The following is a 72089-nucleotide window of genomic DNA, read 5'->3' as shown; positions in this document are numbered from 1 at the left end:
AGCTAATTAATCAGGGAAGGAATCCAGCATGCAGCAAGTAATGATCCAACCAATCAACACCAGATTCCACACACATTTCATACCATATCTTTCAAACAAAATAATTACATAAATCCTCTCAATTTCAACACCCACAAATTTTTGGACATCCCCAACAAACTTCCATTGTTCAAATTACACTATCACAATGACCAATACTGCTTATTCACATAATCTGCTCATGATTCCATTGGAACTTTACATTCTTACAAAGGATCTATGCAAGGAATATACATCGGATCGCAAAGCATGAAGAAGAGCAGCAAAATAAAACCATCTTTCTTCAAAATGACAAGAACCATAAAAGAGAGGGCATTCCAGCGAAATCCTGATTATTCATATAATGCAGCTGATATTTCCATTCAAACTTCACATTCCCAACACAATCCATGCCAGAATTATACATATTATGGCAAAACATGACAAAGAGCAGTAAAAAGCCATCTTTTCAAAATTTTAAGCACCATATAGGAAAACAAGCCAGTCATAGTCTGATTATTCATATAAACCACCTGACAGTTCAACTCAACAGTTCAATTCAAACTCTACAATCTCACATTGATCAATGTCAGAATTCTACATTTGATGGCAAAGCATGAACAAGACCAGTAAAAAAAAACCAAGTTTTTTAGATATCAAAACCATAAAAAGAAGATGAAAATTCCAGCAAACTCATGATTATTCAAATAAAACAGTCGATGAGTACTGGCTAAACTCGGCATTCCCCACAATAACTAAAGCCAGAGAGTTCTAAGTTTGCTTCCTAACAACAACAGTAAAGCAGAGTAGTTAACAGCTTACATTGCAATGAAGCTCACTCTTCTGCTGCACTCCTCCCATCTCCATTTCCATCTTCTTCCTCTCTGCTCACCAGGATCAACCTCTCCTTCTCCCCCTTCTCCTCCTCCTCCACCTTCTGCGATCCAGTCAACCTCGCCAGCATAACAAATGTCATTCCTCCCAGCAAATTGTTCAAGCACCTCAGCACCACCACCGTCGCTTTGAACCCCGCCGGCGGCAGCACTCTGGCCATCAAGAACTCCAATCCATTCACCGTCTGGTACCTCACGTTCGCACTCACCCCCATATGCGCTGCCCAAGTCAGCGCATTCAGCACCGTCGGCGGTGGCTTGTTGTTAGTCTCAAACCCTGGATCCATCCTCTTTCTCAGCGAGACAAGCCCATTCGAGATCGCCGTCCCAGCCAATCCAGCAGCGAATCCAACAGCCGCAAACGCTAAACCCTTCGAGAAAAGAGCCGCCACCCGAGCCCCTGCAGAGTACTGTCCGGCAGCAAACACGAAAGGAGGGAGCGACGACGACACAGCACCGGCGGCAGCGGCAGTGGGCGCCAGGAGATACATCAGCACGAAGTTGACGATGGAGCCAACGACAAGGGTGGAGAAGACGAAGTCGAGTTCGTTGAGGCCAAAGTTAGGGCGAGTCGCCATGTCGCCAATCACGTTGGCGCTCACACCGACAAGCTCCTCCATGAGGACCTTGAAAGGGAACTGCGGGTCGGCGGCTACGCGGGATCTCCATCCTTCAATGAAAAGACTCAATGGATCGGATCGCGAGGGTTTCCTGTCGTGCTGATGATCATCGTCGTTGGAGTCCGAGGAGCCACCGCCGCCGCCTCCTCCAGTGCCGCGCGGACCACGAGGGCCATACGGCGGGAGAGAGGGGGATCCGGCGAGGAGGCGGGGATGGAGGGTGGCGGATCTGGGTAGGTGGAGGGAGGAGAGACGAGGGAAGCGGGTGGGGGAACGGGGAGGATCGCTAGGGTTTGGGAGAAGGGAAGCACGGAGCTGCGCGGCGGCGGAGGCGGCGGCGGCGGCCATGGTGAACGATGATCGCGCCGGCGAGGGAGGGTTTGCTCTTTTTTTATATTTATTTATTTATTTATTAAATTATTCGTTTTAGATTTGTATGAAAAGGTTGGTGAAGGCGTGGGGGAGTTGGTTTGAGAGAAGAAAATGGTTAACATAGACCTGGTTACGTGGCATCGTTTTATAGGATGAGTGTCAGACTAGTATTGCCACGCGTTGGAAAAGGAGAGGAAACGACGAAAGTCGGCGAGAGAATCAGGAAAACGACGACGGCCGCCCGGTTTAAGGTTTTCCCGCCAGCGTGAATTTAATTAATACATTTTTTTATTTTTAAATTTATTTTAATAATTTTTACGAAAACAAATCCTTCTTCAAAAAAAATATATATATTTACATAATGCAGGGATGTGAGACTTGCACAAATATAGAGTAAATAAGAAAATATTGGTATTAATTAAATTATTAAATTTTGTTTGTTTTTTAAATTTAAATTTGATTTAAAAAATTGAATTTAATATAAGCACAATCCAATCAAACAAAAACAAAACTTGAACAAATTCATTTGGTTTGAATATGTTTTCTACTATAAAATAATAATTTTTATCTATTAAATCCATAATTATTATGTAATTTCCTCCATAGTAATATAAGCACATTTTGATTTTTTTTTTTTAAATAATATGAACGAGTTATAAGTGAATTAAAATTTTTTCAGATAATAATAAATTATAAAAAAAGGCACTAAAAAAATTCCTTTTACGGAAAAAGTGGCCGGATTTTCAATGGGTTGTGGAGTCTTTTGTTGATGTCTCTTTATTCTCTAGCTACTTAAATTACCAATTAAAAACTTTGTCATTTCATTAACACTACATTTTTGTTCTCCTCATCAACTTTCTTTTGTTTTTTTTAATTTTATAGGAGGTTTAATCACTTGTTTTTGCTCCGCAACATTTCAATTTTTTCACCCTCATTATGCGACACGGGGTTTGCGTAAAAAAGTCCTCACCCACAACCGGGAACTCTTTATTATCATTGTATCTAGTAAAATTTAAACTCAAGATCTTTTATGTGTCTCATACTCATTTTTTATAATGAGACCAGTACTAATGAGGTATGAGTCCTTTAGTCATTCCAATTTTGTTATTATGAGTGTATTTCAATTTTATTAGTATAACATTTATCTGCTAAGTATCCTTGTATTTATATTCAACTTATCCAATATATTTTACATGATATTTTTATTCAACTTATCCAATATATTTTACATGGTTTGTCCGTTACTATTAAAAAACATAATTACAAAAAAAAAAAAAATTCAACTTTACACTCAAAGCCACATTAGATAATCTCACGTGAAAGTAAAACACATGTATTTTCTTAACTTATAAAATAGTTTTTTTTATAAATAGATGACAACTATCCATTATTTAAGAGAAACAAGAAACATATATAAATGTGAAATTAATATCTTAATACATTTATGCTCTTATTTTATATAAATTTTAAATTTTGATCTCAGGTTCGTTCCAAAACAAACATTCAACGTAATAGATCCAATATTAACAAGTTAAGCAACTGTTAACAATTAACTTATTTTTTTAAATAAAAAAATTATATCAAGTAACAAAATACACATTAGACCACATTTCTTTAAAAAATATACATACATATGAGTACTACGAACTTAAATTAACATTGTATAGAGCGGTTAAACTAGTTAGTGTGGGACAGAATCAAATTCAAATAACAAAACCCAATGCTTTTGGGCTTGTACCTGAATGACAAACAAATGAATTTAAAAACAATAATTAAAAAAAAAAAGAAGTCTTGAAGCAAGCGACCCATCAATCATCTACTTAGCATGCTTAATAATTAAAACAATCACCTTCTATTAAACAATAGTACAAAGAAAGCATTAATCAAACTAGCTGACCACCTCACCTTGATGTTACCTTTCCTGAGGGTGAGTTCATTTCGGAAGAAATAGTTAAGAAATGTTACATCTGAAGCAGGGGTAGTAATATCATTTTCCATATTTTTAATATTTATTTATTAAAAAAATAAAAATATGACTAGAGAAGATAAATGTCAGGCAGAATCTATGAGTTCAAAACAGTTTTTTTTTAAAAAAAAATGAGTTTGTATAAATTGACTTGTTTTTTCGCTTCAGAAAATAAAATTATTGAAGTGGTGAAAATAAACTTTAAAACAAAAGAATATTAAAAATAAAGAGAAATTAAATCATTTTCTCTCATTTTCTATGATTCCTTCAAAATAAATGCTACCTAAACATTATCTTAGTATAAATCAATTCATGAGAACTTGTTTTTCCTATAACTTATGCATTAAAACCATTTTCAATGTTTAGAAACACCATACAAATAATAGCTAATTAAAGAACAAAGTCATTAGAATCTTCCAATTGTGTGGTTTGTCCATATCTCAATTTTCAATTTCATGTATACAACAAAACGTTGCGTTATTGTTGTTGTGGATTAATTTTAATTTTAATTTTTAAATAATATGGATAAATCATCACGCTTATACATTTAATTTATGTCTCAATTATGTATTAGAAAGAGAGTCAGAACTCTCGATCTTTGGCATAAAAGTCAATTATCTTAACTAGTAGGTTATTGTGATAGTAGTTGTTATTATTATTGTTATTATTATACTTAAAATAAATTGAAATTTTTATTTAAAATTAAAGAAATATATAAAATTATTATTGAATATTTTGAAAGTATAGTTATATGTTTTATTATTTATTTCTTAGTTTGCATTCTCAATTCATCGAGGCTCGTTCATTAAACATTAACTTCAGAAATTCTATTACTATATCATTTCAATTCTGCGGCTTGATTATTGTTGGAAATATAGTACCACATCAGTTGTGTAATAGAATTGTAATGAGTTTATATATAGGTATAGAGGTTGGTAGCTCAAGTCTTGAGACTTTTTGAGTGTAAGACCCTGGCCCATATAAAAAGCCCATAAAAGAGCACTAGTACTCAAAAATATAAAATCTAACATGGTATCGAGCTTCGGGAAAAAATGATCACGAGCGGTTATAGTGGGACCTAGTAAAAAGACTCCGAGGTTCAGGAAGGAACACAAGTCGAGTTAAAAATAGGACCTACGAGACACAGTAGTGTACAAGTCCCGTATGTGTAGGGATCTACGAGACAGCAAAGTAGTGTCAAGTCACAGTAAGCAGGACCTCACGGTGTCTGAGTGCGAGCAGGTTCGACCAGAGTTGAACTTGAGGGAGGGTGTTGGAAATATAGTACCACATCGGTTGTGTAATAGAATTGTAATGAGTTTATATATAGGTATAGAGGTTGAGCCACTAAGTCTTGAGACTTTTTGGTGCAAGACCCCTAAGCCCATATAGAACCCATTTAGGGTCCACTACTACTAAAATATAAAATCTAACAATTATTTCCCTCATAATTAGGCAACAATTAAAAAAATTTAAATCAACTAAAACAAACATATATGTAGCACATAATAATATATAAAATAATTATTGAATATTTTGAAAGTATAATTATATGTTTTATTATTTATTTCTTAGTTTAGCATTTACACTTAGGTGCGTTCATTAAACATTAACTTTAAAAATTCTATTACTATATCATTTCAATCCGTGGCTTGATTATTTCCCTCTTAATTAGGCAATAATTAAAAAAATTTAAATCATCTGAAACAAACATATATGTAGCACATAATTAATTAGAATTTTTATTAGGTAAAAAAGTTAGAGTGTACAATTAAATGAAATTTTAAAAAATTAATTTGTTAAGTTTTTTAACTTTTTTAAGAGAAGTTAGAGACTTACATATATATGAAATTAATATTCAACACATCTATGGCCTCACTTTGTGGGTTTGGGATGTAATTATAGATCCTCTCCAAAATAAATACTCTAAACAAATTATCCGGTGCTAATAAAGCAAGAGGCTGTTGACATCTACTAAATAATTTTTAGTTAAAATGAATAAAGTTATATTTAATTAAAAATAAAATTTTATTTTTTATATTAAATTAATAAAAGTTATTTATTGATATTATTAAAAATTAATTAATTAATTACAATAATAAAATTTTATTTAACAAAAAATAAATGAAATAATTTATGAGGTTGGTTGTAGTGTGGTCAAACCCATCAACCACACATGGATGCCAAGTGACTTTCACCATCTTCAATGGTCAAACACGCCATCCAAAGGCAATAATCAAAACACGACCACATAAATAAAGTTCACAAATCCATTTCTTTTGCCTATAAATATACACCAAATACATGAAGCTCCAAACCATCAAAATCAAAGTAACAACAACAAAAAAATGGCTTCCTTCAAGCTCTCCACGGTCATGTTTCTCCTTCTTTGTGGTATTAATAATTCTTCTTTCCTTTCTAAATACCGGTAATTATATTGTAAAGCTATACTTTCTCATTTATCAAGTTACAATCTATATCATCATTGTATATGTTCAGAGTTTTACTCATAATAATAATTGTAGGTGTTAAATATTGGTTGGATATATTAGACTACAGTCAATTTATTTATTTATCATTTTTTTTAACAAATGTGGTAAACACCTCCATGTGAAAATGTTAAAGCGCAACTAGGAATGAAAATGCACTAATTATAATAGTTTAACGATCTCTTTGGAATTAATCTCTCCTGTTATGTGACTATAGAGGGGAACAGTGCACAACTCTCATATGAGACTCATTGTGCGTGTGCAAATTTGGGGGCTTGAACTCGAGGCTCCTCCAATTGAAAGACACGTGAGAACTACTGGGCTACTTCGTATTCTCTATAATCAAATTATTCTGTTAGTATACATACACAAGCTTTATATATTTAGAGTGTTACCCTTAATATGTTTTATGTATGCAATACATGAAGTGAAAGGAGAAACTGGGGATGGATGACATGTGTTACTTTTAGTTATTTAGTGTCAGCTGGTAATTTCGGGTTGTGCTTATGTAACCACATGAGTTGTGGTTATTTACTTCACTTAAGGAGGCGTTTATTTCGAGAGAAATAAGGGAGAAGTAGGGGAAGTGGTGTAATTTTCCTAATTTTTTTTGGTTTATTTGTCTTGAAGCGGGGAAAGTGATATTTTCTAAGTTCTATCTAAAGTGGATTTTAAACTAAACTTACTTCAGCATTTTATTTTTTATTGAAGTGAGGCGAACATGTCAGACTATAAAAACTCACTTTCTCTCACTTCTAAAGTTTTTTGTTTGAATCCAACTTCACTCAACACCTGAATTTTCCGATTTCATTCTCACTTTCTGACAAATGTACACTATAAATGTTAGAAGTGATATCACGTCTCCCCATTTTAGAAAGTTACAATTCTCTCACTTTTTCATTATAGATCACTTCTCCCAAACCCTAATAAAAAGTCTTTTTAATTTCTGTTATGTAACTTTAGATCATTTCTCCCACTTTTAAATGCTTATTTGTAACTTTAGTTATTATTATTATTTCCGTTATGTTTTAATTTTCATTAAGTTCAGCTTACTTAACATTAGAGAAAAAAAAAACTCAGAGTTTGTTATCTGGTAGGGCTTTGAATTCTCGATTTTTGGGGTGAAGAGAATAAAATACAAACTCAAAGATCATGGATAATTAAAAAAGGAAAAAAAAAATTAATGCTGAAGTTGAGGGATTTTTGAATAATTCTAAAACAGTTTGAAAAAAAAAATAGTTACATGATTATTTGCCAAAGGAATTAGTAGGGTTAAGATATTTTTGGGTATTTTCGAATTAATGATTTATACATTAAAATTTTGTAAGAGAATTGTGGCTTTAATAAATTATATATATATATATATATATATAAAGAGCCAAAGCAACTTGGTTCAAATGATGTACAAAATGATGAGAGTTCAAATTCTTGTTCAAATAATTAACTCACGAGTGATGTCCCAACTCACCCTCACACGCTATAAAGACTTGCCCTTGTCGCCTTTTAAAACTATATATATATACCATTTAAAGTTATATATATATATATATATATGAAGATTTTGTATATTCAAGGATTATTAGGTAATTACAAAAGATTTGTACATATATGTCCAAAGCTTTAAGAATTTGTGAGTCCAGGTTTTTTTTTTAAAAAAAATAATTTCAAGAGTTTCGTGATGTTAAGGAATTCATCGATTATATAATGATATTGTAAAATAGTTTTTTTTTTTGAATAATGTAAAATAGTTTTTTGTTGAGAGATTCTTCTCGGTAATTTGAGAAGAGTTTTTTATATGCAAAATTTACTTTGTGAAAGGAATTTTTTTTATTTTTTATTTTTGATAAGATGCAAGGGATTGTTGAATAATTTTAAAAAATATAAAAAAGGAGAGATTTTGGGAGTTGAGTAATTGTTGAGAGTTTAGGTTTGATTTTGAGGAATTTGTGGGATTGCTTGAGAAAAAGCGGGAGGAATTTGATTTTGCTTTGGGTATGGATTAATATATTTATATATATATATATATTAAGGACGTTTTGAAAGAAATTATTGACTTCGGATTTTATTTATTTTTTATTTAATTATTTAATTTCTAGCTTGAGAGAAGCCTTGGAGGATTATTTATGTGAAAAATTTATAAAACACCAAAGTGGCAATGCCACTTGATAATTGAGTTTAATAGTTTTAATAAAAGTAAAACTCATCTAGACAAAAATTTTTAGGATATCGCTATACACATGCGCATATATTCAATTTTTTTATCATTTTATTTTTGACAAAGTAGACATACAAATCACTATTTATATTATTTACCAAGAGATTAGTACATTTTGTTTCACACTAGGTCCACACTAGTGAAAAAACCTAAGCATTTTACTAGTTAGGATAATATGTTATTATATTAATATGCCATTTTACACAATACAGAGAAAAAATAAAATAATATTATATATATATATATATATATATATATATATTAGAATATGCTTCATTCATCATCTTAGGATTTATATATATTTAGCATTGTACAATCTGCTACATTTCATTTCTCATAAAAATATCTGAGTTATTTTCTTGCTAAATTAACTTTGCTTTTAACTTCTTGTTTCTTATTGTCTCAACATTAAGGAATGGTTTTGTTTGGAGAAATGAAAGGAAGCATGGGCCAAGTTTGTACTGACATATGCTATGATGTTGCTTACATGACTTGTGAATCATCCGGGAATCAACAGTTGCCTCCTCAATACTGCAACTGCTGTTTTGCTCCCATGGGTTGCACTCTTTATCTCTCTAATGGCAATCAAATCTATTGCTAATTCTTCATATGTATCCATGTATGTGTATACATATAAAGTATGCAAGGCTTTTGCTATATGTAACAATAAAGATATATAGGGTTAGTTTCAAGTTAGTAAACCCTCCTGTGGTTTCACATATATTATGTATACATGCATATATATGGAGTGTTTTAATTATAAGATTAAAGACAAACAATAAAAGCAAATTCTAAAAGCAAATTTTACATTATACAATAATTAAAAGGCAGTTCATAATGGTCATATATGGGCCACTCCTATTCTTGGTGGATTTCAAATTAATTGAAGCTTTAGGACTGCAGATTACTTTGCAATGGTTACTGGCAAATGAGGGTGAAGGTTTAGATATTGAGTCTAACTCACAACCAAAAGTTAAAATGCTTAGTATTGGTTTGATTATTGAAGGTTCATTATTAATAGTAGTTGCGTGAGACTACTTATTATTACTCTCTCTCTCTCTCTCTCTCTCTCTCTTGAATCATGTTGTAATTCATTTTGTTAAAAGGTCAACCAACTAAGCTACTCGTGTTTTGGCTATAGCTGCACTTGGAAGCAGCACAAGTCAAATGGAGTGGGTCTTAAATCCCCTTTTTTTCATCAAAAATGTAATCTCTTCTTATTTGCTTTAATGAAAATTTATTTAAATTTCAAGAAAATAAATCTTACATGAGGGAGACAAAAATGGATGAGGGATTAAAAACAAAGTTCATTGTCAATTCAACACTACATTGGTTGGTCAGATAAACGGAGAAGTTTTCCTTACACCAAAAATACATAGCATGGGATGTTTTTTTAAAATATTAATAAAATATATGTTATATTAAAATCAATAAATAAATGAAAGTTACCATCAACAACCAGAATTTCAACATCCTTTTGCTTGGGAAGATTTACTCTGGTCAACATAAGTGTTGGACCAGAGAAATCAATTTTAGTTATATCCTCAATAATCCCTTATGGGGGGATCTACATCAAAACTCATTTAGGAGGAAATCATTTTTTTTTTTTGGGTGGGAATCTCTCATGCCTTGCATGTGTTTAGGCCTTATTTGGTTCCGATCATCAAGGATGGTATCTCCACCTTCTAGTGTGACACGTGGCTAAATACCAAAGCTTTTGGGGATATCTAGCTAACTTTTTCATTACAAATCTTATTTGCAGACTTCTTTTAAGGATCTTTGAATCCATCTATTGTTCTACAGCTAGATTGGTTCTTTTGACATGGAGATCCTATATAATTCCATTCTGACACTCTCCTTTGATCCTGAGGATTAGAAAGTCTGGAGCCTAGACATCAGTAGAGGATTCTCAATCAAACTTTTCTTTAAATTCCTTAATGATGGGAGACTTGGGTGCTTGTTAGGGCATAATTCTAGAAAGCTAATTGCTTGCAGGAAATCAACTTATTTTTCTAGCTAGCATGAGACATCAAAATAACTCTGGTAGCTTAGCCAAGCATGGTTCCAATGGTTTACCATAGCCACTTGGGTTTTTTCACATAGCAATGAAAACCGCCAACTACTTATTTATACTGTATAATTTTGTGGTTCCAATTTGGAGTTATTTTAGCCAGATCATTTGAATATCACATTGCCTCGCCATCCATGGCAGAGGTATTGACCTCTTGGAGAGATGGCCTTGATCACAAGCAAATGAAGATTCAAAAACCAAATCATATCACATGTTAAAATAATTAGGATCCATGTATAGTTGGTAAGAAACCAAATCATATCACATAATTATAGGATATGTATCAACATTGATTGTAAGCCATGAACATGTAACCATATTTTATATATAAATATGAGAAGGATGCAACCTGTAAGGTGTGCAAGTTACAAAATCCTAATTCATTAATTCCTTTTATGGTATCAAAGAGGTTCTCTTCGACAAAACATCCAATGAATTCTGGTGCTTCTTCGGCCAGCGCGGCGCCGTTATCTCTTGGTCTCACCAACTTCGTCAATATGAAACTCACAAGGGAAAATTACATGCTATGGAAGGCGCAGCAGATGCCTATCCTTCGAGGCTATCAACTTCTTGGTTTCGTGGATGGATCGGAGGTCTCGCCGCCAACAACCATCAAGGTGACTGAGACGATTGATGGCTGAATAGTTTAGAAGGTCATTCCCAACCCGGAGTACAATGTCTGGCTTCTCAAAGATCAGCAAGTACTCGGCGCACTTCTCGTGTCGCTTGAACCGGCGGTGTTGTCACAAGTCATTGGCTTGACATCCGCAGCAGAGGTGTGGGCTGCCCTCGAACACATGTTCGCATCACAATCCAACGCTCGGATCATGCAAATCCGGATGCAACTCTCCACGATGCGCAAGAATGATCTGAGCGCGATGGAGTACTTCAACCGCATGAAATTACTTGCGGATCAGATGGCGTCTACCGGTCATCCAATGAGCAATAATGATCTAATCGGCTACATCATGGCGGGTCTCGACGCTGAGTACAACCAGCTGGTTTCCTCTATCACGACCATGTCTGACTCGATTGGTCTATCCGAGTTCTATGCCTATTTTCTCTCATATGAGACTCGCTTGGAACAACAGAATCAGGCTCTCCAAATTGGTTCGGCCGTCAATCTCGCTTCACGAGGCTATTAAGGCGGAGGCCATGGTGGTGGTGGGCAAGGTGGCGATCATGGTGGCGACAGTCGTGGACCCCAACAGAAGAGCCGTGAACACCGCGACTACTCAAAGGGCCAGAACAAGAATGGTGGTGGTAGCTCAAGGCCTACATGTCAGGTGTGTAATAAGGTGGGACGCAATGCGTTGAAGTGTCGTCATCGCTTCAATCACTCCTACCAGGCAGAGGATGATCGTGTGGCTAACTACATCAACACCATCCCCTATAACGCTGATACCAATTGGTACACCGACACGGGCGCCACCGACCACATCACTAGTGAGCTCAATAAGCTGACGGTTCGTGACAAATATCATGGTCGTGATCAGGTGCACACTGCAAATGGTGCAGGTATGTTTATTAGTCATATTGGTCATTCCAAACGATTAATACCCTCGATAAAACTTTATCCTTGAAACATATTCTTCATGTTCCTAATGCCAAGAAAAATCTTGTTTCCGTACATCGTTTAACCTCTGATAACAATGTCTTTCTTGAATATCATCCTGACCATTTTCTTATTAAGGATCGGGAAACAAAGAGAACACTTCTTCGCGGGGAATGTAGGGGTGGCCTCTATCCCCTCCTATCGAGTTCATCATCTGTGTCCTCCAAGCATGCCTATTCTGTTGCCACACCCACTCAAGAAAGATGGCATAATCGTCTCGGCCATCCGTCACTTTCTATAGTTTGTCGTGTTCTTAGTCTAAATAATCTTCCTTGTTCTAATAGTTCCAATAATATGTCGGTCTGTGATTCATGTCAACTGGCTAAAAGTCATCAGTTACCTTACACTAATTCGTATGAACTTTCGTTGTCTCCATAGCACTTGTCTATTCCGATGTATGGGGTCCTACTCTTATTTCTGCTGGGGGTTTTAAATATTATGTGAGTTTTCTTGAAGATTTCAGCAAGTTTGTTTGGGTATTTTATCTTAAAAGTAAGGCTAATGTTTTTCGCATATTTGTTCATTTTCAAACTCTTGTTGAAAAACAACTTGATAGGAAGATTCTTTGCATGCAAACTGATTTGGGGGAAGGGGGGGTGAGTATCACAAGTTACATTCATTTTTTAATCAAGTTGGCATTATTCATCGTGTTTCTTGTCATCACACACCTCAACAAAATGGTGCAGCCGAACGAAAGCATCGGCACATCGTCGAAACTGGTTTAGCTCTTCTTGCCATTTCAGGTGTTCCCCTCAAGTTTTGGGATGAAGCCTTTAGCACTGCTAGTTACCTCATCAATCGGCTATCAAGTAAAGTTATCCACAATTCCACTCCACTAGAAAAATTGTTCAACATCAAACCTGATTATTCCTCCTTAAAGGTTTTTGGGTGTGCATGTTGGACTCATCTTCGAGCCTAAAATGCTCGCAAACTTCTGTTTCCCTCTCACCGATATGTATTTCTCGGCTATAGTACTCAATATAAGGGCTATAAGTGTCTTGATCCAACATTTGCTCGTATATATATCTCACGTGATGTTGTTTTCGATGAGGGAGTATTTCCCTTTGCCACCTCTTTGTGCATGAATGGTCCTTGTATCCTGTCAGAAACTATTCTTATTCCAACTGTTCCGGGTATTGATCATGACCATGTGACTAATGAACCTACTAATGCTTCTGTTATTGTGTAGCCTAGTGTTTTTGTGCAGCCATAGGTTGTCCCTGCGCATGGTGAGCCGAACGTGCCTGACACTGTAGCTGCTCTACCTCCGGGTATGCAAGATAAAATGACTGGTCTGGGCTGGGCTTGGCCCTGTCTGCTCCAATTGGCACAAGACTATTTTATGGGCAGGAAGCGGTAGTGCCTGCCTAGTCTGGGGCTAGTGCAATGTTGAGTGCTCTTGAAGCATCTGCGTCTCCTGCTGTGTCGCCTACCCCACCTGGGCGCACTCAAAACATGACGACACGTCTCCGTGACAACATCCGGGTACCTCGTACATAGATAGCACTATTTATTCAACTACAGTGCTACCCGTGAACCGGAGTCGCTTGATGTGGAGTTAGCAGATCCGAATTGGAAGCATGCTATGGACCAGGAATTTAAAGCACTTCAGGAAGAAGGTACATGGAGTCTTATTCATCCCAATCACGGTCAAAACATCATAGATTGCAAGTGGGTTTATAAGGTTAAGCACAAGGCGGATGGCAGCATCGATAAATACAAAGCTCTCTAGTGGCAAAAGGATTTCGACAGCGTTATGGTATTGATTATGAGGATACCTTCAGCCCATTGGTTAAACCTACTACAATTCACCTGGTTTTCTCCATTGCTATATCACGTGGTTGGGACTTGCGACAATTGGATGTTTAGAACGCACTTTTGCATGGTGTTCTGGAAGAGGAAGTTTTTATGCATCAGCCTCCTAGGTACACAGACTCACGACAACCGCATCTTGTGTGCAAGCTGCATAAGGCTCTGTATGGTTTAAAACAGGCACCACGAGCTTGGTATGCTAGACTGGGCTCAAAGCTACAGGAACTTAGGTTCATGTCGTCTTGCGCTGACACTTCCTTATTTATTGATAACATTGGTGTGACTACTGTCTATATTCTCATTTATGTTGATGACATTATTGTCACAGGCTTCTCCTCATTGGTGGTTCAGTCTCTTTTGCGAAATTTGCAAATTGAGTTCGCCTTAAAGGATCTTGGGGAGTTACACTTCTTTCTCGGAATTGAGGTGAAGAAACTGGATGATGGCATTGTTCTCTCTCAGTGCAAATATATTACAGATCTTCTATGTCGGGTTGGCATGACGACATGCAAAGGTGCTTCTACTCCCATGTCCAACATCAACAAGCTCTCTATTACTATTGGGGATCCGTTAGGTCCCGAGGAGGCCACCAAATACAGAAGCACTGTTGGGGCGCTTCAATACCTTATTCTCACACGGCCTGACATAGCTTATTCTGTTAACAAGGTGTGTCAATTCCTTCACTCTCCTACTAACGTGCACTGGACGGCGGTGAAACGGATACTTCGGTATCTCAATCACACTGCAATAATTGGAATGAAGATTTGTAGGTCTTCTTCCACCTTGGTGAGTGCCTTTTCCGACGCTAATTGGGTGGGATGTCCTGATGATAGGAGGTCTACATGTGGCTTTGCTGTTTTCTTTGGATCCAACTTGATCTCGTGGAGTGCACGCAAGCAAGCAACAGTCTCTCGATCTACCACAGAAGCAGAATATAAAGCACTTGCGAATGCTATGGCGGAGATTATTTGGATACAGTCGTTACTCGGTGAACTTGGTGTATTTCAATCTCGGACGGCATGCTTATGGTGTAACAATCTTGGTGCCACCTACTTGTCAGCGAACCCTGCTTCCATGCCAGGACCAAGCACATTGAAGTGGATTTCCATTTTGTCCGAGAATGAGTTATACGCAAGGTTCTTCACATTTGATTCATCTCTTCACAAGATCAAGTGGCAGATGGTTTTACGAAGCCATTGCTGTACAGCTACAGGAGAAATTCAAGCGCAATCTCAATCTTCATCAGTTGTGATTGATCGCCATTATAGTTGGTAAGAAACCAAATCATATCACATAATTATAGGATATGTATCAATGTTGATTGTAAGCCATAAACATGTAACCCTATTTTATATATAAATTTGAGAAGGATGCAACCTGTAAGGTGTGCAAGTTACAAAAACCTAATTAATTAATTCCTTTTAGCCTCGCCATCCATGGCAAAGGTATTGACCTCTTGGAGAGATGACCTTGATCACAAGCAAAAGGAGATTCAAAAGCCTCCTTATCAAGTAATTTTCTAGAACATTTAGTAGGAAAACAACTTTATTTTCAATTTGAGTTCCGTATCTCCGATCTCGACTCTAATAAAAATTAATCACATGATTTTTCTTTTATTTTTTTGGGCTATATACAACCTAGGAATCTCTATCGTCAAGCGTTGCCCAGATTTCCTCTCTTCATCAATTGATACGAAAGAACACTTTAAAACAACAGTTTAACAACCTAGAACCCTTTAGTGAGTAACCCTGCCACCACTACTAACCTCTAGAGATTTCTTTACTGGTTGACCTTATGTGGATGTCATTCCATGGTAGCTAGATTTATTTTTTATTTTTATTTTTATTTTTTGTCATTAGCTTACAAACGAATTTTTTGATAGGTCACTCAGGTTTGAACTTATTTCATTCTGGTTTCATGTTTTACTTTGTATCAAAAATGTTATTCAATTTTGATTTCATTTATCCGACTAGTCACCCGCGAGTAACCACATGCAAAAATCTGATGTAGCTATCGGAAAAAAACACAGTTAGCTCTACTAAAATGCATCAACAAATGCCATATCATTTAAGTTGTCCCTGTTAGCAAGGTTTGGCTACATCATCATCCTTCACCCTTTACCCATTACAAAGGTGAATACCAAGGCGGCTGAAGATCCAGCCACTAGTAAAGATCTAGTCACCAATTCTACACCACAGTTGTGGGTGTAAAGCAACTCTATTGAAACCGTAGGTGTATTTAGGGAAAGTGGAGTTTTGTTTGTTTGTTTGTTTGTTTTTGTGTGTGTGTGTGTGTGTAGAGAGAAGGCAATTGTTGATTTTTTTTCCCTTCAACTTCGAATGGTTGTTGAGTAATATTTTTGATTTTGATCTTATCTATAATCCATTTATTTCGATTGGTAATTTTTCTTCACCTTGGAAATGATGGAAATGATGGTTGTTATTATTTTGTGTGTGTGTGTTTTTTTTATCATATCTATATTCCAAGGTGTTTGTTTTTGTTTTTGTTTTATTTTTTTTTTGTTTTATTTTTTATTTTGATCTCATCTAAAATTTGAATAGTTGGATCTAATATAAAAGGTTTAAGGATAGGCAGAAATACAATCAGGATGCAAATTAAAAACATCAATATATTGAACTTTTAATGGAGATCTCCATAAATCTTATAATTAAACAATACATGCCTGCAGAGATTACATTGCACAATGCACTAATTAAAAAAAATCATCAACTGATCAATATAAACAATAATGTGCAAATTGTGTGTTTGAACTTAAACACACACCATGTATAAAGATCTTGTAAATAAATCAATCCACAATAATTACTGAACATTCACACTCCCTTTAAGTCCATTCAGTGAAGCTTGTTGTCACTCACATGAAGATGGTTTGCCCTAGCTTACGAGGGTTGCAATGCTTGCCGTTACTCATAGGGAGAAGAAACTATGGGTTGTGGAAGGGAGAAAAAGAGGTGACATACCAACAGATTTGAAGATTAAAAGTTGGAGAAAACGGCGGCAGCTGCTTCAGAAGGAAGAGGGGATGAAACGATTTAGGCTTAGGGGTTAGAGATTGGTTTTATGTAACATCCGACGTGGCCAAACCTTACTGGCTGTGTTTTTTCGGGCAACTACATCAGACTTTCGGATGTGGTTATTCGCGGATAACCTGCCAAAGATATGAAAACAAAACTGGGTAATCTTTTATACAAATTAAAATATAATAACCAAATTAAAATAAGTTCAAACTTAAGTGATCTGCCAAAAATTTAAGCTGTGAAATAGCTTTTTATTGTAACATGTACATGATTTATAACACTAACTCCTTTAAGAATCTAATCTTGTTTGATAAACCACATATCACAGAGACAAAAATCTTTTTAAGTTTAATCCAAATCAGCTTTGGAACTTTGTATTTGTCTCATGTATTTATTTTATGGAATGAGAACAAAAATGCTATTAATAGATTACTGTAATGCTGTGAATATGTTAACCAATTAATAGGTTAGTAAACTAAACTATTAATAGGTTACTATCAATATATATATATATATATATATATATATAAAATATCCTCCTGGCTTCCTTGGCTTGAGCAAATATCCAAGCTAGGGGGGTTGTGGGAGTGGGAGCCCACAAGAAAAGCTTTACACCGAAAACCACCTTGTGAGACTCAATAGCCCACAAGAATACAAAAAGCAAGACCAGAAACTAGGAGTGAAAACCTTCAGCTGTTCTTAAACCACCCATGGTTTTTTTCCTCCATTCAACCGTTGCCCACTATTTCCATTCTTGCTTATCTTCATTCATGCACAGAATCCTCTTTTAATTTCACTCTTCTCTCTATAAATAAAACCCACCATTTCTTCCTCCTTTCTCAACATTGTATCATCAACACTCTTGAAAAAAACTTGTTGTCCTTGTTCATTTGTTCATTCAGAGTTGTTAATTTGCATGGCGTCTCTTGTGCTTCTTATCTCTGAAATTCTCCACCCTGAGCATGCAGACTTGGTGACTTTAATGCCGGTGGCTTCCGGTGGCTTTGTGAAACATAGTGAAAATTCATTGAAGGAGTTATTGGGAAAGGTTGTGATCAGGAGTGGTAAAGGGAGAAGCTCACCGGAGAAGAAGGATGTTGGAGTGGTGGAGGAGGAGGAGTTGCCGGAGATGAGAGTCTCTGTTGATGCTATTTGGCCTTAGAAAGATTATTGATGTCTGTTTTTTTAAGTTTTGTTTCACTTTTGTTGTGATCCAGAGTTTGTGTTTTTGTGTACAGTTTTATGGTTTTCTTTCAAATGTCAATTGTTGCTCATGCCTTTTCTTTTCCTTAATACAATATTTATTTATTTGTGAATAGTTTGGTGGCTTTCAAGGTCAATGGTTGGTGCTTTGAAATTGAGAAGATGAATGCTTGATAAAATAAAGAGTAATTATTTTTAATAAAACTCTAGAGAACCATTAAACTACCATACTTATCCACTATTATATTTATCTGTCTTTTTACATTTTGACATTTTTTTTTGTAGGTATCTGTTTTTTTACATTTTGACATTTTTTTTGTAGGGACATTGCTTGTTGCTTTATGTGTGTATATATATACATATATATAATAACAACTATTTTTTTTAGCATATGACTTTATTTCTCGGTCTAAAACATGAATCTTAAAGTCAAAGAGTACCATGTTGTCTGGTCATTAGACTCACAACATCATACCTAAATCTTTTCCGCACTATACCATGGTCCATCTTTGCAAATAAAATTATAAGTACACCCAAAACTCTCAAGCCCCAAGCAATTCAAAAGAAAAGGCTATAAAAAAAACAGGAGTAAAAAAACATGGCTGACTTCAAGCTCTCCATGGCTTTGTTTCTCTTGCTATCTGGTAAGTAATCTAATCTTTAATCCCTTCCAACTCATTGATCTTTAAGGTTTTCTGTAATTACTTATGAATCAATTGGAATAATATATATAGTTTTAATGTTTGATTAGGAATGGTATTGTTTAAGGGCATCCAGTGTAGAACTGCCCAGAAAATATGCCCACTCTACTGCCTTAGAGATCTTGAGTACATGACCTGTGAATCTTCAGGGAATGAAAAGTTGGACCCAGTTTGCAACTGCTGTTTGGCTCCACAAAACTGCACCCTTCATCTCACTAATGGAAATCAAATCCATTGCTAGTTTCTTTATATACTGTACTAATTAATTCTCTTCCTTCTTTGTAAGTAAGAGGGTGAAGAATTAATTCTTTCTGTTGGTAGTGGAGATATGTAACTTATCCATTTTATTATTAAAAAAATATATGATAAAAATATAATTTCAATATCAAGAGAAATTATGGAGTAGTTTTGGAAAAATATGAGAAAGTCATATATCTAAACTTTTATTTAACTTTGGAGGAGAATGAAGCATAAAGGCTTTTAATACAGAGGTGGTTATTAAAAAAAATAAAATATTACAAGTAAAATTTAAATTTTTATACATGAAAAAACAGGAAAAAGAAATAATAAAATAGTATAATTCTAAGTTATAAGATTTGACATTTTGTTTTTGTAGTGTGGGCAAATATGAGTGAGTGAAACTAACATTATTTATGAGTTAATTCTTCTAATAAAAATTTGAATTTTCATCACTTCATACATCACATACCGTGCTTTTGACCATTTAAATCAAGTGGTGTTGAAATAATATTTGATATTCCAACCACACTATAAAATGCATGAGAATAGATTTAAGAAAATACCAAAATTTGTGAACTAAAAAAATTTTATCATATGCTCATCAAGCCACTAAATTATTAAAAACCCTTTAAAAAGCATATTTGTAAATATGGTTTTTTTTCCAAATGGAACACACAATTAAAAAATTTTGAGGGATATATGTGCAATTTGTGAGATTGTGAGAAGCAAAAGTGTGACTCTCAAATCCAACGGTCGAGAGAGTCCCTATCAAACCAACGGTTCAGATTTATTCCATTTAAAACAATGCGAGAGACCTAAAACCCTAATCCTCATCATCGTCTCTCTCTATAAAAACACCCCCTTTTCCCCCCCAAATCCTCAGCTCCTCCGCCGATTCTCAGGTATGGATCCTTGTTCCTTCTTTTTTCCTCTCTGATTTCCGGTTTTGGTTTCGATTTAAATCGGCAAATGAGGAATCCGAATGATTTAATGGGTAATTTGCGTCTGAATTGTTCATTGATGTTACCCTCATCACCTTGGAGATCTGATGCCCTAATCCACACTTTTTTTGTTTTTTTTGTTTTTGGTTGTTTTCATTGTTTCCATCTTTGATTCTTCGGCAAATGAGGAATCTGATATATTTAATGGGTAATTTGCGTCTGAATTGTGCATTGATGGTACCCTTATCACCTTGGAGATCTGATGCCCTAATCACCATATTATTCTTTGTGTTTTCTCTTGTTGATTCATGGATGAATGTTGTTTTTCCGGGAGTGTTTGATGGGGAATGAATGAGTGAGAGTGGAGATGATGATGATTTGAATTTTGTTTCCCTATTGGTTTGATGGCCGGAATGATGGCTATCTTTGTATTAGCTCTATCTGAATCTCCCTCCATTGCCCCCATTTTTTTTCTCTTGATTTTACTGATTATCAAGTAAAAAAAAATGGTTTTTTTTTCTGGGTTTCAACTTTTTAGGTTTTTGGTTCTGTTTGTTGAGGAATTTTCTTTCTGATTTAAAAAAAAAAATCACTTTTTTATGGAGAAGTTTTGGATTTATTGTTGATTATGTGATTTGTTTGAAGGGGGTTATTTGCTTCTTGATTAATTGATTTTATATGTAGAATGTTAGTAGTCATATATATATATATATATATAGATATATTGGGTAAAAACATGGAAATTTATGAAATTTGGTTATCAGGTTTTGTAAATAGTCAATGTGTGATGAAACAATTAGATCAACAAGAGAATTGAGAGATGAGGTTTTGGGGAAGATAGGGAGACAATTGAGAAAGATAGGGAGAGAGATTGAGAGAGACGAATAAAAGGAATAAGATGAGCAAATGATTACTTTTTAATTTCTTCAAATAACATGCTTGAAAACCTAACAAACACATGATAAATATATCTTGTCCAATCTTAATTAATTATATAGAAGAACCTCAGATTTTGAGATGAAGGAGGGGGTGGTAAGCTTTGTGGCATTACATTTATTTTTAACTAGTTTAGTCATACTCACACCACTAGAGCATTGATCCACACTTGTGAGACGTCATAAAGCTGAATTTTTTTGATCATTGGCTATCTAATGATAGTTGAAGAAAATGCTTTATTTGAAACACACCTAGTTGAGGATGTTACCCCCATTGAATTGCGGAACATCTAGTTTATGGAGTCTGTGTTTGTGCAATGCTATTGGAGAGTTGGACAGTTGGACAGTTGGTGTTGTGCTATGCTATTGGACAGTTGGACAGTTGGTGGTGAATGAGAAGACATGCTGGGGTGAAAGATGAGGGTAGTACAAGAATGGTTGAGGTTGGCCAACTTTGGGAGGATGAGCCCGGCGACGACTCTCTTTCATAAGGGCTTGGACTTGCCAAAATGGCTTACAGAGTTTGTTGCTGATGCTGGCCTTTTTTTTCTAGTTTTTGTTCTTTTGTTTAGTTACTGTGTAGCTCTCTCCCTTGTAAAGAAAAAAAGAGGATGGTTGAGGTTGTGGTTTGCCCAATCTAGTAAACTTTAGCTAAAACATCTCAGGACTGTTTGTTAGGATGCCTACAACTTTTACATCATTTCAAATGGCTGAGTGATAACTGTTCAGAGAGGATGGAGTCATGTTGAGCTAGTTGGTTATTAACGGATGCGAGTTATTCATCTAATGCCCGAGCATAAAAGCACCAAACAATTGAGGAAGACAGAAGGGAGATGGAGAAAAACAATGAGATGAACAAATGATTATTTTCTTATTCCTCAAGACTTACAAGGCTTTTATTTAAAAAATCCTTAACAAGGTTTCATATCAGATCAATGGACAGTATTATTTAGTGTAGTATGATTTAGTGATGAACAATACTTTGGCAATAAGCTTTTGAACTCTACCTTCAATGGTTTATAATACTACACAATTTGAACACATCTGGAGCAGCCATTTCTCATAGGTTCAATGGTGGATGTCATATCTCCAAAAGTGAGAAACATATGTTGATGTGTAAATGTATAATTTGGAATTCATTGGTTCTACATACAAATATATCATACAGATATAATAATATCTGTCAAGCATTTTTGTAAAAGTATTTTATTTATAAACAATCATAGCTTGAATTAAAAAGAAAAAAAAAAAAATCAAATCCCTTAACCAAGGTGTTAAATATTTTATTAACGTATTTTTTTTTTAAATTATGTTTAATTAATAAATATAAAATTAATTCTAAAAGTTTAACGAGAAATCTTGTGGGCTTATTTTGAAATTTAAAATCATAAAGTTATTGGGTTTGTTGATTTGTTCTTCTCAAATTTCACATGTTTTAATATTTTAAATTCATTTTAAATGGAGGTCTAAATCCAACAATTTTAAATAATTTAAAAATCAAATAACTAATGACTTGGCACCTGCTTAACAAAGCAAGAGTTTTTATTTAAAGCCAATGTTTAAAAACCCAACTTTTATGCAAAACAGGTTCACTATGCTAATATTTTTTGAAAAAGAGGAGGCATGTTAATAAAATTTTTTTAATATATTTTATAAATTGCCGCATAATTGTAAAAAAGAATTACTATGTAAATAGCATTATTTTCAGTTAACTTTTGAAATATTATTATTTTTTTAAAAGTAAATTTTATTTTAATTTTTAAAATATTTTTAAGTAATTTTATATATAAAAATCTTTGGAGGACTGAAGAGTAAATACAGATCTTTGGAGGGACCTAACACTAATTAGAGCATATTATCCTTCTCTGATAGACGGCGTAGTTCAAAGATCCAAGCTCAACTCTCCGCCTCTCTCCGGCATTTGTCGCAGCCCTTGGCGCCGCCGCCTCCGGCGAAATCTCCGGTGATAGGTGCGCCCCTTTTTTTTTCTTGCGCTCCAGTAAATTTCTATGAGTTTTTGAAATGGAAATGGTGATGTTTGATGGATTTAGCAATTTTTTAGAATGGAAAGAAGAGGAATTTTTGATCATCGCGTTGAAGGAGACCATTTGGCATGATATATTGCTATCTTTTCTGAATTTTTTATTAGGTTTTGCTTATGATTGAGTTTGGTTAGCTCAAAGGTTGATGTTTGTTGCCAAAGATTGTTTGGGCATAGGGGAATTTGGTGGATTTTCAGAATTTTATTTTCTTGTTAAATTATTATGAAACTAAAGTTTGTAAATTGGAATGTTTGATATGGTTGGAGAGTAATTCAAGTGATGAGTAACTGAGATCATTATCTTGTTTGTTTCTGATCTAGAATGAAGGACATTCTATGGTTTTTGAAATCCCTTCTATCTTCTATCCATTTCTAGCACCATGATGTTATTGAGAAACAATTTAAAATTCAACAGTCAGCAATTCTCTTTTCTATGTATGAAGGAAATTTCAGGATGAACATTCATCTCAGCTGTGTATTATGTGCTATTTATTTTTTGTTTCTCAAGTTGTTTAAGCTTCCTAAATATTCAATAGCAACTACTAAATGTTTGTTTAGTATGGCCACAGTGGCTGAGCATAGTTTGCCAAATTTTATTTATACAAAGCCTAGAAACTTCAACAGAACTCATATTAGAATGAAAGAAAAAGACATTGTCATTTGACAGTATAAGGAAATTGTCTTTTTGTTATTTTTTTCTAGGTTTTTTTATGTATATTTTCCAGCAGAAGGCTCATGAAGCTGGCACAAGTTGGAGCCAGTCTGGAGTGATCCCACAGATAAAATAGCTTAGATTGTTAACGAGGGTGCCGTACTTTTATGTTTTTTTTAAAACTTATTTTTAAATCATGTAAGCTTCATAAAGTGTGCAAAATGTGGATCAGGTCTATGTAGGCTCAGAATGAATATGGCAAAAAGCTCCAATTATTGGCATAATACTTTGCCTCAATTATGTATCAATTGTGATATCCAGTCACTGGCATTAATGCTTCTATGCTACACTCTTAGGGAAAGTTGATCTCACTGAATTGGAAGTATCGTTATGCTATTTATGTTTGTCTAGTTTGTCTACCTGCTCAATCTTTTTGTATTTACAAGATGTTACAAAGTGGGGTTTTTATATATTCTTCTAATGTAAACAGATAATGTGATACCAGTCCAAAGAATGAAACTTCAGAGGAACCTTGAGGTATTGAAAATGGGAGTTGTCAATTATGTGGAGGCGCTCAAGCTACAAGAAAGACTTGCTGCTGAGAGAAAAGCTGGTAAAATTCCAGACACAGTCTTGTCTCTGCAACATCCACCTACATATACAATTGGAAAACGCCGAACATATCACAATTTGCTAGTATCTGAGGATGACCTGAAAAAAATGGGTGCTGAGCTTCACTGCACAGAAAGAGGTGGTGACATAACATTTCATGGACCACGTCAAGCCATTCTGTATCCTATTATTTCTCTCAGGGATATTGGGTTTGGTGCAAGAAACTATGTTGAAGGGCTAGAATCAACAATGATTGACTTGGCATCTTTATATGGTGCAAGAGCCCGTCCGGGGAATGCTTGTGAGACTGGTGTCTGGGTTGGAAACAAGAAAATTGGCGCAATAGGTGTTAGAATATCTTCAGGCATTACTTCTCATGGTTTAGCATTCAATATCGATCCAGATTTAAACTATTTTGAGCACATTGTGCCTTGTGGTATTGCTGACAAGGGAGTGACATCATTGAGGATAGAGTCTGAGATGGATCTTCCTCCAGATGAAGTGATCCATGAGCAGCTAATAAATTGCTTTGCAAAATTGTTTCAATTTACTGATGTCAAATGGAAATAAACAAGTCATTTTTTATTGAAGACTACAGAGCAAAGCGAGTGATATGGTGATTGATGCCATTTTTTTTCCCTTCGTGTACTCATATAATTTTCTTATGGTCACAACTTATTTGTATATTTTACTTTGTATTGCAGGATTTCTCATTAAATTGAATGGAAGAGAAATTTCCAATGAGAAATTGTTCACATTGACTTTGTCCAAGTGAAATCAATCACCTTCATATCTAGTGAATGTGTAATGTGGATGGCTTCCATCTTTTTACCATCCACACTCATAAATTATCATATTGCTAGCTATTACTTTGTTTGCTTTTGTTGGATACAGGATTAAGGTGAATGAGAGAGATTTTTCTCAAATCTGCATATGAATTGGCAATATAAAATTTCAGTTGCTTGTTTTATGCGAATGAGTAATAATTTCAAATGCATGTCTCTTTTTAATGGTCTGTTATGTATAACATTTATATTATTCTCTTGTGATAGGTATCAAATGTGCCTGGGTCTCACAATATTACTAAAGCCATTGAGAGAGAGAGAGATTCAACATTTTTTTTCAGCTTCTTCAATTGGTATGTATGACAAACTTCTTAAGATGCAGCTAGATCGGAAACATTAAGATATCTTTGTTCCAATCTCAAATTCTACCGAATCATAGAAAGACAAATCTGCTGAGCATATATTTCTTCCTTGGATGCTCTTGTTTCTCTTTTCAAGAAAGATGATAAGGATCTTCAATGATTGTTTAAAGCACCACTTTCAATTTTATTTAGTTGGTGTTGATCCCATTATATGTGCTATAAGATGCAAGTTGAGATAGTTGAAGAAGTGGCTACCGTCATGCACTATGTTGTACCCCTGTTCAAAGATGCACACTTGTCTTAAGCATGTGACATCTATAAATTAACCACAAATTGCTTGAATCTATGTTGTATTTTTTTTCTTTTTAAATGTCTGTATTTTGGAATCCATGAGAGCAGAAGAAACTCCTTTGAAACTGTCCAAGTTATGTTCAAGATGATTACTGTCAGTAAAAATATCTACAAGAAGCTTGTTACTTTTGCTTATCATTTTACTGCCAATTAAGCATCTTAATTATTGAATCTAATCAAGTTATGACACTTTCTGATGCTCTTTTTATTAGGCACTCTGGAAAAGTGGTTTAACCAGCTAAGCTAGATTAAGCTAATTAATCACACTTTAATCACCTAGACATTAGAGCCAAGTGTGATAAAGGAGAATGCTTAGTGAGTGATTAGTGTACCTGCTTGACATCAGGTGCCCAATCACATGACTTGTGTAAATTAATGCCATGGCTAGCCAGAAAAATGGAATAGTCAAATTAGCGTCACATGATCAACCACTACTAATCTTACACTAGGGCCAAATAAAATATCAAGATGGACACACTTTTCTTGATCATTTCTTTTTTCAAGGAAACATTTTGACATTCATCTTTTCCGAGTCCATTGTTTTCTGTATCAATCTTTAGATATAATTTCTAATTTTTTTTTTATTTTTCTCGGTTTGATTTAAGGCTTAGGTATATTAAGGTCACCAACTTGTCTATATAGCATGCAATGTGTGAGTGTAGGAATGAAGCCATGTGCGGTGATGTAAGAACCTTTTTAAATACTCTCTCTGATTTCATGGCTAATCCATGTGGTTTTCCTTCATTTATATAAGACTCTTAAGCAGTGTGTGCTTCAGAGCATCATGTGGAACAGTTTGAACAGTTTGGTTTTTATTCTTCATTTACGTCGACGTGGTTTTTCTGATTTGTTTTTTTTTTGACACTGCTTTAGTCCTTTGAATACTAAAAAATTCTTGTGCCCACTGCCTTCTTTAATCTGCTGAAGAAAAGTTGATTGCATGTGTGTCTGTGTTTGTTTGTGTATAAATTTCTCTCAATCTTGGTCTTTCCGAGCAAGTGTCAACATTTGTTTGTTCGTCGCTATGAGGACCAAATCGAAAGCTTTTTTTCTTCTTTTGGTTGTGCTTCTACACTGCATTATATCATCGGCATCATCATCATTATTGTCACCTGAAAAGAAGTTCATTATGGAGAAGGCTCAACCAAGAAAACTAATGAAATCATTGGCAACAAGTACTTTGAATTTTCGGGTTTCTAAAGCAACACCAAAGCAGACAGCGAAGATGGCTAAGGATAGCTTACGGAATATTCCTCGGAGCGGCTCGAATCCGACACAAAACTAGCAGGACATATTAGGTTATCAATGAATCTTGATGATCCTTTTGTGTTAAAGCTGGCATAGCTTTGTTCATTTTCAGTATTGTAGGAAGGGAGTAGATGCTGTCATCTTCTCATTTGTACTCTGAAGTTTTTGAAGTTAAGATCCTGCTCTTTCTTTGTGCTAATGTTAAGGTGTGAAGCACAAGGAGAGTTTTATGGTGTTAATAGAAGATAATTAAATGCCAATTTTGCAGCTTGTTCAATTATTATTATTATTATTATCATTATTGATTTCACCAGATCATGATATCTTCATAGTTTCTTTACTGTAAATTGTTACTGTTTCCACTTTGTTATATACATACATATGTATGTATGTATGTATATTATACATAGATTATGTAGAAATTATTAGCTAACAAAATGCTCTTGATGATCATTTAAGGTTTTCTCTGCTCCAAAAAATTTTTAACATTTCAACTTGAGTTAGAAATTAACATTTTCACCTCTTTACTCGTATAAATCTCTTTTGTAATATATATCATCAAATACTCGATATATAGTTAATTTTAATTAAAACAATATTTTCTATAGAGACAGAGTCACAGATATACTTTGCTGCACATGCTAACGTCATGGGACATCCCAAAAGATGAAATGGTAGAGACCGAGGGCAGCATTTGGTTCTGAAGTACCAATCGCTCGTGGAAGTTCAGCCCAAGACTCTGAAAGCTTCAACAAGTCAGCGCTTCACGAAGCCGATTGAGTGAGCATAAATCATTAATTTTGTTTACCATGCAAGCTAAACCACCACCATCACCACTGCATGGTACATACCTTGGGCGTCATAGATCGAGTTTATAAATATTTAAAATTATATCAAAAACATTTTTTATAAACAATAAAAAATAATGAAATAATTAAGAAAAACAATAACATATAAAATAAAAGATAAAAATTAAATAAAATATTTTCTATAAATAATAAAAAATTAATATCAAGAAACAATAATATAAAAAATAAAGTATAAAAATAATAAAATAAAAGATTAAAAATAAAAATAAAAATAAATCATCAAAATAAAATAACAAACGGTAAAAATCACCCACGGTAAACTAATGCATGAAACAAATCAAGCCCACTACTTGTACCTCAAGTCAAAAGAAATGGTTAAGCTGTTACCACTAATGGGACAAACAAATGTTAAGTTTCACCCCACTGGGCCTCCACTACAACCAAACACCGAGCCGCCGAGGTATATATGTAAGAAGAGAAATAAATATAAACAATACTTTTTAGTTATACCCAGTGGATGGAGTAATTCCCACTTTTTAGTATTCATTCAATATAACCGTTATATTAGAAAGAACATTCGTTCCTAAAGAACCGGCCCTATATATATATATATATAACAAAAAAATATATTACATAAAAACAGGGTTAAAACAATCACTACCAGTCAAAATTAAACACCAAAAAATTATTCTAAGAGGTAACAAGTAAAACAAGATTACAAAAAAAATATGGCAAGTATAATCTAAAAGCATACATATGGTTTTGGTTAATCAAAATCAAACTAAAGAGAGCATGTGAATTTTTTTTTTCCTCTAAGACCACCGTATCACAATTTCAATCCAGTATCATAAAATCCAACCTGGTGGGGTGGTTTAGATGTCAGTCTGCTTCAGATCACCTACCTATTCCATGAAAACTGAAATATACATCATCAAGTATTAATCTACAAGTTCCGAAAAGTCAGGGCTACACTCTTACAGCGGCAAAAGCCGACGTCAAAGCAACTCATTGTCGAGGTACTAGAGGAGTTCCCTGTGGTTGACCATAAAAACTCATTCCCGGAGATTGATAGAACCCCGTCGTTGTTGCTGCCGGCTGCTGTTGTTGTTGTTGCTGCTGCTGCTGTGATTGTGGTTGCTGTTGTTGTGATGCAGGTGGTAGCGGTGGCGCACCCGGTCTAGCTAAGCCCATAACAGGATGAGTCGATAAAGGCGGAGGTGGTGGTATTACATTGCCTCCGAAACCAAACGGCACCATCCCACTCATTGCACCACTTGATTTGCATGTATTGCTGCAAAGGCAGTGGCGGCGGTGGTGGAGGAAGAGGTGGCGGAGGGGGAGTGAATTGCGATGGTTGGTTGGTTTGTGGCAACGGCTGCGAAACTTGCTGCAGAGGTGGGTCCGAAATAAGTGTTACTTCCATCAGGAACAGATGTGGGGTTCTCAAGCTTCCGCCTTTTCTCCATTGGGAAGAGAGGAGGGCTGTTGCTGAAGTTTGCAGTATTTCGAACTCCATTCAAGGCAGCTTCTTCGGCAACTAGGGATGAGAGAACGGAGGTAAGCATCTGAGCAGAGGAAGTTGATGCGGTCAACTTTGCTGCGACTGCAGCTGCAGCTTTCTTGTGTTCTTCTTCGGCGCTAGTCATGGAGCTTGCCATTGAAGTTGCCGGAGTGGTTACATGTTGAACCGGAGGGCTTGGGATTAAGATAGGGGACCGTTCAGGTGGTTGATTTGTAATTGGACCAGCGACAGGGTTCGAGCTCGTAATTGACATGAGCCTCTGCTTCATATTGTTAGTATGCTCAGTCTCCGTCTTTGCAACCTACAGAATATGAATCATCGGAACAATGAGAATGCAAAAGCAGAGACAATCATGTTGCCACAATATATTAGCAAAGATGTGGTTTGATCATCTTTGTCAAGGGCATCTCAAAAGTTTTAAAAAATAAAAAATAAAACAGAATTGTGCGGGAGACTACATAACTGAGAATCACAGGAACAAAAATAGAAGCTGAAACTACACTGAGTTGAAAGCAGATAATCAATGGAACCAAGAAACATTAAATATGGTTTACATTTCAAGATAACGGGGATATGAAAATAGTAATGACATTGGTTCCACAAGTTTACACTCTGATTGTGAAAATTAAAGGCCAAAATTGAGAGAATTAGAATCATTAAAATATGGTTTAAGGGATTTGTTAATAGCTAGCCATACCACAAAAACATATTTCACAAGACATAAATTTATGTGTATTTACCTCAGTACTATATTCAAAGTCTTATATTAGATAAACCACAGCAGCATTTTTTTTTTTTAATTTACATGCTTTAAACTTATTATAGATCATCATTTACCAGGTTTCTTTCATTAATCAAAACAGTGCCACAATAGGTACTACCTTCATACAAAATTAAGCAATAGTGTCAGGCATCCACAAGATATATGTCAGAAATCACATGAAAAAAGGTAGCAACCTACCATGATCTAGTGAACTTCACCTTCCTTGCTGTGACGAACATTACAAACCAAATTGTCATTCATGCTCAAAATGTACTATTCTTGTGACACCAACGTTATTCAAACTGATCATCAAGTGATGTGCAACATCAAAGACAAAGCAGATTGAACAAACTTGATATATAAACTAGAAACAAACAGATTATTCCAACACAATGCACCAAAGACATGCTAAGAGCAAAACAATCACAAAAAGTGCAAGCAAATATTTGCGGCTAGACAGAGCATCAGAAATTAGACTACTGGAACAGTGCATACTGACAAAATTATACTATGGAGGAAAAACATTCTCTTGCAATACACTTTCAAGATGTATGTTAAAGATCAAATATTGTGCCAAAATTACACTTTGGGGCTTGTAAATGACACAAAAAGGAATCTCTATTCAAGGAAAAGGATAGAATTAAATAAGGGACTTCATGGTGACCAAAAATTTTTATCTATCATAAGATGTCACTAATAGAAGCAATCAAGCTTTTATTTGAGCTAGGTAATGTTCGAATAGGAAAGAGCATCTAGTTAAGATCCTGAGATTTAAAAACTAAGCTGCATATCTAGAGAGTGGTGTAGTATAGAACAATTTAACAAACTAAGTGTTCATTGATCACTGTTGTGTTTGATCCCCCGCTTAACAGATCAAGTTTCTTTTGATCAAGAAAAAATTCTAACAATCCATTACAGCAATGGCAGTATAAAAACTAGTTTATAATGGAGGGGTATTACTAGCCTTTTATTGAAGAGGACTGGACGCAGATGATCTATGCCCCTCAATGTTCTTGCGAAAGGTTGCAAGCAGCTAATAACCCGAAAGTTCTTCTGATTTAAACATAGACCAAAATCCTTGCTTATAAATTGTAGGTTAATAGGCCAAAAGAACTTTGTCGAAAGGGGTATAACCACCACTTCTCTTTATCACACCATACTTTTGGTGTGGTGTGTGGCTATTGGCCAAACAAATAACTCCTGAGAATGAGATCTTGGAACTATCACAACAAACTGATGGGGACCAAATGAGGTAAAATCATCGCAACAAACTGTAGGTTAACCTTGCTTAGTACACATTGCCACTTGAAGCCTTAAAATTTGAAAGGGTGGGGATTAATTTGAGAACAAAATTAATTACCATGACTTAGCAAAATCCATTACAGAATATAAATAGTTGAAGTTAGATGCCGGTCATATCAATAATAATGAGAAGCTTAAGCTACACTCATGTTACAAATTTTATGATTATAATATAAGCCCCCATTCTCAAAATGTATAAAAAAAGAAGGTTGTGATTCTTACTTGCAACTGAGAGCGGATAAGTTCCACTTTTGTTTCCTAGCAATAGATGTAAAATTCCCCATAAGCATAAAAAGAGTTGAATAAAAGAAAAGATGCTAGGTCATAAACTTCAAGATAAAGCTATTCAGCTCATAACTAAACCTGTTCCGCGAGTGCTTCTTTAAGCTGAAGAATCAGAGCTGCTCTAGTTGCTTGAACACTTTCAAGTTGATCAACACATTGCTTCAATGTGATTTCCTGCTCTTGAATTTCATTCAATAGATCTGCTTTGTTCAGACTGCCTGATCAAGCAAAGCAAAATCAAATAAGAGACAAACAAGAAGAAAACTTGAACAAGATTTTCATATAAAAACTATGATGTTCCTGATCACAAAGCCAACACCACATAGTTTCTACCATCAAACAAGAGAATGACTGCAGTTTTCCAGGTTAAAGATCAATGGCATGTTTTATTTTTCGTGTCATGATTGATTGCGTCAAGTGTGACCAAGGTGCACAATGCAAGACAAAATCAACCTGAATTAAGATCTAGTCTCACAAATGTTATATACCATGGGTGTTCATTTCGGGAGAAGTGATCTGAAGTGGAGAAGTGGGGGAAGTGCTACTTTTCTGAAGTGTGGGGAAGTGATATCACTTCAGAACTTATGGTGTTCATTTGTCAGAAAATGAGAATAGAACTAGATAATTCAGGTGTTAGGTGAAATTCTATGTGCTCAAAACGGGGTTTGAAAGTGATGGGAAGTAAGTTTTTATAAATTGGCTCACTCACTTCAATAAAAAAAAAATAGTGCAGTGGGTTTAGTTCAAGATTCACTTCAGACGGAAATAGGGACAGTGTCACTTCCTCCACTTCAGAACAAATAAACACCAGAAGTGGGGCAAGTCCGACTACTTTCCTTCACTTCTCCCCACTTCCCCCGAAATGAATGCCTCCAAGCCTTGCTATCACCTTAGAAACTGGGCCCTATTGATTTTTTTTCCCATTTCTCTTTCAAATTAAAATTCCAGAAATACAAGAAATATCATACCCAAATATTTTCAAGACATATTTCAATGCCGAAATCATGGATCTTATTACAAAAATGCCAATTATTCAGATGGAAATTATCAGTCAGCATTATTTGTCAGAAAATACAGAGAACCAGAAAATGCCAGTCAAAGCAAAATGCAGGTCTATCAGAGCATATTTTCATTGTAGTACTGCAAAAAACCTTCTATTCAACAGTGAAACATTATATGAGAGATGCTTATCATGTATTACCACCCAGATAAGTTCAATTATTTATCTCACAAATATAGTCAATGTGAGTGTTCTTACCTTGAATACCCACATTTTCAACATCCTTCTCCATCTTCCCTACACGACTAACAACAGATTTGCATTTATTTAAAGCAGTGTCTTCATTGAAATGCTCCTCAGATACTGTTTGATATGCAGTGACTATCTTTTCAGGCATTCCTCCAACAGCCAATTTCTAAACAATGAAGGAATAGCCATAGGAAAGTCACTTTTTCATTTTTTTTTCTTTTTTAACTGGGTAGAATCTACAGAAGGAACAATGAAATTTCGATAAATAGATCAGAAGTCAAATATAAATTACTCACTATTCTAATGGAATGAGAATCTTTCTTCACAACTTTGACAGAATGAGAACTTTTGCCATTGTTTTCCAACAATGGAGGAGGTTCTTTACCAAGAATATCATCTTTAAGGCCTTGCCCACGAGAACCAAAGACTTTCCTCTCATCCCAAATAACGACCTGTATAGGCTGAGTCAAAACTATGAAAGCAAAAAATATTGAATAATATTATCCCTTTTGAATTTTATGATAAAATCACCGCTTTATAGGATTTTCCATCTTTAAATTGTTGAATACGTACAAAAGCTGAGGTTACACTTATTAAAACAGGGACACAAATATATGCGTGTAGGCAAGGTTAGATAAGCTCCTGTTTGGTCCTCTAGAAAATAGAAGGGAACAAAGGGGGAAGGTTATTTATAAAAACATATTTACTGTGAATGAAGATTCAGTGGCTGCATGGGAACACATGCAATCTGTTGCATATTATTATTCAAAATTGGTTGAACTCAAACATCGATATCCATGTCAGGTAGCCCATGTTAAACAAATGATAGATCAATAGGTTCATATGTTGATTGAGTGATAAGATAGGTACACATGTGTTCTATAAACACAATCACATCCCAAGATATAAAGAGATTTATATCAAGAGGTCTAATTCTTCTAAAGTATAGCACCAACAATGGAAAAAATAAAGAGTACATTGAGTGCCTAGAATACACCAAAATAAAAATGCAAATATCAATAAATGCATATGATCATTCTCCTATAAGAACCAACACTCTAAATCTTGTGCTAGTAACTGCCTAGATATTTATTATCCAATTTAGTATCAGCAAAGCAAGAAGAAATCCAGAATAAGAGACAACAAGTTTAATGCAAAGATCATGCAAGTCAAATAAACAGAAACTTACGACATAGATTAAGAACTAAAAGTACATATTTAAAATGTATAATCACCGGTTAATGTCCGTAGAAAATACAAAGGCCTGCTATTACACATTGACGTCACATGGTTTACTGAAACACTAGAAAAAAAATCAAACATCTACAAGAATATTAGTTACAGCAAAATGGACAGTTTTATACAACCACCAGTAAAATAATTTAATTAGAACAAAAAATAAAAATAAGGCTTCTGAAATAGAAAGGACAAAAACTTACTAGCCTCATTATTACACTCTTCCCCTGATCATCACCATTGTCATATACATTTTTCAGAACACCAGGAAGAACCTTCCAAAATTCATTAACAAATTCACTACCCTTGCGACGGCTATTCTGCAGGATGTCATTTGCCAGATATAGAAAAGGGCACTTTTTGCTCCTTGGGGGAGCTACTGAATATCTTTTCCCAAGTTTCAACAACTTGTTTGGCTTTTTTCCTGTGGAAGATGCACCAATGCGACAATGCTATTTGAAAATTAAGAAGGTAACAATGCTAATTGATATTCAGGAACTAAATAAGGGGCCAAAAAAAAATAAAAAAAATCAGTGACTAGGACTTAAAACAAGAGATGAAAGATCTAAAGGAAACAAAACAATGCCCTAAAATGTCAAGGATTTTACTCTTATATTTGTGAATTCTAACTTAACAAGAAAGCTTTGTTAACCATCATGGAAGATTCAAATGTATAGAAAACAAAATTAAAGAAGTGGTTTAAATTAAACACCAGCCTAAAGTCACCACCATGGAGATTAGCAGTCAAAAACAGCCATAATTGGGCATGAACAAAGAAAGAATGCAAGTGGCAGTTATACCAATGTAAACTCTAGAAATTATTCAACCAAATGGAAAACCAAGCATAATAAGATTAATCACACTAGTAATTTCCTGGCATATTGATACTAATAGTATACTCATATTCTACAGATTATCATACTCAGGCCTCATGGTCTCGAATTCCGCTTATTGTCTTATCAAATCAGAACCTCCTTTAACAAATATAATCTACTCTATTAATTGATCATAGGAATTTTTTTTTATTGCTTACAGTACATAAATGGCAACACATGATCAAAAAATCCGCATAAGGATACTTTCAATGCTTTGTTGTGAATTATTAAGCTTAGAAAGCTTCTCTTCTAATATCTGGCTGTTAAAAGCATTGCTCATCTTGCCTTTTCCTTATAAACTGTTCTCACAAAAAAAAATTGTCCTGTTCAATCAATAATAATAAATAGTTAGAACAATTCAGACAGGCAATTCAAGCAGCATAAATTTTTAAAGGAAGTTATAACAACTTGTTATGTGAAAGGCGAAGGATAAAAGAAAATCTCAAAAAGCTAAGTAGTAAGGAGTAGATATTGCCATAATTGAAGTTATTGTCCAGTATGTTAAAGTAAACAAACGCAGAAAATGATGGACAATGAATAAATGCTAAAATCATAGACATATTACACCTTATGATAGCATGTTGCCATGATCGTCTATTCTCACGCCTGCTAAATCTATGGCAATATCAACTAAAACAGCATAAGAGACTATTCATCAGGATTTTTAAAATGAAGTCGGATGCATACAGGTATTGTTTTTGAAAACACACAGTGCATTACAGCTCTGAATTCAAAATATTAAAATTAATCACAACATATGAAAAACTTTGAAAACTATAATTATCAAATTTTAAAGAAGAAAAAAAGAAAGAGCAGATTGTTTATAAATGATCATTCATCCATATTCTTAGTGTATACCAAGTCACATTCTTTGTGTAAGTTAAAAAAAAATAAATTAATATGCATACCAATATGCTAGCCAAGCAATAATCACATATAAGAAATACTAAATCATTTTACATATAAGATAAGATAATATCATAATCTTAATCTTTAATCCCAATTATAAATGAGGCATACTACCTTTGCAGACATATAATTTAATTGTCCGTGTATCCACATATGGGAGTTAGTAAGTGAATTGCCAAAAGGAGGTATACACTAGAACACATAGCAGTGCTTGACAGCGTCTGTGGCCTACATATAAGAATATGAGGTTGACTGCATATATGGGCTGGATGCAGGGTTATGCTGGATTCAACCATTCATGTGGTCTACGCAACCAAACGTTCAAACACTACATATGTAAAATAGTTGAAATATGAGAGAAATGAGGTTCTCATTCTATACCAAAAAGGAATACCATATATGCCAAATATAAGAGATGAGGAAGTCCAATATTTGTCCCACAATAATAAAGCACTAATATGATGAATTGTATCAACTAAAAAGAGCTTTCTCTAATCCTTCCTGTAACATGACCAAATAAGTGTAAGAGAAAAGCCAACCATGGTCTTGAGATCGTCCTCTCAGCACCAGAGTTCAACTGAGCAGAGAACTTTGTAGTCTAATTGTCTAAATACATCTTGTCAAAGTGGACATTAAACAGTGCCTTACATTTCTCAAACAAGAAATCAAATGCATTGAGAGCCTTATCTTTGAAGTTGGAAAATCTAATGTTCACCTAAAACCAAGAGATTGGAACAAATTAGCTGATTGACTAGCATCACACGGAAGAAGATCTTCAACCTTATCCCTATATCATAAAGCCATGAAGCTGCCAAAATTTGGCCTATTGGAATTTTAAAATCATTAGTATACATTACAAAGAGCTCTTATTGCATTTAAATATTTTATAAACCTTACCTCTCAAATAATATTCTGAGTTTACTCTGGATTTTGTTTTCTGTACAGGCCTGGTCACCCTTTCCAGATAAAATTGCAATGGCCAGGAGCCAGAAATTAGATTAGGAAACCCTTTTCTTCCTCACTCTAGCTCACACACAACACATGCCAGGCCCTTTCTCTCATTAGATTAGGAAACTATTTTCTTCATTGCTCTACCTCTCTAATAAAATTAGAGTGCGTCTCCAACAGATATACTGTTCCTCATCCACTTATCTGATAGATAGCATGCCCTTTCTTCCATAAGTTTCATCAATTAATTTGAAAGGTGAATTTAGACAACAAGCTCTTGAACAATCCAAAATTTTAATTCTGAAATCAATAATAAAATAAAATTTCCTTCGAATCGATATGACTCCATAAAACAGCTTACTAAACAACTAATGTCACATCCCTCACATGGCGTGCCATCAACGTACTCTACCATAACAATGTAAGAACTTTATTAAGTTCTTCCCAACATTTGGTCCAAATTCCTTTACCATCTAGCCAAGTCAGGTATGTGGACTCCTCATGATTTTTTTTAATTTCTTTCTTTAGCCATGTGAGCCAACTCGGAATTAAAGATGATCACGCTAATCAGCAACTTTATCGCCTTTAATAAGGTCTGATTGAAAATTTTTCTACATTACTGCCTTTTAAAATAAAATGTGAAAATGGATATGTCAGCAATTCTCCTTGACATATTCACTGGTAATAAAATAAGTAAAGAAGGCCATTTCAGTATTATAGCCAGCTTCCTATTCTTGTTCCCTCCCCTTCTTCCATTTTCTGCTGCCTCCCGTAGCCCTGTCCACTTCCTTGCTTCCTTTTTTAACTAATTAACATTTGCCCAACTTACCAGCATCAACTTTACATGTTATAGAATAGTGTGTAAGATTTTACACTTTGAAAGGCTAGGCAATTGATTTTACCAACATCCCAAGACCATCTTATTCTTGTCTTGGATTAGTTGATCATACTCTTCCTGAAATCTTGAGCCAAGATGATCAAATGAAATAGTTAGGGACTAGGTTTATTAGGTCAAAAATCCTGGCCGCACATTTCAGAGACAACTGTTAATGCCAATTTCTACTTCTGTTGAGCTACTGATTTCTCTTGTATCAATTTCAATGCTTTAAACATGAAGCACAAAAAATTATCATTTTCGGCAAGTTGGTATATAAAGTACAATTCCACTAATAAAAAGGAACAATAACCAATGGCACCATTACATCCATATTGCTGCACAAGTTCTTTCTCCTTCATCCCTCAAGTGTCTCCAAACACAAAACCCACGGGAATCATAAATAAATACATAAACATTCAAAAATTAATTTCAGACAGAACTTGTCAAGAGAGAACAATTACTAATGAAATTTTTTCCAAGAAGACCACTTTGATTTCTCAAATGCAAAAGAACACTCAAAATTAATAATTTTGACTGTGCTTCAATCTAATTATTTTCATTATCCACATTGCCCAAATTTACAATCTATCATCCTATATCATCTTTCTAAAGCCTATACCTTTACAAACACCAAGAAACCTCCTAAGCACAAAAAGCTTAAAAATATATAAAAACAAAAAAAAACAAAAAACAAAACAAAACAAATGGAACACAATAGCAGCATCAAGATTTGGGGCCAGCAAACCAATTCCAATCACAAGAACTAACAACACACAAAACTAAAGTGACCAAAACACAAACAGTTCCAAACCAACGCATATCATCCACATCTATCAGAGCAGGAAGGAACAAAGATTCTTATCAATATCAAAGAATAAACTTCAAATTTCTAATTATACAACGAAAATTAAAACCGCAAAGAGCAAGAAATCTAGGGAGAGAGGAAGTTGGTACAGTACCTCGTCAGGGAGAGGCCAAGACGCCGCCTTTGGCCCGGATTCTATGGCCACCCGTATGAATCTCCAGGGTAGAGAGCGAGAGAAGCAACAAGTAGTGGACGGAGAGCGAGAGCGAATTGGTTTGGCCCCAATGCGTTCCAAGCGTTGGCCAATTATTGGAACAACACTAACTAGGGTTTTTCTTTTTCCTTTTTTTTTATTTGATGTGTTTAATTCTAGAAAATGGGATTTAAAAAATAATAATAATTTTTGTTAATTATAATTAGAGATAATTCAATTATTTGCAATTTTTAAATTTATTTAAAATAATACATGATGGTAAAAATGTGTATTACTGAGATGTTTTAAATTAATGTGGAATTCCTACAACACACCATAAATGTTCAAAATAATTAAAAATCAGTGCTTGAAATGATAATTTTAAGTAAATCGCCAAAAACACTCAGAAGTCTGTAATATCATCAAAAAAACACCTCAGCATTTGACTCCCTCAAAAACCCCTTCCTCTTTAATACAATGATTTTTAAACCCCCAAACATCTAATAAAGTGATTGATAGAGTTAATTTGGAATTTTTGGACTGAAATTGTCCTCATGGGAAGTTATGGCAAGTGATGCGGGGTTTGACTATAATGCCCTTTAAGTACAATGAGCTTTCTATTCGAAACGAAGCTTCTATTTAAAAATATGAGGTATGTATGCTCGCTTTTAAAAACGAAGTTTCCTGCTTTAAAAATGAGTTTTTGTTTAAAAAAATGAGTTTTTTTGTTTAAAAATTGAGTTTTTTTGTTTAAGAAATGAGTTTTCCTGCTTAAGAAAAAGAGGTTTCGCTTTAAAAAACGATGAGTCTCTGCTTAAGAAACGAGTTTTCCGCTTTAAGAAATGAGGGTTTTGTTTAAAAATGAGGTATCTGTTTAAGAAACGAGTTTTTGTGGCAGTATTTATCACCCCCAAAAATCTCTTTATCAGTAGCTTGACCCGGGCCAGCTGAGACAAAGCATGCGTACTCACAATCACGACCACGCTGCATGAAAATGAGATTTCATGTCTCAGAGAAAAAGGTGCAACCTTTCGACGCCTTCGCCGACGACGAGGAGTACGCGGTCTCTCCCGAGGCTCGATCTACTGAAGAAGATGAAAGAGATGAGGTCGACGACTGTGGAAGACGATGAAGACTTTAAGACTGCGAGATCGAACCCTCACTCGCGCCGCTTCCTCCCTCCGCTCCTCGCCACCGACTTAGGCACCATGGATCCAAAACCCCTAACGATCCCTAACCCCTAACCCTATCATATCCATGTTACGGCCTCCGCAATGAGAATGGTTCCGCTCTGTTCAAAGTCTCGCCTCTATCCGACGCGCCGCCACCCGAAGACCTCTACCACTCCGACCGCCGAGGAACGCCGCCAACCGGATCGCTAACGCCGATAAAGATTTCTCCTTTAAGACCCCCACACGAAAGCACGCCACCTTCGAGATCGCCGCCGCATCTCGAGTCTCAAAGACTCAAGCTGCTCACGCCGAGATCACCGACGTATGAGATACTCAACGTCCCTACTCAACGAGGTTTCGTTTAAAAAATGAGGGTCTGTTTAAAAATAAGCTCTCGCTTTAAATGAGTCACGCCTTGGCCTCGGATTCATGGCCACCCGTATGAATCTCCAGGGTAGAGAGCGAGAGAAGCAACAAGTAGTGGACGGAGAGCGACAGCGAATTGGTTTTGAGCCCCCAATGCGTTCCAAGCGTTGGCCAATTATTGGAACAACACTAACTAGGGTTTTTCTTTTTCCTTTTTTTTTATTTGATGTGTTTAATTCTAGAAAATGGGATTTAAAAAATAATAATATTTTTTGTTAATTATAATTAGAGATAATTCAATTATTTGCAATTTTTAAATTTATTTAAAATAATACATGATGGTAAAAATGTGTATTACTGAGATGTTTTTTTTTTTAAATTAATGTGGAATTCCTACAACACACCATAAATGTTCAAAATAATTAAAATCAGTGCTTGAAATGATAATTTTAATGGTGAATTAGTTATTTTCATAAACTGTTTTTACCATAATTGAGTACTTTAAATAGAAAATTAAATTAAATAAAAATGACATTATATATATATATATATAAAGCAGACATTTTTTTAAAACCTCCTATAAATCTTCTAATAACTCCAACTTAACATTCACAAAATAATGATCCCAGAATTAAGTTCAGATATAAAAAACAATTTTAAAATATATATATCAACCATCAACAAAATTATTCAACAAAGAAAGCATATAAATAAAATTTTATTTTCTCTTTTGATGTTTCTTGTTTATGAAACACAGAAAGTGATCATATAGAACACTTGCCATGCCATCAGTTTAAGAACATCATTCTTCAATTATGAAACATCATCATCATCATCATCATCATCATCATCAAGAAGTTCAAATCTTCCTTTCAGTTCCTCAGTAGAAACTTAAAAAAAAAAGACAAGAGAAAAAGATGAAGAGGTCATTGAGGTCTCAGAGAAGACATAACAACATCTTGGAGAGAACTGTCTCTCAGCATTGCAGCTTTGAATTCATCAAATGAAACCTTTCCATCATTATTAGCATCCATTTGATCAAAGATCTCGTCGAGCTTACCCAGGATCGGTAATATCAGCTGGTAGACAATCCTCAGGCAATGCCTGCAAATCAAATAAAATCAAAGATTCAAGACATACATTTTAATGATGATAATGATGATTATCAGAACTTACTCTCAGCATTGATGCTAATTCTTCCTTGGATATGGACCCTGACCGATCGGTGTCGTACATCTGAAAAACAAGCAAAACTAGATTAAATGATTGAACTTTTTTTTTTTTGGATAATTAGTGGAATAATTTGGTGTTGATGAATTAGTACCTGAAAACATATCTGCAGAGCTTCGTCGCCTTGAGAATTCTTTAGACTTGAAAGCCCGCAGAGCAGTTCTCTCATGTCGACTGTTCCATCACGGTTGTTGTCAAATAGATCGAATACACGGGGAGCAAGAGGGATCAGTGAGTCCATCTTCATTGCTTTCAGTACTTCTTCAAACTCTGGAAGTGTTGCATTGTCTCCATCTGCACATCTGCAGCAGAAATAAACATATGAACACAAAGAACAGCTTCAATCATTATATATAAACATTAAACATAGGAGAAAAGTGCAATTACTTTCAAGAAATACAACTTAAGTTTTAGACTCAAGATCATTTTCATCATATCACATGAGGGATGTGTTCGACTAATCGAATGAGGAGTTGGTGAAGTGCTAAAACTGCTGATCAATTCACAGAATGGAGATGTAAACAAATGTTTATCATTCATTGAATCAATCTATGTGTTATATATACATTGAATAGCTGATCAGACATGAGGTGATGCTATGAAATTAAGACTGACGTACGAAAAATCATACTCACATCCTTTTGAAGTGTAAACGTAAATTTTCAAGTTCATCTGTGGAAAGATCATGGGTTCCAATAAGGCTCTTGAGTTTCTTTGTTCTTAGAAAAACCTTGCTACTCAACACACTAGCTATTGCTGCCGCACGGAGTTTTCTTCGTGCATTGAATCTTTGTAGCCTAGAAACAACCTCGGCATCCATGACGTCGTGCTTTGCAGAATCTCCTATCACCCAAGGATGCTGCAAAAGCTGCTTGAAAATTGACCGTAAAGCAGAAGATATACTTAGAGTTGACAGCATAAGCAGAAGAACAACAATACAAAAAAACATGGGCAAAGCCCAAAGCATACATCTTTAGCGGTCGGTCTTTTAAAAGGATCAACAGATAGAAGACTAGAAATCAATTGTTTTGCTGATGGAGTGATCGTCTTCCAAGTGTGTTCGTCAAAGCTAAAATCACCCTACAAAGAAATTATTGAATGAGCTAGTAAAGACACTAATACCAAATGAGTGCAAGCAAAAGCAGTATTAAATTATGGGTGAAACACCGGTTGTGCTAGTACATTGATGGTACACTTACAAACTCTAAATTGGTTGCTCTTGGATTTGATTTAAATGCATAAAAAATATTTAAGATCTCTATATGCTCAAACTGCGAAGTTCATATAATAAGATTCTGGCATTTGCAACCTTTCTAAAGAACTAGAAGAGCACTATAGTTAGGACAACAACTTCAGCAATGTATTAACCTTCTGCTTTGATTCACTGAAATTATAAATGAGTAACAGAAATCTAGACGACCATGAGATTAAATCTTGAAGAAAAGAGAAATTAAAGCAACTAAGCAACAACTCAATCACACTAAGGACTTTGACGTAGTAGCATTTCAGGCGAAACTAAACAGTAAAGACATGAAAATCAATTAGGATTACTAATTTGCATCAGAAGATGAAAGATAAAGATGATAAGCTACAATATGTATTGCATCACATCAAAATAAAAGCATCCGGGAAGTATATGCGTTTGTCAAATGGATTTATAAGCCAAAATGAATAGCCGAGGCAAAGCATGACACTTAATTTGACATTGAAAAAGCATTGACATAAGAAGAAGCAACACAATAAATGGCTCAATCTATGTACTCCAGTGAAAATTCGAAATCCCAGTGTGAGCAGAAACTTACAGCCAGTATCCTCTGTTGCTTTTCACGGTTCGATGGTGCATGGAAAGGTGGATACCTGAAATATAAATTGCGAAAAACAATCAAACTCCAAATCACACAACAAAACAAATTAAAAGATTTTCTCCCAGTAATGCAAAAATCGAATGGCTAAAATACAATGAACAACGAAGCATACCCGGAGAGAAGAATGTATAAGATGACCCCAAGAGACCACATATCACTAGCAGAGGAAACTCTCCGTTGACCCAAAGCTTCAGGAGAGACATAATCAATCGAACCAAACAGCGCAACAATTGGATCAGTAAATTCCTCCACAGAACTCAAACCAAAGTCCATGATCTTTAACGGAGAATGCTCACTATTGTCCAAGAATAGGCAATTCTCCGGCTTCAAATCACGATGAACAATGTGGGCTTTATGAAGTGCTTCCAACCCTTCAGCAATCTGCCTAACAACTCGAGCTGCTTCTGTCTCCGAATACTGCCTCTGAGACACTATCCTATCAAAAAGCTCGCCGCCAGAGCAGAGCTCCAAAACAAGATGAACTCCATTACTATCCTCATAAACATCATACAGGTGGATAACATTGGGATGAGGAGAAACATCTTCAACTATCTTCCTCATGACCAAGATCTCATTCGTCAGCAATGCATCAGAAATTGAGGCCTGCCTCCATGCAGACAATCCAGAAGCTGAGCCCTTCAGATTGGTCTGATTTCTTGTCGTTCCCGTCGGAGTAAACCCTAGTTTCTTGAGAGTCTTGATCGCTACGTATCGATTACTTTCACTGAATTTGTTCACACCCTTTCTCACAACTGAGAAACCACCTCTACCAAGAACATCAGTGACTTCAAAATCATCACAAAGGCTTCTGCTTTCTTGTGGCAACATTGATCAACACAATACAATCAAAAACAATACTAAGTTTTCAACCAAATTAACATTTCAAAACCAAGACATGAGAATTGCAGTTCAAGAGCTCAAAGTATAACAATTCAAAGTAAACAAACAAACAAAAACTGAATTGAGAATTGGAATTAAGATAGAACAAGGCTGGAAATCAGTAAGAGCAGAGTGAAGATAATGCAGATGAACAAGTCAAGGAGATGGAAATGGCCATACCAATAGATGTTGCATATAAAAACATCAGAGAAGATAAAGAAATGGTATATAGATGAATATAATAATGAAGTGCAAAGAATGGGAGGAGTGGGTGGTGGATGATGAGGATATAGAGACAAAGACAGGCAAAGAGAGAGTGGAGAAGAGGTCAATAGAGTTGCCTGCAAGGTTGTTTCCTAGGAAACTTCATCATATAGAGCATTTCTATTGGCGTCATCAGAATATACTTGCACTTCTGCTTGTTTTATTTTTCCCTCAATCATTTGACCTGAATTCATATCATAATACTATCCGCATTTGATCTATAATTTTTCCAGGCGATTCTTTTTGTTTACGTGGATGAATTTTGATTTATTAGACATGGTACAAAACAGAGAGGCTTGATAGCTCAAGCATTTGATCTGAGTCCATAACAAAGACAATCAGAGATTCAGAATTCACTAACAGCAGCAGACAACTGTTCATCCTCAGCAACGTTGGGAAAAAAAAAGATTGAGAAAAAGTTCATGATAGAAAGGTCATTTAAATATCAGATTGCAGAGAATAATTCAAAATTGTAGTTAACATACTAACAAGAGTGTTTCCTTGTAACACTTGAGGTAATTTCTGACAAGCTCACAAAAAAAAAGGAAAAGAAAAAGAAAAAGAAAAAAAAACACAGCCATGAATCATCTTCCTAACACTTGAACGCATGAACTACAATCTCACTGCTCGCCAGGAATACTCTTGATGATGTCAGAATCACCTAAGGTACAGAAATCAATCCAAAAATTTTAAGTATTAGATGAAAGAATGAAGGGTGTGAAAGGATTGCAACAATGAATTTAGGAAAAGCAACCTGGATCGGTGATGCTGAGGCAGCACACACGGAAATATTTGCCACAGGCTGTTCCCAAATCAACATTATCTAATAACAAGAAGAAAAGCATAGAATGAGAAAGAATTATTAAAGAATAATTATAGAACAGCTACAAATTCTTTGGTAAATGAGAATAAAAGAAATAAGAATCAGAATAACTGCTGTATATCTTAAATCTATGATGTTAACCTTGCTAAGGAAATGAAGATTAGACATGGAATGATGAGTTTCCATTTGGCTATATGACAAGTGGAATGAATTTGAACACTGCAGCTTAAGAAATTAACAGACCATTCAAGTTATATTATGAATACCTAGGTCCTTGCTCTCTTAGGAGCCACTAACTAGTTGTGCCACTGGCCTCTAATCAATTCACACCTTACCAAAAGAGAAACACAAACAAAACATATTACCATATTGGAACAAGTGCAGGTCTATCAGATATTGTGAAAGTTGTGATCCATCAACAGGCTCTTTGAAACATATCAGCATTGACTACTATATTGGAAGCTATATTCCATCCATAATAATATACTAGAAGCAGCATAGACCTCATCGCAAACGAAGCATGTAATCAGATCAACAAGATGGAGAGTTAACAAAACTTAATTTAATTTATTTCCTTTTACTAAAAAGCATAGACTCTTTGAATCATTTGCCAATAATCTCAGATCTTTTTTCATGCCAATAAGAAACATAAGGATAAACTTTAGTTGCTAGCTAGTGTGATGTGTATGAAATCCATAGACGAAAAACTGCTTGAATGTAAGAACAAGCAAAATAACTTACTTCCATTGAAATGATGCACTCCAACCTTAGACAACATTGCATAGTATTCAATTTCAGACTTCCTTAGAGGGGGACAGTTGTTTGAGATAATAATAAGCTTACCTAAAAAGAAACAAATATCAAACTTATAAATTGGCAGACAACAACAGAAACATTTAAAAGCTGAATGAAAATTATCAGTAAACAAAGGCAACACATAGAAATGGAAAACCTACATTTGGTAAGATATTAATTAACCAGAAGATATAATAAATTACAAAGGTATGAACAATTAAAAAAAGGGAAGGAAAAGGTAACTCCAAAACAGAAAGGGCTAAGTGAAATTCAATGAGGCAAAACAAAGTGTTGTGTAAAATTAGTTAAACTTGAAGTGAAACAGTATACATGTGTGACCATAAAATAGAACATGGCACAGGAATATCAATATATCATGTAATTTCTATTCCTTATACCAAATGTAAGTGCACACTATTAAGCTTTACTTTGATGTAAAGAATTTGTCTATAAACAATATATCAAAACCAATGTTACTACAATACTCAAATAAAAACAAAAGGACTACAACAATTTCAAATTTTTATATGCCACCATATAAAAATATGCAGAATCTTGCACGAAAACCAAGATGACATAATAAGACCACCCTGATATCAAAAGTTGAAGCAAACAAATCTTAGTCTAGGGAAATTTAGTTAAAACTTTACAGATGAAGTATCTTTATTTCAAGTTTAAGCCAGGCCATAGCCTAAAAATATCAGTACTAACCATATCCAACCCATTGATAACCATTATATTTTAGATTCGTCAAAGCCCATTTACAAATAATATGATCATCAATACATTAGCATTGATATCAGCACAAGACAAGCATCCATAAAAATGCCATTAATAAATATAATGTCAAAATTCTTGGATGTACATGCCCATACACCACACAAAGTAGAAGGAAAGTAACCTTGACTTTCAGAAAATCAAAAACACACTTAACAGTGCATCAAATAATTGCTTTATGCTAAAAATAGTTTTATATCCAAACACACTCAACCGCAAGGCCGTACCTAATGCACAATTTCTGTTTGCCATTACTGCATGTACAAAAAAAATTAAAAAATAAAAGATAAACACCACATAAAATATAATTCAAATTGTTATAATTTATTCATATTGATGTGTCAACCTCCATATCAATCTTCTAGGAGTAAACCTAGACGAATTCAAAAAGGGAAGAAGGCTGAGATTGGTTTTGGGTACTGCATTCATCTCTAAGGCACATTATAAAAGCCAAAGAGCCAAACTCCAGACCCGGTAACAAAAATGAGTAAAAAATCGTTACCATGGCTTAAAAATACAATTTTTAGTGATTATGGCCTAAACTAACAGATAAAAGAAGAGATTAGGAGATCAATATACTCTTTGAGCCCCGGAGAGATCTGAGAACCGTCTTGTAGCCAAGAGTATACTTCCCGCTCTTCATCACCAGCGCAAGCCTATTGTTTATACTCTCCTGAGTCTTCTTCTGCATTAAAAAGAAAAAAAGAAAAAAACCAACAAAAATCATCAAATAAATGAATCACAATCAAAGAAACAACATTCACGATCCAATCAAACAAAACACAAGAAAGCCATAAAAAAAAGGTCAAAATAAAGAGAAAGATAAGACTACCGTCTTCTTCGCGACCACCATGGCTACTACAAAGAGAGAACGAGAGATCCAGAGACAAAATCTCACAACTCGAAGGTGGCCGCCAATGGAGGAGGACTAGGGTTTCTGGGTTTTAGGTTTTATAGAAGAGGCTCGACATTATAAATTTACGAAAATACCCCTTATTCGGGTTCGAGTTCGGGTGCGGGTTCGGATCCATAATCCAAAAAAACCCGACCCGATCCATCACTCACGTGAGTATCACGTGCCTTCGTCGTCTAGGGTTTTTCAATTGAACCCTCTTCTCTTCGATTCTCTCTCTCTCTCTCTCTCTCTTGTCAATGGCTATCGATCTCTTCGATGGCGCTGGATCCTCTGATGAGGAGGTTCCCGAGCTGGAGATCGACCACGAGTTTGCCCGCCGGTTCGAGCATAACAAGCGCCGCGCCGCCCTTCACCGGCTGGAAGAACTCAAGGCCCGTGGCGTTGCCCAATCGTCTTCCTCCTCCTCAGATGACGATGAGGATTCCGATGAATCAGAGGATGATGACGAGCTCGCTGGCAACTCCGGTAAGGACCTCAAGTTCTATGATGCTCTTGTTCGCATTAAGAAGCAGGACCCTGTTCTCCATGAGAAAGATGCCAAGCTTTTCTCATCTGATGATGAAGAGTTTGATGAAAACCCTAAGCCTTTGAAGAAGGAGAAGAGAGAGGGGCCTCAGTACTTGAAAGATGTCATGGCGAAGCATCTAATCGAGCACGGTCCGGAGTTTGATGATGATGATGCTGTAACCCTAAAAAAGAACCCAAAAATCTATAAGAAAGAGCAGATGGATGATATCAAGGCGTTTTTGGAAGCCGAGAAGGAAGCATTGGGCTCTGATGACGATGAGGAGTTCTTCAAGGAGAAGGAAAAGGAGGAAGGTGAAGCAGAGGATGAGGATGCCGGCCAGATTCAGATGAGATTGGATGAGTATTTTGGGGATGATGAGAAGTTGGATGAGAATGAGATGTTCTTGAAGAATTTTTTTAAGGAGAAGATGTGGGTTGACAAGGACAAGGATAAAAAACCCGTCTTTGATGATATTGGAGTGTCAGAAGACGAGGGTGAGCTTGAGAAGCAGGATAAATATGAAGCTGAGTATAACTTCAGGCATGAGGAGGCCGAGGGGGATGACCGGGTGTGGGGGCATGCCAGAGTAACAGAGGGATCAGTGCGGAAGAAATCAAGCAGCAGAAAGGTTCAGAGGAAGAGCAAGGAGGAGAGGATGGCGTTGGCAGAGTATGAGAGGAAGGAGGAGCTGAAGCATTTGAAGAATCTGAAGAAGAAAGAGATTCAGGAGAAGCTTGAAAAGATAAGAGCAATTGCTGGGATTGAAGATGGTGATTGTAAGATCCATGCTGATGATTTGGAGGAGGATTTTGATCCTGAGGAGTATGATAGGAAGATGAGGGAGGTGTTTGACACTAGGTATTATGATGCGGAGGATGCTGATCCTGGGTTTGGTAGTGATGCTGAGGGGGATCTTGAAAAACCCGATTTTGATAAGGAGGATGAGTTGCTTGGGTTGGGGAAGGATTGGGATGTGGTGAATTCCAATGAAGGGTTTGCCGCAGTTAGAGAAAGAATGCTGAAGAAGAAAGCAGAAGAAGATAATGATGATGAAGAAGAAGAAGAGGATGTAGAAAGGCGCATCGGAAGAGAGGGCAAGAGGAAGAGGAAACGGAAGATTTCTCTCAAGGAGAAAGTTGAACTGGAGAAGGAGTTGGAGGAGTATTATAAATTGGATTATGAAGATACAATTGGAGATCTTAAGACTCGCTTCAAGTATACTTCTGTTCCTGCCAAATCGTATGGATTATCTGCGTCCGAAATTTTGATGACGGATGATAAGAACCTGAACCAGTTTGTTTCGTTAAAGAAGTTAGCACCATATAGGCAGAAAGAGTGGAAGGTAACTTATCACCATAAAGTTGAAGAAGGATTTGATACTTCATGGAAAGAAACCAGAAGGTAAGATGAGTGATAAGAAGCATGGGTTGATTGAAAATTTAGATTCTAAGGAACCAGAAAAGAAAGATGAAATGGATACAGCAAATGGGGAGGCAACTATGTCTAGGAGGGCCAAGAGAAGACGTCGCCAAGCTGAGCTGAAACTGTCTCAATCAAGGCTCGCAGCTTATGGAAAGATTCCTGTTAAAACTCATAAAAAGCAGTGATTTTGCAGGATTGTAGAGTATGATCATCATCATTCATGAAGTATTCTTGTGCTTGTACGAAGCGCTCACTTTTTTTGATTATGGGTTTTGTTTTTAAGATATTTAGACATGGGTTGCGCCTGTTTCACTCCGATTTTTTATGCCTTTCTTATGCTTAGGGCAATACATGTATCACGGGAGCATTTTATCAGTCCTACCATTGTTCTATGGAAGGGACTTGTATGAAAAGAGAAAACCTTATGTTTTGAATGTTGCTCACCTGTTTTAGTTATTTATTTCAATCTAATTGCTGAAATTTATCTTTTGTCAAATTTGAGTGGAGATTAACTATTTGCTTTCATGGAATGCATTTCAATTCATGTTCTATAGGATGATCGAGCAGAAATGTTGTGCACTTATTTGAGCTGATGTTAGGATCAAGTGGGATTTTGTTAACTGTGGCTCTCTGTTTACTTGCTTCATTTGTAGCAACTTATATAATGAGTACATTTCAATCCTAATCTTGTGGGATAATTTGGTGCAGAGTGCTGTACAACTTATTTGAGCTGATGTTAGCATTTGTTTACTTGTTTTATTGCTTACCATGCCTATATAAATGATTTGGTGTTAATTGACTGTTTGTTTTTTTCCTTGATAGTAATTGCTCTTTGTTACGACCATTATGTATCTCCAATTGCTTGATTATCTTTAATAAGATCATAATTCATTTGGTTTAGTTTGTTCAGTCCCTTGGAAAGTTAAAGGGTTTTTTTTTATATTATAAAAAAATATTTATTAAATTATGCATGTTTAGGATTATTTATTAAAATAAGTGGGTGGAAAATGTGAAAATTTCTCCGTTTTGAGCTATTTTTTTATTTTTTTATTTTAAATTATAGAAAACGGGAGAGTTTCTTCCGTTTTCATTTTTTTAATTAAAAAATTTTGAAACTGGAGAAATTCTTCTGTTTTCATAATTTTGTAATTTTTTTAATTAAAAAAAAAATTAACTCCCGTTTTCCCATTTTTTTAATTTTAAAAAAACTCAAACGCATGCAGCTGTTAAGTTTTAAAAATATTCTTTTTATATAATTAATTTTTTAATTTAAAAATAATGCAGCTGCTGTTAAGTTTTAAAAATATTCTTTTTATATAATTAATTTTTTAATTAAAAAATAATGCAGCTGCTGTTAAGTTTTAAAAATATTCTTTTTATATAATTAATTTTTTAATTAAAAAATAATTGTTGATATATATATATTAACATTTTATTTTTAAAAAAAACTATGAGTCCCGAAAAAATATTAAAAATAAAACGGTCAAAGTTGCACCAGTAATTAATTAGTACAAAATATGATGGTTAAATCTACAACGGTAAGTATTTTATACAAAGTAGGACGGTCAAATCTACATTGTTAGTAATTAGTACAAAGTACGACTATCAAACCTATACCGGTTAATAATTACCACAAAGTAGGACAATGAAAAGTGCACTCGGTCAAGATTAGCACAAAGTAAGTCTACCAAACCTCGACCCGATCAATAATTAGTACAAAAGTAGGTCGGTTAAACCTCGCAGACCCGTCAAGAATTTGTACAAAAGTAGTTTGGTCAAATTTGTATCGATAATTAATTAGGACAAAGTAGGACTGGTCAAACCCGTGACGGTCGCTGATTAGCACAAAGTATGTCGACCAAAACTCGCACCCGGTCGCTGATTAGCACAAAGTACGCTTCGTCAAACTTGACCGCCAAGAATTAGTTCAAAGTAAGTTGGTCAAACCTGCACCGATCAGTAATTAGCACAAAGTAGGACAGTCAAACTTGCACATATAAGTAATTAGTACAAAGTATGTCTGGCAAACCTACACCGGTCAATAATTAACACAAAGTAAGACGGACAAACTTGTACCGGTCAATACTTAGCACAAAGTAGGTCGGTCAAACATGTACCGGTTAGTAATTAGTATAAAGTAGGTCAGTCAAACCTCCACTAGTCAGTAATTAGGGCAAGTCAAACTTGCATTAGTAATTAATTAGGACAAAGTAGGATGGTCAAACGTACACCAGTCAGTAATTAGTACAAAGTAGATCGGTTAAAACTGCACTGGTCAGTGATTAGCACAAAGTACGCTGGTCAAACCTGCACCACTCAATGATTAGCACAAAGTAGGACAGTCAAACCTACACCAGTTAGCACAAAGTACACTGGTCAAACCTGCACCAGTCGGCACAAAGTACGCCGATCAAACCTGCACCACTCAGTAATTGGGACAAAGTAGGACAGTCTAACCTGCACCACTCAGTGATTAGGACAAAGTAGGACAGTCAAACCTGCACCAGTCAATACTTAGCACAAAGTAGGTTGGTCAAACCTGCACCAATCAGTAATTAGGATGGTCAAACCTGCACCAATCAGTAATTACGATGGTCAAACCTGCAATGTTCATAAATGAAATTTTCAAAATTTGAGCTCTTTATATAAACCAACATTAGTAGTCTATTTTCACTCTTGCACACTATTTACTCTCTTTTAACTCACTCACCCATACTTCTTCTTCTTGTCTTCAATAATGGCAGAGATTTCACTTTTATTGGTTTACTACAATGGTTCAATCACTGCTAGTGAATACACAATTATATTTTCGTCGGAGGATCAATCATATTTTTATGTCGAAGACGACATCTCTTACCAAAATTTAAAGAAATCCATTGAAGAAAGCATTGAGACTGCTGACAACCAAGGAGTTTCATGTATCAAAATACCGGTTCCCAATTTTTTTAGGATCCGGTAAGATTTGCTATCGGTTATTCAAATTGCGTAATGACCTCGATGTTCGGATGATGTTCGACTGCCACAAAAGAAATCCAAATATTGGCATTATTGAATTGTACGTGGAGTTCAGCGATGCAACTTTTAAGGGTGCTCCTTCCCAACAACAAACCACCCCATATAATGAAGTTCAACGCAATATGAGACGGGAGAAGATTTCATCACCATGCAAAGTTAATGAACCTGAACGGGTCTCTATGGAGTGGAGGGCACAAGATAATCCACCACCCAATATTTATTTTACTAATTCACAACATCTACAAGGCATAACAAGTTTTTTTCATGATACTCATGAAACCGAATTCGGTCAATATGGCCGATCCAATGGAGACGATGAGGACAACGATGGTGACAGCTTTGGGGAAGACAATGAAGCAAGTGTTGATGACATTCGGTTAAAAGAATACCATCTTGAAGACGTTCCAATGACCGGCCATAATTTCACGATGGCACTAATGGAGCACCCAGCACATATGCGGACCATTGATTTGGAAGCAATGTCCACACAAGAATTTTCGGAGTACCCTTTATTGTATGCCGACACATTAAGCGGAGCAACGACAAATGGAGATTTGCATGTAGGCATGAGGTTTCAAAACAAAGATGATGTTGTGACCGCAATTAAGCATTGCTTCTTACTTAAATCTGTCGAATACAAAGTTATCGAGTCCGATCTCACTTAATACTCCGGTAAATGTAAGTCATATGGCAATGGGTGCAATTGGAGCGTTCGCGCATCCTACAGCAAGTGGAGACAGCTTTGGGAAATTACAAAGTACACTAGGCCTCACACGTGTTCATCAGCAATGATCTCGCAGGATCATTCGAAGCTGGATTCAAACATGATTTGTCGCCAAATACAAGCACTAGTCCAACAGCAGCCAAGCATCAATGTATTGGTTTTAATAGCGGAGATCAAGAATCGATACGGATACACACCGACATATAGGAAAGTATGGACAGCTAAGCAAAAAGGGGTTGAAGCATCATTTGGCAATTGGGAGGAATCTTAGAACGAATTACCAAGATGGCTATCAGCGTTGCAACAGTTTGTTCCTGGGACAATAGTTGATCTTGAGACCCAGCCAGCATACGATGGACCTTACCTGTTACGTGATACTCGAATCTTTCATAGAGTTTTCTGGAGCTTCCCCGCGTGCATGGAGGCTTTCAAATATTGCAAACTGGTTGTCTAGATAGATGGCACCCATATTTATGGCAAATACAAAGGCACTTTGTTGTTGGCAATCGCACAAGACGGTAATAAAAATATCCTACCAATTGATTTCGCCATCGTGGAAGGAGAAACCTTTGGTGCATGGACTTTCTTCTTGCGCAACTTACGTTCCAATGTAACACCACAACAACAAATATGCTTCATATCTGATCGCCATGAATCTATCAAATCAGCTTTTAGATCACTTGGTCATCAGATGAGTGCTCCTCGTGCGTACCATGTTTATTACATCAGACATATCTCGGCCAATTTCATGCGTCAGTTTCAGAAAACAAAGAAATGCAACGGATAGTTCTTAATATTGGCAAGTTACATGATTAACTTTTTTTAAAAAAATCTAACTCTTACATTGTTGTTAATTATTGAAGTTATCTTAACTTTTTAAGTTCACTATTGCAAGTTATTCGAAAACCATTCAAGATTTTAACTATTGGTATGGTTTACTACGGCACAACGATGCAGAGGTGATGAGATAGTTGGATAACATACTGTGGCAGAAGTGGGCTCAAGCTTTCAATAAAGAAGGGAGAAAGTATGGCCACATGACGACCAAAACCGCAGAATGTGTTAATTTAGTGCTTAAGGGAACAAGAAACCTTCCTATAACAGCTATGGTTAAATCAACATACTTCCGACTTTCCGAGTTGTTTTGTGAGAAAAGATGTACAGGCGCAAGCTCAGATCGCATCAGGCCTTATCTTCTCAGAATCACTAATAAAACCAATCCAAGAAAATCAACAAGCAGCATCCAGCATTTACGTTCGTCAATTCGACCGTGAAGAGAAGTCATTCATAGTAGATGAGATGTTACCCCCGCAATGTGGGACACAAGCTAGCAGTTTTCGCATCAACCTAAGATCACATTGGTGCGGCTGTGGTGCTTTTTCAGATGCTACATTTTCCATATCGGCATGTCCTTGCAGCATGCTCGCATTTTCGTCTACATTGGAAGGAGTATGTTGACAACGTGTATAGGCTTCAGACAGTTTTTAATGTATATCATAAAGAGTTTGAGCCAGTATCATAAGAGGGATATTGGAACTCTTATAATAGTCCACGTCTACGTCCTAATATTACGATGAGAAGACCGACGAAAGGAAGACCAAAATCTACAAGGATTCATAACGAGATGGATATTAGGGAAGGTGTTCAATGAAAACGTTGTGGTTTATGTCACAACGAAGGACATAGTCGCCGAAATTTTCCCAACACTGCCAGTTCAAGTAGTCAGTCATAATGTACTCTAAATGTATATTTTGTTGTAATGTTTTAATGATGTAAGCCTTCCATATAATTATAACATGTAATAACTTATCATTAAAGCCTTTTGTTAAAGCATATGAAGAAAAAACAAATGCAAAGAAAAAGTAAATTTCAAAAAATACACAACATAGAACACCAAGCAAAAAAATACTACAGATGGTTTTTCGCACACAATAAAGAAAAACAACAACTAATACAAGAGTCTACTCTACCGTCTACGTTGCCACCTCTCAGTAAAACATTGAGGTGGATGGATATCTCTGTCAGGCAGCCCCCGTGGCCTAGGTTTTCGTGCTTGCTCGGCTGGCAAGTCGTCATCAGATGATTCATTTGAATCGTGTATTACTGAGGCTGGAATGTTCAGGTTTGCAGCAAAGTACGAAGGGTTTGGGGTTGATTCCTAGTCTTGTTGCCGAAATGAAGTTGAACGACTAGACTGTCCGCGTTCCATAGGTGGATAAGGTTGATATTCAAATAAATTCCGCACAAAGTCCATCCTGAAATCAACTAAGTATCTGTTGGGCTCAACTAGAGGAAATCTATGGAGATGAGATGATCGAGTAACGTTGATATCATCTGATGAGTGAAATGACTGGTACCCTTCGTGATGTGGGTGCCGAGGAATATGTTCCTCATCGTGTTTGGGCCGAGAACTATGCCGACGACGTCTTCGTATAGGTGGACTCGGTGGTGGCACATCTACAACTATTGTTGGAAACGCTTTGAGAGGTGCTGGAAGAGTGTTCCCTCTCGTACGAGGATCTAACAAGTCCATATCTGTCGATAAAAATAGTATGGCGTTAGTAGTATACCGGTCATAATATTCCACCGACATTATGTTATTCCCGGTAGGAACATGGAGGCTAAGACAACGTGACGCTCTATCTCTCCTAGTATCCAATCCATCTTTTGTGCATCAATGCCCAATATGTGTTAATTATGCCACGAAGATCATGATCATGGGTCGGTCCAATGCAAACTAAATTGAGAGGAACACCTTGGGCGAAGCCAAATTGTTTTGTCACTCGATCTGTTTGGTGCCACTCAACAATTTCGAAGCAAATTAATAATGTAAACGTAGTCCATAAAGGTCTGTCCGCAAAAATGTCCTATGGCACTTATGCGATTATCTCGTTCAAATCATAAGACCGCCATATAAACTGTTCAAAATTTTTTACCAAATAATCAACGATTATTAATACCAAAAATATGTGCATGAATTATCAGTTTTTTTAACAACATTACCTGTTGTATCTCCAACCGATCTAGTAACTGCCTATATATCTTCACATTGTTCTTGTCGTCGCGGCTATCATCATCCACTTCAATGTGTGCCCACCTAAAAAATGAGAATGAATTATAATTTCAATGCATTATAATTAAGTGTACAATGAATCATCAATTTAATTGCTCTTACCTACGAGCCAGAGAAAAGGATACGATAGCACGGGTTCGAGGGGATATACTTGAAATCCTGTACCATGCCCATGATTGAAGTAATATCATAAATCCACTGATATTTTTCATATCCTTGTTGGATGCATGGCATAAAGACATGTACAGGATTGCTAGACATGCTGAACCCCAACTGTATCTTCCTACTTCTGTAAAATCCCTCAGAAGTGGTAACCACTTCAGATGAACCCTATTCTGATATTTGGCATGAGGACACAACCGATAAGCCTTAGGATATAGGCACGTGCATAACATTCTATCTGTCGTTGACTTGCATCGTATGGCAACATGCCCAATGTTTCCTCAAGCTACGTTAGAGTTATACTCTGACCTTTCCTTTGCTCAGCCAGTGGGACCACTTTGAGCATGTCACGCCCCGACCCGTGGGCCCACGGGACGCGACAATCGCCGTGGAGGGATACCCCGCCACTCAACCCTCATGATGCCGCAAGGCTGATCAATACACCTGGAATTCAACAATATATCTATATTGTAGATACATAGTAGAAAGGAACAATGTTACACAACGATAGTATCAACAACAACAACAACAACAACAAAAGTAGGATACAGAAAATACAGAGGTTCACAAAATACACAGGGAAACAACCCTAACAACAGTAGGAAATGGTAATACATAGAAGTTTAAGAGTATTTAAATACTAAACCATACAACAAGTTTTCTACACACTAGTGGATCCATAGGTCTTATAACATATTCCATGACAACAACAACATACATGAACTGAAGGAAATACAACAGATGATAGAACAGTAGTAAATGCCCAGTACGCTGCCACACAGTCACACCTACTACCTGCAACAGACTGGGAGAAAGAAAGAGGGATGATTAACTCAAGTTACTCAGTGAGGGAAGGTTAGCACAACCTTAGCAGAAAAATACACCAATAGTAAAAATAATAATAAATCATCAAAATACATGCTTTACCAAAATAATACTAGTTTAGAAACTTTAACATGCATAATAGAAGTCTTTAAAAGAAGTAAAACAACATAATAATACCAAGAAAACCCTTTTTACCCCAACTAGGGTTTACAACACAAAAATCATAAAACATGGTTTTGAAGTAAACATAATACCCAACACTTACCCAACATAACATGGTCTAGAAAACTCTCTAAACCTTCAACGTGGCCATGGCTAGGTTTAGAGCCGCCAAGGTACTCATGCCCTTGACGTTGACACATCGAGTTCACCGGTTGGTGACTCGGCTACCCGATGAATATCCGATCGAGGGCTCTACACTCCCACGAGCGGCCCTCGTAGTAATCGGCCGGTCAACACGCCACCTCAGCGGTGGCAGTGGAGACCGCCCTCTCGCGATGAGGATATCACCGGAACAAATCACCACAATAAACATAACTCCACTCGAGTACAATATCCATCCATAATCATAAATCAATAATACCTCGGCCATTTGCACGAGAACAAGATAAACACATAAGCAAAGCCCAAACTTTTAATACAAAATAATTTGCAAGTCCCAACACAAGAAGCAACAAGGAAATCCTTTCCTTTCAACAATTCAAAATTTGTTTCAAGCCTAGGATTTCACCAAATCAAAGATTTCCATAACAAATCTCAAGTTTCATACAAAATAAAGATTTCACAAACTCATGGATACATATATCAATCACAATTTCTACGATAACAAATCAAAAGCCAAATGAGACATCCAAGATTTTCTCAATAAGAACTATCATTCACCAAAATACCAAACAAGTATAAATTGATAAAACTTACTTGAAACATGATATGCATATATATATATATATATATATAGCTATCGGTATTCTTCTAATAAAGTTATGCTAAATAATTCCACTCACCGGATCGGCAATCTGTCTTCCTCGCAAGCTACTCCTCGACTAAGTCTTTGCCTCGAGCCAAGACTTCTTCTCCTTACCAAAAGCATAACAAAAACACAACAAAAATTTAACAAAAACAAAACAAACAAAACCCTAAGTTTTTCTAACAAACAACCCTAATTCGATCCTAGGATTAGCTCAAAACTAGGTTTTAAAGGTTACCAATGAATTCCTAGGGGTTTTTAGCTTCAATCTAATCCAAAAGAAATCAAAGAAACAACTAAATATTGCGGTGCTACGAGTAACCTCGGAATTGCTACGATGAAACCCGACCCTTAAACTAAGATTTTTCTCCAAATTTACAACACCAATTCAAGAAATTTCATCACAAGCATTCTCACACAAGATCAACAAGTTAAAGGATTAAATTTAAACCTATAAACATGCAAATCCATGGAGAAATTCTAGGTTTTTACTAAAAACAAGAAAAATACAAGAATAAATACGGTATAAAACCATAAATCCAAGCTTACCAAGTTCAAGGGTGAGGGAGGAAGAGAAAGGATGCTTGGTTCGCCGGAAAACCTCGCTCGAGATAAGAAATGGGAAGGGTTCGGCCAAAGCAAGGAAAGAAGAAGAAGAAAAGAAGAAGAAGAAGAAAGGTTTTAAGAGAACTCGGGCTGCAGAACCAGGCTTCTACGAGAGCAGTCACTCTGAGAACCCGATGCCTTTGCTGAACCCGGTGCGCTACTGGGGATCGGTGCGCTACAGTGATTGGTGAAAATCTATAGAAATGGGCTATAGCAATCTACGATGAAACCACAGTTATAAGCGATCACGTCCCGACCAGCGGGCCCGCCAGCGTGACAACCGCCGCGACGATCCCAGGGAGGGACACACACCACTCAACCCTCGAGTCATCGCTAAGGCTCACAAACTCCCGCTAAGCAACACCACAATAATAAATGTACCAAAAAGCAAAACTTTCACTCGAAGAGTCAATCGTAAAGTGAAAGATATACAAATCACAGTTACAGAGTTAAGAACACCAGTGGATCCACTGCAATCATACAATGCAATCTGATTAATAGTAAATAAACAACCTGACTTGGGATACAAATTGCCAAGCACTTCGCCTCGCTATGACGACCAAAACCACTAAAACCTGGAAGGGAGGAGGGGGTAAGTAACCATAGTCACTCAGTGAATGGGTTAGCACAAATCTAACAGAATATCAAAACAAATCGATGAAATTCCGATAAGCACATTCTACAATAACATAAATGAACTGGAACGTTCACATTTGCAACACAATGAAAATACAGGATATGAAACCTTGGTATTTAAAAACCAAAACATAAATTCTCACGAGTATAGACAAAACATCAACATGTATAAAACAAATGCTTGGATATAATTTCCCAAAATGAGTAGAAAAAAACCAACTTAAATAAATAAAATCCTCGATAATCACAAATCCTCAATTCTGCATGATACACGTTCGAAAAGCATTAAGATATCAAACATGCTATGTGAAAGATCACACTTCGAATATACCAATTGCAAGAAAATAGAATTTTCCTCAAATATTGAAATTTCATCTCGATCAAATAAACAATGGCCTAAAAACACTCTCTCTAACTTTAGCCGCCGTCACGACTAAGTTGAGAGCCGTCAAGGTCTTCGCACCCTTGACGTTGGCCCACCGGTCCCGTGTGGTGACCCCGGGATCCCGATGTATCATCCAATCAGGGCTCTACGCTCCCACCGATCCGGACAAATCAACACCCGGTCCAGCAACGCCACCTCTAAAGGCTCGGCCCGTTGGGACCCACTCTCGCGATGAGTCGGGCCTTAGCCCGCCCGTCACCATCCAAACCAACATATAGTCGTAGCAATAATACAATCCCGAATCACTCATGTCACAGGGTCCTTATCCAGGACAAGCATTCACATATCGGGAATAAACATTATTTCCACAAATCCAAAGCCAAAGCATAGCTATGCATGTAAACTTTCAAATAATATTCTGATCCCGATGTGCAAATACATTCAAAAACATTGTTGTCCAAATGCCAAGAATAACACAATAACATGCGAAGCTTTTCAAGTTGATTGAAACATTGCCTTAGACAAGAAACCGACTAATATCAAATACATCGTAATACTCACAATCCGGAAGAACATGCCATTCAAAAAAATAAAAAAACCCTTAATTTTTCATAACTATCAATATCAAAAGCATACTTATACAAGTGAAAGGTTTTTACAACCATTTCTAAAAAAATAAATACCAATAAGGTAGAAAGGAAACATTAAGTTTTTGGAATACAATAAAAGTCATCAAAACAAGCATAGCTTTTTGTTCTAGTTAAACCCCAAGTTACTTAGGATCACTCTAGCTTTCTCTTTCTTGACTCACTAAGTTTTTCCTCCAAATACAAGATTTATCCCCAAAGTCTAGTCAATCACAACCTCTAAATACTTTACAAGTCATGAAAATATGTTCATCTCATCGCATATATTTACACATGTCAATATATACATATTGATCCAATCCTACTTTACACATCATCAGGTATTTACTTTCACAAGTTTTTACTATTTAACCCCTTTCTTATCCTCAATTATATCTTAGATCCTTATCATGGTGTCGATTACCTCAACATCAATATTTACTTCATCGATTAATAATCTCATTGTCAAAATACTCAAAAAGTTAACTATCTCCTCTTAGTAGCATTAAATCAAACTATTATTAGAAATTCACAAGAATATTCGAGTCTTGTAATCTAACACTTGTCACATATAACTCAAGCTACTCATCATCAACCTTCTAAAGAAATTCCATTTAAAATAATAATCATAATCAACGACACCCACCACTGTAGATACCACACTATGATCGTACTACAACTAAGCACCCTACACTATGCTCACAAGAACAAACCTCATCAACTTTGATAATTCGACAACATAAGTATAATAATGTCATCCATGGTTCTCAAATATTGCAAAGAAGATATTAGTATAAATCTCACTAACTACCAAAAATCATGTATAAGGTTCCACAAGTCATTCAATTTCCAACGTACTAGTGTAATTATATGTCTTAGCATTTAAGGCTTCATCGAGTTCCATGTACCATATGTATCATATCATGTCCGAAACTTTTAGAAATTATGTATCACTAGGGAGATTAAATCATCCATTGAACATACATAATCAATTTCACTTATAACACATAGACTCAATAAACTCATTGTAATAATCCACAATTTTCATTCATCCACCAAGCATGTATGTCCTCAAGTTCAATCTCAACTAACACAAGTACATCATCAGTAAGCTTTCTCATGATTTTTCAAAAAAAATAAACCATAAGTCATTTTAAATAAACCATAGTCTCTAGTGGTCATCTACACTTTCTTTTCTCCTATAGCTAGTGATTTGAAAACATGATAAAGCCATGGAAATCATTTTAGAAAAAAAAACAAATAAAGTATTTCCGATACTCAATTAGAATTGTGCACTCAACATAACCCACTCACGTAACCCGGTCGTCCCTGCTCCCGAGGGCGCACTCTCGATCGGCGAGCTCCTTCCCCTTAGAGGACGCTTCGCCACCTAGATACAAACAGGGAATTCAAATTCTAATGAACATAATAATGATAATCACAAGAAAATGTATAAAAAAATACAATTATACATGTCTAATACAAAAACATTAGGGTTTTTAGGGCAAAAACATCGTCATTTTTGGATCCAAAGCGATCTCGAATGGAGTAAAACTAGTTCAATGAGTTCGGGGTAAGAAGAGCTTCAATGTGAACCAAAGAAATACCGAGAAAAAGACTCAAATTTTTTTCGGTGCTACGAGTAACTTTGGAATTGCTACAGAGAACCCCGAACCTTATACTATGGTTTTTCTCCCAATTTACAACTCTAAATCAAAAAAATTTTTCTTCTACAACATTCTCATACATGCATTATAAATCATTGGCTTCAATTTAAGCCTATGAATCATCATATCCATGAAGAAATCAAAGTTTTTATACAATTCTAAAAACAAGGGAATACGGAAGAAATACAAAACAAAAACATTGAATCTTAGGCTTACCATATTCGGGAGTGAGAGAGGAATAAGTTTGGTATTGAAGTTCGCCGGAAATTCTCGCCGGAAAGATTTTTTTTTTTCTAGGTTTATGCTCGGCCGAACAAGAAGAACAAGAAGCAAGGAAGCAAGGAAGCAAGAAGGAAAAGAAAGTTCCAGGCTTTTCTCATTCATTCATCATTTCATTTATATAGGAAATGACCTAATTGCCCTCTTAATAGAAAAAAATCATATAAAAATGGATCCAAATAACGGAATTGCCCTTGATTTTTTTCACATAAAAAGCTACTATGCAAAACATGCAAAATGCCACTACTACTAAATGACCATTTTTACCCCTAATGCAAGCATAAAAAAATCTAAATAGGCCCGAGGTTTAAATCGGGACGAGTACAACAATAACTGAGTAACTCTCTGCAGACAGAGACTTCCTAAGCCGGAAGTCTGCCCGATGACTTCGTGGCCGTTAATGGGTAAGCCAAGTAATAGTTCCACATCTTCCAACGTGATTGTTGTCTCACTGCATGTAAAGTGGAAGGTGTGTGTTTCAGTCCGCCATCTCTCCACTAATGCGCTAATAAGAGCGGCATAAATTCGGAAATTAAGAATTTGGGCAGCATGATAGAACCCGGCTTCTCTTAAAAAGCCTATGATTTCTGGAGGAGACTCTACAATTGACACATGTCTACACCTAAGAACTCGATCAGGATGTAGAAAGTTATAAATTAATTAATTTCATATTAAATGGAAAAATAAAATAGGTTGACTTGAAAAAATATAAGACACGAAAAAATCATAAATCCGAACATATGCCATCGAAAAATTAAATATGATTGAAGAGTAAACCATAAACATTGGTGTGTTATTTATGTAATACATCATCTATCTAACATAATAATATATCTATCTAATATAATAATATAATTATTAATATGATTAATAATTATGAAATAATACAATTATTAATATAAACTAATGACTTAATATAATTTTTAATAAAAAAATTAACCTAATAATATACTAGGTTATCTAAATAAACATGCTTCGGCCATAATATAACAATTATTAATACAATAAAAAATTAACCTAATAATATACTAGGTTATTTAAAATAATGACTTAATACAATTATTAATAAAAAAATAACCTAATAATATATTAGGTTATCTAAATAAACATGCTTCAAGGTTAATATAACAATTATTAATACAATAATTAATTATGACATTATAAATTTTTTCATAAAACCTAATGACATAATACAATTATTAATAATAAACAAAATTACCTAAATATGTAGTGGGTTATCTAATTAAACATGATTGGGGCGTTAATAAGATAATTATTAATACGATTAATAATTATGACATAATACAATTATTGTTAAAAAATAACCGAATAAAATACTAGGTTATCTAAATAAACATTCTTCAAGTTTAATATAAAAATTATTAATACATTAATTAATTATGACATAATAAAATTATTTGTAAAACCTAATGACATAATACGATTATTAATAATAAAAAAATTACCCTAAAAATGTAGTGCGTTATCTAATTAAACATGATTTGGGGCTCTAATAAGATAATTATTAATACGATTAATAATTATGATATAATACAATAATTAATATAAAATAATGACTTAATACAATTATTAATAAAAAAATAACAAAATAATATACTAGGTTATCTAAGTAAACATGCTTCGAGATTAATATAACAATTATTAATACAATAATTAATTATGACATAATACAATTATTAATAAAAAAATTACCCTAAAAATATAGTGCGTTATTTAATTAAAAATGCTTTGGCCACTAATAAGATAATTATTAATACGATTAATAATTATGACATAAAAAAATTATTATGTGAAACTAATGTCTTAATATAATTATTAATAAATAATTAATTTCAACGTTATCTAAGTATATAAGAATATTACCTTTTCCGACAAAATGGATGAAATGTGATCACTCTGTAATCTTAAGAACGCCATCGAAAATTATCAACAGAAATCTCGTACATGTGTAAATATAAAACACCCGAACAATTAGAACTTTGAAATAAGATTTAAAATAGGGAGAAAATGAATATGGAGGGGAAGATAGTATGAAGTGAGAAGTGGGTATTTTGATAAGAAAAAATAATAATAAAATAATTCAACGAATAAATTTATATCCGTTAGTAAAGTGGCTATGACACAGGGTTTTTTTTTTGCTTTTTTATAAAGCCGTTAGAGCCTTAGAGGTGAAAGCCATTAGTGAAGAAACCAATGATAATGCAGAGGGTATTATCAAAACTATACTCATAAAAAGAATATTTTTAAAACTTAACAGCACCTGCATGCAACCATTTGAGTCTTTTTTTAAAATTTAAAAAAAATGGGGAAAGTGGGAGTTAATCTCCCGTTTTCATTTTTATTCAAAAATTACAAAATTTATGAAAACGGGAGAATTTCTCCCGTTTTCAAAATGTTTTAATTAAAAAAATGGAAACGGGAGGAAACTCTCCTGCTTTTTATATTTTAAAATAAAAAAATAAAATAAAAAAAGCTGAAAACGGTTGAAGTTTTCCTGTTTTCCACCAACGTGCGTATTTTGATAAATAATCCCAAACATGCGTAATTTTAGTGAATATTTTTGTAATATTTTAAAAAAGCCAAGTTAAAGTTTACAAGGAATTTTCTTTTCTGCTTCCTTTATAATTTTCTCAATTCGCCAGTGATTAGTTTCCCAATATACAAATTTGTGTGAATGACTATTTATTTCCTGAGCCAGGAATGCATCAAGATAAATCAAATGCATTCAAATACTAAAGTTGTGGACCCCACTGCCTGATTGAATCCTAGCCGTTGATGAAATTTTTTTAATCACAACCATCGCTTTTTTTAAATTTTAGGGAAAATTGATTGCATACTCCCTGCAAAACTATAAAATTGCTTAAATACTCTCATAAAAATACTATTTGCTTGCATACCCCCATAAAACTAACTTTTTATACTTATATATTCTTGACGTTAGTTACCGTTAGCCACCGTTAGGGTTTATAGAATTAACCATAGTTCCCATCTAACCCAATTTAATAAAATTACCCAATTACCCTTAACATCATCCAAGCCTAAGCTATTTGAGAAAAATCCCAAACTTCTCAACCACTCATCAACCATCGTTTGAGGTTCTCTTCTCACCAATCCCTTCAAACCACGCTATCTCACTTGCCGACTCTTTCAAATCGGCGTCAGAGACGTCCATGCCGTCCCCGGAGGTTTCAACCTAACCATATTAGACCATCTCAACACCGGCTATGGCCGACACCGTGGCATTTTGCGCATGTGTCGTTACCTTCACCGTTAGATGTCTCATCATGATCAACGTCATCGCCGAAGTTTACTCGGAGAACCTCCCAATCGTGTTCATCGTCGGTGGGGCCAAACACCAACTCAAAAATTCATGATTTTTAATAATTTTTAAAAATAATTAAATCGTATATAAACAAAATTACATTGGTTATTTATAATTTAAATAATTTAAAGTCTATAAAATATAATAAAAAAAATTGATGGATATATTAACAAACCCATAATAGTCATTTGTTTAATGAAAATGAGTAATGTGAAAAAAAAAATTAGAAGGGTATATAAGCAAACCTATTTTGGTAATTTACCTTTATTTCATCCATTGATTTACCACCATTAAGAGTCAACTTAACTATAAGGACATATAAGTAAATATAATTGATTTGTAGGGGCATACAAGCAAATATCATTTTTATGAGGGTAAGTAAATTCATGATTTTACAGGGGTATGCAAGTAAAAAACCCTAAATTTTATAACCCTTTGTTCTTATCCTAGAGGCTACCAAATATCGCGATCTTGCATCTCCACCGTCCACGATCTTCTATTGTTGTAGAAAAAAAAACTCCCAATCTCCCTTCCCTTTCCTTCATTATGGTGCCGCTGGCAAAGACGAGTAGATCTTCTTTTCAATAGTTTGTTTCCTTCTTTTTAAGGTAGGATCCTGGAGCTTTGTGAATGATTATTATTGATGCTTGTTGGCTCTAGATTTCTTTTTTCTTTTTATAAAATTCTAAAATTTGTTCCTATTTATGATTCACCTTTAAACCTTAGATTTAGTCCTTGAGTTTCTAGGATTTGTTCCGAATTTATAGTTTGAAGAAATTTTGTTTCTCTTTTGATGTGTGCACCTAAGCATACTCTTAGGATCTTAGATCATGATATTTTTATGGATTTAATCACGTCTTAAAGATGAGATTTTGCATGATATATTTGATGTAATGCGATGTATGGTTGATTGAGGTACAATATTTCGCCATGAGGAAGGAATGGTTACCTGATTTAATTTGATAGGTTTCAGATTTCATTTTTGATAATAGCAGAAATCCCTCTCCAATTTTAGAGATCTTAGAGGTAGAATTTGGAGGAGAGTAAAATATGGAAGTTGTAGATTTTGATGTTACCTAAATACCTGTAAAATTTCATATTTATGCATCATTAGTTTGTGAGATATAGCATTATTAGTATAATTGTCTCAAATGATATTTCTACTTAGAACTTGAAGAATTATGTTCATTTTTTATGATCATGGAGATGGAATTGGGTATGGTGAAAAATAGGAAAGTTGTTCATTTTTGAGTTATCTGATTGTCAGTAAAATTGTATTACTTTTGGAGTTGTAGGTTAAGATATATGTACATTTTAAAAGTATATTTATGAATTACAAGTTTGCAAAAATAACTGGAAAATCAAATGAATGCTATAATTTGAGTAGTATTCCAAATAATGTGAATTTCGGATATATCATAGTCTTAGGTGTCTATTTTTCTCAGAATTTTGAAATTTGTGATTTAGAATAATATATATATAATGCTGAGGGGTTTAGTGCTCAATGGTTATGATGGAATTGTTCATATGCCCTTTAAAGTAGATATTTGCTATTGTACCCTCGCAAAAATCAATATTTGGGAGTCTAGATTTTTAGCTTGAACTTTTTGCATTTGTACCATACTAAAAATCTCATTTTATAATACTATTGCTTATTAACCTCTTAAGCTTTTTAGTATCATCATTAGATATTGTTTAAACTAATAGAATCTCTTCCCAAATATAGGTCACGCCAAAAGTCTTGAATTCGTGTAAAATTTGGGAGTATTTTTGGGTGTTAAACAGGTAAGTAACTACATATAAATTATACTATGTATATAGGTCTTTTGATGCTAGCTAAGTTGGTGAAATTAAGTACTTTATTTATTTATTTTGGATTATTCAGTTTCTAGTTATTATTTAAATTGTGTTTATTTAATTAATATTATTTTCAGAATTTTCTTATATTATTTAAAATTTCAAATTAACAAGATATTTTTTCTGAACCTGAAATCTAAAATGTTTAAATGTTTATTCAAATTCTATTTAATTTTATTTTAATGTTTTGAGAAATTTACTTAGATTCTGATCATTTTAATCTTTGAATGTTCATATAAGGTATTTAATTTTCTGATATATTAAATTTCTAAATTATTAGATAGTTTATTAAATTTATTATTATTTGTATTTTCTTCTAAGTTGCTTGCAAATGTTATTTTTATATTTTATTTGCTGATTTGTTATAATTTTAAATTATTTGTTAAAAGTTTGAAATCAAATAATTGGCTTATTCTAACTCTGCCACTAAGGTTAAACACTGACCGTGTTGACACGTATTTTGATCTAGAAATTATAGTTTCCTATCGCTTTCCATTGGTGAAGAATAACGGCCTCTGATAAATTTTGTCTCGTGTCACCGAAGGTAAATATATAAATTATGTGATTTTGTTTTGGCAATAGTTGTTTGGGGACCTATATGCTCAGTTTTTGACATTTGTGTTTATTTGAACTAAAATTAATTTTTGACTTTTGATTTTGATATGACTTTTGTAAATGATCCCAATATTTTTAATGGATACTTACTGGGTTTTTGAGTTCATAAATATTGTTAATATCTCTTTTCATATCAAGAGTAGAGTTGGGTGGCGGATAAACTTAGCGGGAACGACAATCGCTAAATTATTAGCATGTAATAAGTCTCGGTTATTGTGGGGGCCACCTATGTTTTTTTCGAATAAGTTTGTATTATTTTTGCAAAACGTTTAGTCTGATTCTATATCAATGTTGAACTATATTCTTATGTTCCTAATTTTGACCTCCTTGTTAAATTCTTTATTCTGTTTTGGATCAGGCTATGAGACCTTGTATGTCTACTTGGCTTCGGCCTTGTAGGTGTACGACCATTTGTCAGCGTCCCTAGTCTATTGAGCCGGGTTCGGGGTGTGACAGGAGTATATAATATTTTTGCTGCAAGGATGAGTTTCTACCTCATGCAATCTATTGGATGAGTGAAATCTATCTCTTTCTGTCTTTTAATCACTCTCGTTATCGCTATTTTAGTGGATTCTGTCTTCTAATGAAAGAAATTCACACCCTCTTTTTTTAATATCAAGAGGTTGGCTTGATGATTTTCATTTCATTTTCACACAGGACCACAGGGTTATCTGAAGCCAAACAAATCAATCTTGAAATTTCCATCCATATGAGTTTCAAGAGCAGACAAATCAATGTATTGATTGCATGGTTCTTGTTTGATCTTTTGTTTTAATTTCAAGAAACTTGTGAAATAGATTCTTTATTTTCATGCATTAGTTGTTCTTTATTTCAAATAGTAGAAACGTGCATAAATCTCATGAATAGACAGCTAAATCTAGGGAGAGTTGAACTTGATTAAGAACTTGTGAAATAGATTTTTTTTATTCCTTTTACTTTTTTTTTTTTAATTTCTGTGCATTAGTTGTTCTTTATTTTTCTTGATAATCATGCTTTTGTTACAGAAAGCAGAAACATGAATTCACAGCTTGAACTAGAACACAAGTTTTGCCCATTCAATTATTCTTCTGCATGAGATGATATATTTTGTTCAAGATGTTCATCTTTTGTTTTCAAGGATTGTTGTACATAATCATGTCTTTCTTTCATTGATATTTACTAAGATTATGCCATGCCATGTATACATCTATGCAATATTATTCACTTCACTATGTGATCAAATTATTTTATTTTATTCTATAACTATCTGAGTTTTTTAAATATACCACTTATTTTTGCTTTGTCATATTAGAGAAGATTCAACTCTAATTTTTAAGTGCGGACAAGTTATGAATACCGTTGCCTTTGTGGCCAAATTATAGTTTTTTTTTTGGGCTACATGCAATTCCATATTTGATGAACTTGATATGATGATGTTTATTTTATTGAAACTTCACTTGTACGTAAAGATTTATATATTGTTTTAATATGAAATTGTAATATTGTAAAATGTACATTGTTTCTAAGAAACTTTAGTATAGATCAAGTCACACAAAAAAATTTTAAAAAAGAAATTTTAGTAGTTAGATTCTTGTGGGGTTTGAGAGAAAAAAAATTTGAGCCATACCAATCCAAATTAATTTATGATTGCCATTAATTATTAGTTATTAGTTAATGTCTGCCTTAACTTGATGGCTTATGTTTGGTAAAAGATATTACTCCATACTAAATCTCTTTCAAATTAAAAAAAAGTTTAATATTACAAAACAAGCTATTCCCATCTTCTGTAAAATAATAAGCTCATAGAATAAAGAACAACCAACACACACACACACACACACACACACATATATATAAATATAATTAAAATAAAATGATTGAGAAAGCTTGCCAAACTTCCTGCATGAATAGATTCTTCTTATGTTTGTCCACTCTGGCACAGTGATGTTCTATCACTCCATTCTTCTTATGTTTGTCCACTCTGTCACAGTTATATTTCATTGGAGGACATGCACAAGGACAAGGGCCCCCCTTCAAAAGTTCAACCCTATTTAATGCCCTCATTATTTACACTTTTCCATGCTCTTTTATTAATTGCATTTTTAATAAAATTTTAAAAAATTTAAATTCATGTAAAATTACCTTCAAGTAAATAATACTTACATACCATGTAACTTTTTCACATTTTTATTCATAATATTAATAATAATAACATCAAATATATATAATGACTCATACTAAATTTTATTAAATTGGCATAGTGTTTATAAAGACCAGTGGTCTAAATTTATTAGATTAAATAAAACTACATAATTTTACTATACATATATGTATTTGAGCCAATGTAGTATCCTTATAGATACAGAAATAGTCTAAAGAGGAACCTCTTATTGCCATAGGAAGAGTCCAAGGATAGAATTTTTTTTTGCACATAATCAGGTAAGGTGGTATGTTTGAAAAACCCTCAAAATATCACTGGTATTTGGTGTGCCCATATCTATTAAATATATATATATATATTGAAACAATTATTTCCTATGATTTTTTTTTTATCTATCCATTTAAAAATTTTATGAAATGTAAAATATTAAATTTTAATTTAAGCGTATTTCAAAATAACTCTGACTCTGACATCCTTTTTATATTGAGTAATGCTATATAGAACGAAACTCTTCTCCGAAATGGTTGCACGACTGACGTGGATCATATTTTCTCTCTCCTAATCAGCATCCTAAAAATAAAAAATAATAATAATAATAAAAAAAAACTCATATCTTTCTTGTCTGAAGACCTTAGCCTTAATTCCTTATCTCGCCGAACCCCACACCAACGATGAAGACGAAGCCGACAGCGACCCCATCACCGACGCCGATGCCAACGAGACAATCATAGAAAAATTATTGTTGGGTTCTACAATAAGACAATCATAGACATTTCCAGGAATGTAAACATTGTTTATATTACATCACAAAAGCAACCATTCACAAAAAAAATTATGATCAAAATAAAAATAATGCTCATAATAATCCTTGGAAGTAAGCATTTCATTTACTCAAAATGTATTTCAATGTTGGTAAAACATAATGAGCAATGGACATTCATTATTCATAGACAAGATGAAGTTTCAGTTAAGTAGGAACTTGATCAAATGAACTTTAATGCTTCGATTTTGCTTTCAATACGAGCTTCGTGGTCTTCCAAACGAATGAACGATTGGCGACGCCTTCATTCTCCCATGGATGAGCGTTGAAACACCCTTGAGCTTGAACAAATTATCAACTCTCCATGGATGGTTGAGATTTCTCTAGGTCGATCTGTTATGGATGGTTGGCGCCGGAGAAGAGAGGTTCGGAGATGGCG

General features: G+C 34.9%; 5 protein-coding genes, 4 non-coding genes and 2 pseudogenes across 10 annotated transcripts; 7 read left to right on the top strand and 4 right to left on the bottom strand.

Annotated features, from left to right (window-relative positions):
* Positions 1-511: 511 nt before the first annotated feature.
* LOC120264249 (protein RETICULATA-RELATED 3, chloroplastic-like) lies at positions 512-1942 on the bottom strand. Its single transcript, XM_039272048.1, has one exon. It carries the CDS (start codon positions 1877-1879, stop codon positions 854-856), a length of 1026 nt encoding a protein of 341 aa, XP_039127982.1. The 5' UTR covers positions 1880-1942; the 3' UTR covers positions 512-853.
* A 9637-nt stretch (positions 1943-11579) lies between these two features.
* LOC120266251 lies at positions 11580-11713 on the top strand. The gene has a single exon (XR_005538092.1). It is a non-coding gene; the product is annotated as a small nucleolar RNA Z247 (small nucleolar RNA).
* Positions 11714-13844: 2131 nt separating this feature from the next.
* On the top strand, positions 13845-15327 carry LOC120265248 (annotated as a pseudogene).
* Positions 15328-20213: 4886 nt separating this feature from the next.
* LOC120266253 lies at positions 20214-20310 on the top strand. Its single transcript, XR_005538094.1, has one exon. It is a non-coding gene; the product is annotated as a small nucleolar RNA Z101 (small nucleolar RNA).
* A 58-nt stretch (positions 20311-20368) lies between these two features.
* LOC120266254 lies at positions 20369-20465 on the top strand. Its single transcript, XR_005538096.1, has one exon. It is a non-coding gene; the product is annotated as a small nucleolar RNA Z101 (small nucleolar RNA).
* A 92-nt stretch (positions 20466-20557) lies between these two features.
* LOC120266256 lies at positions 20558-20645 on the top strand. Its single transcript, XR_005538098.1, has one exon. It is a non-coding gene; the product is annotated as a small nucleolar RNA Z102/R77 (small nucleolar RNA).
* Positions 20646-22982: 2337 nt separating this feature from the next.
* On the top strand, positions 22983-25404 carry LOC120264307 (octanoyltransferase LIP2, mitochondrial). 2 transcript variants are annotated; one of them, XM_039272115.1, is made up of 3 exons: positions 22983-23099; positions 24313-25050; positions 25139-25404. In XM_039272115.1, the coding sequence occupies exon 2, from the start codon at positions 24336-24338 to the stop codon at positions 25002-25004; it is 669 nt and encodes a 222-aa protein (XP_039128049.1). In that variant the 5' UTR covers positions 22983-23099; positions 24313-24335; the 3' UTR covers positions 25005-25050; positions 25139-25404. The 2 variants fall into 2 exon arrangements, with proteins under 2 accessions (XP_039128049.1, XP_039128048.1); XM_039272114.1 differs by having other exon boundaries at positions 24313-25189.
* A 3363-nt stretch (positions 25405-28767) lies between these two features.
* On the bottom strand, positions 28768-39066 carry LOC120264821 (annotated as a pseudogene).
* Positions 39067-41199: 2133 nt separating this feature from the next.
* LOC120264391 (calcium and calcium/calmodulin-dependent serine/threonine-protein kinase-like) lies at positions 41200-44638 on the bottom strand. Its single transcript, XM_039272206.1, is given in 8 exon segments — positions 41200-41552; positions 41554-41595; positions 41668-41727; positions 41816-42023; positions 42357-42589; positions 42691-42801; positions 43524-43578; positions 43699-44638. Coding segments are annotated over 8 exon segments (1560 nt in total). The 5' UTR covers positions 44415-44638; the 3' UTR covers positions 41200-41417.
* A 514-nt stretch (positions 44639-45152) lies between these two features.
* Positions 45153-48089, bottom strand: LOC120264392 (60S ribosomal protein L30). The gene is made up of 5 exons (XM_039272207.1): positions 47957-48089; positions 47704-47809; positions 46294-46395; positions 45484-45552; positions 45153-45390 (listed from the first exon to the last, which is right to left on the bottom strand). The coding sequence occupies exons 1-5, from the start codon at positions 47975-47977 to the stop codon at positions 45350-45352; spliced, it is 339 nt and encodes a 112-aa protein (XP_039128141.1). The 5' UTR covers positions 47978-48089; the 3' UTR covers positions 45153-45349.
* Positions 48090-48244: 155 nt separating this feature from the next.
* LOC120264390 (protein KRI1 homolog) lies at positions 48245-50466 on the top strand. Its single transcript, XM_039272205.1, is given in 2 exon segments — positions 48245-49916; positions 49918-50466. Coding segments are annotated over 2 exon segments (1878 nt in total). The 5' UTR covers positions 48245-48276; the 3' UTR covers positions 50156-50466.
* The last annotated feature ends 21623 nt before the right edge of the window (positions 50467-72089 follow it).

Source organism: Dioscorea cayenensis, chromosome 7, assembly GCF_009730915.1.
Source record: "Dioscorea cayenensis subsp. rotundata cultivar TDr96_F1 chromosome 7, TDr96_F1_v2_PseudoChromosome.rev07_lg8_w22 25.fasta, whole genome shotgun sequence".
In the NCBI taxonomy this organism is placed as follows: Eukaryota; Viridiplantae; Streptophyta; class Magnoliopsida; order Dioscoreales; family Dioscoreaceae; genus Dioscorea; species Dioscorea cayenensis.
The sequence above is the reverse complement of the archived record's forward strand: the minus strand, read 5'-3'. Positions and strand labels throughout refer to the sequence as shown.

What these genes read in the sequence shown, in the direction of transcription:
- LOC120264249 (XM_039272048.1), bottom strand. Translation starts at nt 1,879, where the DNA reads ATGGCCGCCGCCGCCGCCTCCGCCGCCGCGCAGCTCCGTGCTTCCCTT.
- LOC120264307 (XM_039272115.1), top strand. Translation starts at nt 24,336, where the DNA reads ATGAAACTTCAGAGGAACCTTGAGGTATTGAAAATGGGAGTTGTCAAT.
- LOC120264392 (XM_039272207.1), bottom strand. Translation starts at nt 47,977, where the DNA reads ATGGTGGTCGCGAAGAAGACG. An exon ending in ATCTCTCCGGGGCTCAAAGA is followed by an intron (nt 46,396 to 47,703) that starts GTATATTGATCT and finishes GTTTCTTTTTAG; the next exon opens with GTAAGCTTATTATTATCTCA. An exon ending in CCTCAGCATCACCGATCCAG is followed by an intron (nt 45,391 to 45,483) that starts GTTGCTTTTCCT and finishes TCTGTACCTTAG; the next exon opens with GTGATTCTGACATCATCAAG.